Source organism: Bos grunniens, chromosome 23 (assembly GCF_055505025.1).
Source record: "Bos grunniens cultivar Pamir isolate PY7600 chromosome 23, Bosgru_T2T1.0, whole genome shotgun sequence".
Taxonomy (NCBI): Eukaryota; Metazoa; Chordata; class Mammalia; order Artiodactyla; family Bovidae; genus Bos; species Bos grunniens.
Genome location: NC_141187.1, coordinates 26,053,620 through 26,124,827, shown reverse-complemented (window position 1 = coordinate 26,124,827; position 71,208 = coordinate 26,053,620). Strand labels below are relative to the sequence as shown.

Genomic DNA, 71,208 nt, shown 5'->3' with positions numbered 1-71,208 from the left:
TGGCCTTTGTCTAGGAGGGTCTCAGAGTCCCTTCTGGCCTGCATCAGTGACAAGGCTGCTCTTTAGCTGCACTTTGAGCTGTGTTCTTGTGCATTTCAGGCCCTAAAAGCCAGAGTCAGCAGTCTCCTGGCCGTGAAGAAATTTCTGCAGCCTGGCAGCCAGAGGAAGCCTCCCATGGATGAGAAAATAATAGAAGTTAAGAAGGTTTTTAGGTTTTAATAAAGCTATCTGCCCGGGACAAATCTGAAATATTCTAACAATGAAACAATAAAGCTCCTATGAGCAGATTTACTTCCAATGTGTTCTTTTTCACTACGATCTCCTTCTCACCTTTATGGTTTTGAAAGAGGAAACAGACAAAACAGGCTCCATCTTGAAAGCAGGACTCCATCTTGGGCTGGACTGTGGACTTTGAGCTATATGCCGAGTATTTATGGAAATGACATACCAATTGGAAAACCAGAACCACCACCACCCCCCACCCCGCCCCCGCACCACCATGGAAGAGCCCCAGGGCTTGTATCTAGACTTTCCATCACCTAAAAGAACACACTAATTATCTGTGTAACCCAATAGAATCATAAATTCTATTATGTTTATTGGGGTAAGACCACAGGCCTATTGATAATTGTCCACTGTTAACTACCTAGGCTTAAGGCATATGAATCACGGGTTAACTTTGATTGTATCTTTCTTTTCCTTTGTTCAGACTAGTTTCAGAGAATTTGGGGAGGTGGGTTTGAACATGTACACTTAGGGTATATAAGGTTTTCACAAAAATTGGCCGGGGTCCTTGGCTAAGAGGAGACTCTGCCTTGGGCCTGCGGGTGTAATAAACTGCACTCCACTATCTGCATCGTCCTTCTGAGTGAGTTTCTTTCCTGGAATACATGGCTACAACATTTGGAGCATAGGCAGGGAAACTCCTCACTTTGAGGATACTGGTCTCATTTGAGGCCACCCCGAGGCTTTGTGGCTTGAATCTCCTAGAGAGGGGAAGGCGCCTTGCCCCTCTGGAAGAATTCAGCCTTTCAATGCCCAGTTACTTTGCTTTGGCAGGTAGTGAACGGCCGCAAGGGAACTGAGTGCTCAGGCGAGGAGGAAGCCCCCTGGCAGGGTGGAAGAGGGGGCCTGATCACCCCCCTGGGAGGGACTAGAAGGGGCACGGACCCACAGAGGCCTGGAATAGACAGGTGGCAGCAACTGCTTGGTACACAGGTTAACAAGCGTGTTAGGGTTTAGGAAGGAAATTTGTGAAGGTCATTTAGCGGGTGGTGTCCATGCCGTCTTGGGAAAAATTATTACCAAGCAATCGCCAAGGGATTTTTAGGAGAAGAAACTTGGTCCTTGTGTGCTCGTATTCTTCCCTCCCCCAGGAGGTGTCCCATCTGCTGTGACATTCTTGACCCCCTCGAATTGTCAGGCTAGAAGGAGGGGAATATATAAGTGAGTACGAATTGACTTTGCCAGAGATGGCCTAGGACGTGGGATATTTAACCCATCTGTGTTTTCATCCGCACCTGATCAAGTCCACCAAGGCAGAACGGACTTTAAAAGTTAAGGGAGAAACAGTCTTGGACCACGTGGTGTTCTGGTTCTGCCGTGCTGACCGGCAGGTGAAGACATGCTGATCCCCCTTCTCCCTCTGGCATCTGGCAGGTAAGGCTCTTCTCACCCCAATTAGGAAGGAGGCAGAATGGCAATTTAAGTGTCATTGAGTGGAAATATCAGAAGTGCATATGGTACCGAGAACTTCGTAGACAGAACAAAAAGGAAGAGTAGAAGAAGGTCCGAGATGGTAAGCAAGATAGGGGGAAGTGAATCTAAGGCAACTGTATTGGAGTGCATGATTAAAAATTTAAAGAAGGGATTTGGAGAAGACTATGGGGTGAAAATGATGCCTAACTGCCTCCACATACTCTGTGAGGTCGAATGGCCCCCTATGGGAGTAGGATGGCCACCAGAGAACACCATGAACTTAAAAATAGTGGAAGCAGTCTATACAGTAGTCACAGGAGAGCCAGGACACCTGGATCAATATCCATATATTGACTCATGGCTAGGGTTCGCTCAAGACCCTCCTACTTGGACAAAGTTCTGTATCCAGAAGGGAAAGGGAAAAATATTAATGGCACAAAAATTGACTGATGATAAAAAGGAAATTCTACAGGATTTGGACAGGGATGACCTGACCCCTCCCCCATGCTGGACAATGATGCACCTGCCTCCCAGTGCTCCACCAGGACCGGAGCCTACCTTAATGCCCAATCCAGGTCCAGGTGAAGTCCTGCAGCAGCCTCTGCTCTTCTGCCAGCTCTCCCAGAGATTGTAGAGCCTCCATTTCGGCAGGCTCTGATCCCAGCGATGGAGACCTCTGGTCAACGCCCCCAGAATTCCATCTCAGCCGGACCTCCTAGATCGTATCCACCTCTCTCAGTGAGTACTGATGGGAAGGGGGAAGAAAACACAGGAATTAGACAGAGGCTGCACTCTGCCAAGGAACAGGGGGAAAGAACCCCACTACAGACGCCCCTCAGAGAGCTACAACAGCCTCCAGTTCAGGATGCATGTGGGCACTACCATCAGCCCCCTGTAGCCTATTATTATTTTCCTCTGCTGCTGCTGCTAAGTCGCTTTAGTCGTGTCCGACTCTGTGCTACCCCATAGACTGCAGCCCACCAGGCTCCCCCGTCCCTGGGATTCTCCAGGCAAGAACGCTGGAGTGGGTTGCCATTTCCTTCTCCAAAGCATGAAAGTGAAAAGTGAAAGTTAAGTCGCTCAGTCGTGTCCAACTCCCAGCGACCCCGTGGACTGCAGCCTACCAGGCTCGTCTGTCCGTGGGATTTTCCAGGCAAGAGTACTGGAGTGGAGTGCCATTGCCTTCTCCTCCACAGATACATTAAACTGGCAGAGACACAGGATCCTGACTGAGGTCAGAAAATGGTTAAGAGAAATGGCACCTGAGGGTACAGCAAACCTGCAGCGGTGGGCAGATGAGTCACCCCGATGAGAGGCCCAGTTGGGACTGTAACACAGAGGAAGGAAGGGGCCCCCTGGAGAGATATTGGGCAGCTATTTTACAAGGCCTCAAGAGGGGGCCCCGAAAACCTATGAGTATGGCAAAACTCTCCAAAGTGATTCAAAGGGAAAGTGAATCACCCTCTGAGTTCTACAAAAGACTGTGTGAGGCTTGTAGACTTTATAAGCCAATAGATCCAGAGGCTGCTGGGTCTCAGATGGTGATAAATGCAGGCTTTGTGTCTCAAGCCTATCCCGAAAATGTCAGATTGGGGGACACCAAGTGACTCATGAATTTTTATACATCCCTGAATGCCCAGTACCTTTGTTGGGAACAGACTTGGTAAATTGGAGGCACAAGTGACCTCCCCCCCTCCATGAAAGACCCAGTCTTCGAGTAGGATCAACCACCTTACTCTTCCTCTCGGTAACCCCTCAAGATGAATGGAGGTTTCACAGTCTCCCAGAAGGGAAACCGGACAGGCTAAACAGTCGAGAGACAGAGAGAGAGCGAGTGAGTTAACTCAACCTCCCTGAGGTCTGGGAGGAAGACAACCCGCCCCCCACCCCCAGGCTTGCAAAACAAGTCCCATTGGTAATAGAACTCAAACCCAGTACAATTACATCAGCACCCACCTTGGGCTTGCCAGACCTATATAAACTGTTTACTCTTTACCTGACTGAAAAGGACAAGGTGGCTATGGGAGTGTTGTCCCAGACCATGGGGACATGGGACAGACCCATGGCTTATCTCCTGAAAATGACTGGACAATGTTGCCACTGGATGGGTGGGATGCTTACGGGCAGTTGCTGCAGTTGCCTGATTGGTCCTGGAGGTAACCAAGCTGACTTTGGGCCAAGATTTGATCATAAAAGTCCCACATGAGGTCAACACTCTCCTGCGAGGGGACCCCCATAAATGGCTGTCAACATCCCAGATTACTCAATACCAGGGACTGTTATGTGAAAACCCCCATGTTACTACTGAGCCTTGTCAGGCCCTGAATCTGGCCACTCTCCTTCCTGTGGGAGAAGGTGGGCCCTCACATGATTGCAAGGAAATATGCCAGCAGACGTTACTTGAGAGACCAGCCAATCCCCGACCCAGATTTGGTCCTGTACATCAATGGCACCAGCCTGGTGAAATAAGGACAATGACTGTCGGGATATGCAGTAGTCATGGAAGAAACCGTCGTTGAGTCTAGCTCTCTGCCAACACACTGGTCAGCTCAATGGGCAGAACTGTATGCTCTAATCCAGGCCCTCCAGCTGTCAAAAGGTAAGAAGACAAACATTTACACAGACTCCAGGTATGCTTTTGCCACAATACATGTACACAGGGCTCTGTATAAAGAGAGAGGCCTTTTGACAGCTAGTGAAAAAAATATTAAATAAGGAAGAAATTAAGACCCTATTAGATGCTGCCTGGGAACCAGAAAGTGTTGCAGTCATACACTGCTGCTGCTGCTACTGCTGCTAAGTCGCTTCAGTTGTGTCCGACTCTGTGCGACCCCATAGACGGCTGCCCATACACTGCTGAGGACATCAAAAAGAGGATACCCCTTGCACTCGGGGAAACAAACTGGCAGATAAGACCGCTAAACAAGCGGCTGAGGGCTTGGGGGTGACAAGTGAAGCCTCTTTTAAAGCTTTCATATTGGTGGAGCTGCCAGAGCTAACGCGGGACTCTCCAAAATACAATGAAACCCAAAGCCAACTAGTCGAAGCAGAAAGGGCCATGAGGACTGAAAAGGGATGGTGGGAATTGCCAAGTGGCAAATCATTGGTACGGGAGGAGCTGGCACCCATTCTGATAAGCCAAACACACCAAGCAACCCACGTAGGCCTTGATAAACTGAAAGAGCTAATTTGAAAATATTTCTTGGTTCCCTGCCTCTCTTCCCTATGCGGGACAGAATCTCAGAACTGCATTGCCTGCTCACAGGTTCTGAAACAGAAATCTCTGGGGATTCAACTAAAAGGCACACTGCCCTTTGAACACCTGGAAGTGGACTTCACTGAAATGAAACCTCACCAACACTACCATTACTAGTAGTGTTGCTGGTCATGGTATGTACGTTCTTGGGATGGGTAAAAGCTTTTCCTACCTGGACTGAAAGAGCATCAAAAGTAGCCCAGTGCCTGCTTAGGAAAATAGTTTCCAGATTTGGATTTCCTACCAGCATTGGATCAGACAATGGCCTGACTTTCGTAGCTGATTTAGTACAACAAGTAAGCAAAACTTTAAACATAAAATGGAAACTGCACACTGCATATAAGCCCAGTGCCGGGAGCCAGCACGGGAGTCCCCACCCATAACAAGGTCATGTGGGAGAGTTCTGGTGGGCAAGGCGAGCCAGAACTCGAAGGGTGCCCCTCTGGGCCTGCCTGAGCGTCTACCCCAAAACCAGAGTCTGCCTACTTTACTGCTTTGTGTTCTCACCTACACCTCTGACTTTACGGGGGGCTGTCCCCCACCACCATCTCCCTCTCTGAAAAAGAGTTAACTTACAGCTCCAGTTAATAAAGTTCATGGGTGTGACAAGAGTGTTTTAGTTCACAAACCCCTCAGATGGCTCTCTAACTTGCCTGACAGGTTTACCCGGACTCCTACAGCTATGCATACGATTGTTTACAGTCTCCCAACCTCAAGAGGCACGGGGAGCTTAAGATATTCAAATAGTATAGAGCCTCTCAGAGAGTTAGAAATTGTCAGAATAGAACTAGTAGAAGATTTCATTGTTGAGCCAATGCTTGCTGCCACGTTTCCACATCTCCTGTATTGTATCCTTGGAAGTGTATTAATTAATATAGTTGGTATGTAGAAAAAATAAGTAGTGGCCTTGGTGTTAACAACTTTTCCTTCGTTGTAAACCCACTGCACTTCTGCCCTATAGGAATGCAACTTTATCTAACACCTTCGGAGGATGGCGCCAAACTTTAAAATAATTATTCTTAGAGAAAATAAGTCTTATGGTTGACAAACCTTTGTCAGAGTCATAAAATGTTAACAGGCCTCTGGCCAGAAGATGATGTAAATCACCTAAACCATTTGTATACGATAAGTTTGCAGAAAAGAAACCCTGGTTTTGATAAGGATCGAAGACTGCTGACTTTGCATGATTTCACACCCTCTATTATCCTCTATATGCAGCTTAGGGTATAAAAGCCCCTGTTGAAAATAAAGCTATGGGCCTCGCTCACCGAAGTTTGGTCTCCCCATGTCGTTCTTTCTTGTTTCCTTTTCCTCCTTTTCTCTTCTGTTCTTCCTTCAAGCCAAAATAATTGGAGCGTGGGGGTCCTCTGGGACCACTTATTTGCCTGGGTTTCTAAGACCCACTCGACAAGGTGCCTAAGGTGGGGCACCTTCCACTATTCGAGAGGGCGCCTGCGGCCTCCGTGGTCAGAGCAAGTTTGGTGTCATGAACTTTATTGATTTCCCACGTAAACCAGTTATTACTGAGCATCTAATAAATCTCTGCTTTGCTATTCTAATTGCCAACACTGTCCTCCTGAGGGAATCCCTGGATCCAACCAGGGCTGGACCCCGATAGCCCAGAGTTCTGGGATGGTGGAATGAACCAACCGGACACTTAAAGAGACTTTCCAAGTGGATCGTAGAGACTGACTGCTCCTGGGTGGACTTGTTTCTGACAGATCTGCTCAGACTCAGGATGATACCACAGTCCCAAGGCTATTCTCCATACGAAACTGTGTGTGGGAGGCCCCCTCCCATAATAAAACAGGTATCAACAAATTTGCCTCAGGTAAGGGGGGATGGGATTTCACAGCAGATGGAACTGGGTAAGGTAATAAATTGGGTAACTAAGTTTTTACAAGAAAGGGTGCTGTTCCCCCTTGGGGAACAGATTCATAAGTTTATGCTTGGTGACTAAGTATGGGTCAAAGACTGAAAACTTGATTTGCTAGCCCCTTGGTGGAAGGGCCCTTATATTATTCTAACTACCCCTACAGCAGTTAAAATTGCAGGTATTGCCCCTTGGATCCATCATACCAGGGTGAAGAGAGCATACCACGCAGACCCAGAAAACACTGAGTGGACTGCACAGAGGGACCCCGCTGACCCTCGAGAGACTAAGACCATCCTTAAGAAGAAGGAAAAGAAGATCCCGGACAAGCCCCTTCAGGATGAAGCCACATGATCAACTCCTGCTGCTTGACCTCATCGACATGCCAACTTCCAAAATACCTCCAACTGTTGTGTATGTAGGGCTATGCCTCTGTCTGTGACGGGTAGACTTCCCTGGTGGCTGTCACCGCTCTGCCAAGGAGACTTTAAACCACTCTGCTCTTTTCTGGGACACAGAAATCTCTCTCTGCCCTCTTGATGTAAGCTAGACCTACAGTCAATAGACTTGGGTCATAGGATTACATATTATGTAAACACCAGTTTCATAAAAGTAACAGAAGCAGTAATTCAAATTAAAACGGCTTTGGACATGCTCACAGCTGCTCAAGGAGGGACCTGTGCTATAATTAAGGTTGAATGTTATGTATATATTCCTGATTTATCTGACAATATATCAGCTGCTTTAGATGTCATGAAAAAACCAGGTAAAAGCAATATCAAATGAAAACATTCCTTTCTGGACTTCGGTACTCTCTTGGGTGAAGGGTAATTGGCGGAAAATTAATTTACCATTGTATAGTTGCCTTGATAGTTCTGTTCTGTGGACCTTGCATTTTACAATGTATTATGAACTTTGTAATCCAAAGGTTGATGTCGTTCTCCCCGATTGGCGGTTGGAGAGCCAGGGTGCAATATATCCCTATGAGTGATGCTCATACTATGAGTTAAGAGCATCAAGAGGGGGGAATGAAAGAGGAAACAGACAGAACAGGCTCCATCTTGAAAGCAGGACTCCATCTTGGGCCGGACTGTGGACTTTGAGCTATATGCCCAGTATTTTTGGAAACGACAAACCAACTGGAAAACCAGACCCCCTGCCCCTCCCCGATGGAAGAACCCCAGGGCTCGTATCTAGACTCTCCATTGCCTAAAAGAATACACTAATTATCTGTGTAACCAAATAGAACCATAAATACTATTATGCTCATTGGGGTATGACCACAGGCCTATTGATAATTGTCCACTGATGTTCAAGCTGGTTTTAGAAAAGGCAGAGGAACCAGAGATCAAATTGCCAACATCTGCTGGGTCATCGAAAAAGCAAGACAGTTCCAGAAAAACATCTGCTTTATTGACTATGCCAAAGCTTTTAACTGTGTGGATCACAATAAACTGTGGAAAATTCTGAAAGAGATGGGAATACCAGACCACCTGACCTGCCTCTTGAGAAACCTGTATGCAGGTCAGGAAGCAAGAGTTAGAACTGGACATGGAACAACAGACTGGTTCCAAATAGGAAAAGGAGTACATCAAGGCTGTATATTCTCACCCTGCTTATTTAACTTATATTCAGAATACATTATGAGAAACGCTGGACTGGAAGAAGCACAAGCTGGAATCAAGATTGCCGGGAGAAATACCAATAACCTCAGATATGCAGATGACACCACCTTTATGGCAGAAAGTGAAGAGGAACTAAAAAGCCTCTTGATGAAAGTGAAAGAGGAGAGTGAAAAAGTTGGCTTAAAGCTCAATATTCAGAAAATGAAGATCATGGCATCTGGTTCCATCACTTCATGGGAAATAGATGGGGAAACAGTGTCAGACTTCATTTTTGTGGGCTCCAAAATCACTGCAGATGGTGACTGCAGCCATGAAATTAAAAGATGCTTACTCCTTGGAAGGAAAGTTATGACCAACCTAGATAGCATATTCAAAAGCAGAGACATTACTTTGCCACCAAAGGTCCATCTAGTCAAGGCTATGGTTTTTCCAGTAGTCATGTATGGGTGTGAGAGTTGGACTGTGAAGAAAGCTGAGTGCCAAAGAACTGATGCTTTTGAACTGTGGTGTTGGAGAAGACTCTTGATTGTCCCTTGGACTGCAAGGAGATCCAACCAGTCCATTCTAAAGGATATCAGTTCTGGATGTTCTTTGGAAGGAATGATGCTAAAGCTGAAACTCCAGTACTTTGGCCACCTCATGCAAAGAGTTGACTCATTGGAAAAGACTCTGATGCTGGGAGGGATTGGGGGCAGGGATTGGGGGCAGGAGGAGAAGGGGACGACAGAGGATGAGATGGTTGGATGGTATCACCGACTCGATGGACGTGAGTTTGAGTGAACTCTGGGAGTTGGTGATGGACAGGGAGGCCTGGTGTGCTGCAATTCATGGGGTCGCAAAGAGTCGGACACGACTGAGCGACTGAAGTGAACTGAACTGAACTGAACTACCTAGGCATACGAATCACGGGTTTAAGGCATATGAATCAAGGGTTAACTTTGATTGTATCTTTCTTTTCTTTTGTTCAGGCTAGTTTCAGAGAATTTGGGGAGATGGGTTTGAACATGTACACTTAGGGTATATAAGGTTTTCACAAAAACTGGTCAGGGTCCTTGGCTAAGGGGAGACTCTGCCTTAGGCCCGTGGGTGTAATAAACTGCACTCCACTATCTGCATCGTCCTTCTGAGTGAGTTTTTTTCCCAGACCACGTGGCTACAACAGTTTGGAATTAAAAGATAAATAAGAACAGGAAACATTATATATATATATATAATATTATATTATATATTCCCTTAGTATTTTCCAAGGATCATCCTATAACATCTGTAACATCCCAACAAAGAGAAAAGTGTAACAGTTTATATCTGACAGTCTTAGGTTTTCACAGGAAAGAGCTACCTTTCTGGGGTCATGGCAGAAAGACATTTTCTGTATTTCTTTGAGAGACATTTTTCATCTAAAATAAAAATGTCTTTTCTTACCCATTTTTGAACAACTATTTTGTCTACTGTGGGCTCTCCACTGTTCTGGGAGGTGGGGTAATAATAAGAACCCAAGGGACCCAAGCTCTGTGCTCGGGGACCCTGCTGTGGCTGTCTGGTCATCACAGCTCTGCTGCACGAGGCTCTTTGGGGCCCTGCATAGGGACCCCACCCCCATTTGATGGGGTCCCCCAGATCTGATCTCTATGACACAGATGACATGTGTGAATTTGATATGAATGAATATATATGACTTTGAAGGAGGAAACAGACAGGACAGGCTCTGTCTTGAAAGCAGGACTCCATGTTGGGCCAGACTGTGGAACTTTGAGCTATATGGCCAGTATCTATGGAAACGACATACCAACTGGAAACCCAGGACCCCACCCCAACCATGGAAGAGCCCCAGGGTTTGTATCTACACTCTTCGTGGCCTAAAAGAATACACTAGTTATCTGTGTAACCAAATAGAATCATACATTCTATTATGCTTATAAGGTTCCCTGAAACTAGTCTGAATGAAGAAAAAAGTAAGATAAAATCAAAATTAACCAGTGATCATATGCCTTAAGCCTAGGTGGTTAACAGTGGACAATTATCAGTAGGCCTGTGGTCATAACCCCAGTAAGCATAATAGAATGCATGATTCTATTTGGTTACACAGATAATTAGGGTATTCTTTTAGGCCACAGAGAGCCCTGGGGCTCTTCCTTCCGGGGGCCTGGTTTTCCAGTTGGTATGTTGTTTCCATAGATACTGAAACTAGCATATAGCTCAAAGTCCACAGTCTGGCCCAAGATGGAGTCCTGCTTTCAATATGGAGCCTGTTAAGTCTGTTTCCTCCTTCAGATTTAGTAGCGAAAATAAAATACAGGATACCTGTTAAATGTGAATTTCTGACATACAATAAGTAATTTTTTCATATATTTCATACAGTGTTTAGAGAATACTTTTTTGAAAAATTATTTATTGTGTGCCTAAATTTGAGTGTCCTGTAGTTTACCCACAACCTAATGCAATAAAGTATTCCAGAGGTGCACATGCCCTTTAATGATACCAGCTCCCTGGTGTCCCCACAGTAGAGGTTTATCATCTGCCCTAGTCCTTATATCCAATTCACAAAAACCTTACATTAAGTTTTTTCAAAGAAACATAATTTAACAAACAGATGGGCAGAAGGCACATGAAAAGATGCTCAATATCACTAGCTATTAGAGAAATTCAAATAAAAACTCCAGTGAGGCATCCTCTCACTCCAGTCAGAATGACCATCATTAAAAAGTCTGTAAAAAATAAATACTGGAGAGGATGTGGAGAATAAGTAAGTCTCTTACACTGTTGGTGGGAATGTCAATTGGTGCAGCCATTATAGAGAACAGTAGGGAGGTTCCTTAAAAAACTAAAAATAGACTTACCATATGATCTTGCAACCCCACTCCTGGGCATATAGCCAGAGAAAACTCTAATTCAAAAAGATATGTGCCGTGTTCATTGCAGCACTATTTACAGTAGCCAAGACAAGGAAGAAATCTAAATATCCATCTTCAGATGAATGGATGAAGAAGATGTTGCATATATATAATAGAATAATATTCAGCCATAAAAAAAGAAAGAAATGATGCCATTTGCAGCAACATGGATGTACCTAGATATTATCATATTAAGTGAAGTAAGTCAAAGACAAATACCATATCATATGATATCTCTTATATGTGAATTGTAAAAAAAAAAAAAAAATGAACTTATTTACAAAACAGAAATAGATCCACAGACCTAAAAAACAAACTTATGGTTACCAAAGGGAAAGGTGGCAGAGAGATAAACTAGGAATTAGGGAGTAACATATATACACTACTATATGTAAAAGAGACAAGCAACAAGGATGTATTATATAGCACAGGAAACTATACTCAGTATTTTGCAATAACTGATAAGCATAAAGAATCTGGAAAAGACTATATATATGCATAAAATTAAATCACTTTGTGGTACACCTGAAACTAACACAACATTGTAAGTAACTATATTTCAATTTTTTTCTCATGGTTAAAAAAGCTGAAGGAAAGAAAAAGTCATACTTCAAAACTTCACCTTCTGGCAGAGTGGGTCCAGCAACTTGAAATTTTGTGTTTAATCTTAATTGCCAACCTTGAAAGGAACATATTAACTAGTTGTATCATGATAAGGGAATGATTCATCATTTTTTTTTGTTTTTTAAATCTAGCATGGAATCTGCAGCTCTGAACACTGTAGGAGAGCTTTCTCCCTAACTGGGCTCTTGCCCTCTTGAAAGAGGCGGAGTTAGTCAACTGTAACAGCAGCTTATAAACACATGTGGACCTGGCATTCAGGGGCTGAGCCAAGTGGGAGACAGACAGTCCTAAGGTAAGTACTGATTTTATATGTCAGTATAATGTGCCCATAGCACAAGAAAAACTGTTTTGTACTCATATTGTGGTTTCTTAAGGGACATTTCAAGTTGTTTAGTCTACTTTTGTTGAATATAGCTTTACAGAAGTGTAAAAATAAAGAATGTAAAACACTAAGTGTGAGAACTCAGATCTGGGAAAAATTCATGATGTGAAGAGAAAAAAGAATTTTTTAGACAATCGGAGAATATGACCAGTGCGAACGAGAGAGTAGATGTTTTTGCTGAAGTAAGTTTCTCCATAGACAGAGTCAACACACAACGGGTGCAAACTGTGACATTGTAATACTACGTGGGCTGTGAAGACTGAAAATTAAGATATATCATTATAGGAATAAGTCTGAATGTCAACAGAAACTCTGTGCTGTGATTAGCCAGCTGGCAAGTCCCCTTCTCTCTCTGGGTTTCAACTCTTGGCAAACCTCCAAAAGTGGTCTGGATGGAAAACTAAATAATACGGGAGCAGAAACTAGCTTTCAAAAAGCACAAACATTCACCTGGCTACAAGGTACAGGGCTTCTCCAGTGGTTCAGATGGTAAAGAATCTGCTTGCAATACAGGAGACTTGGGTTCAATTCCTGGGTTGGGAAGATCCCCTGGAGAAGGAAATGGCAACCCACTCCAGTATTCTTGCCTGGAGAATCCCGTAGACTGCGTAGACTGTAGCCTGCCAGGCTCTTCTGTCCATGGGGTCGCAAAAAGTTGGACACAATTGAGCGGCGTTCGAATCAGAATGCAGGAGTTAATGCACTGTTGTAAGTACTAATATTGGGGGAGAAACAAAGGCCTTTGAAGCTGTGAAGGAAACTTGTTAAGAGGAGGAAATACGCAGACATCAACCAGAAATAAGGTGTTGAAAAAAGATCTGTGAAGGGTCTGCATATTCAGGTAAGGAACCAGAGGTTGGAGAGAAGGGATCTTTTTCCATCAGGTGTTGAGAGTGAGAACCTGAGCTCCTGCTGTGGCAAAGGGGGTGAGGGATAGGGCAGGAAAAATTCCAGGGAGTCCAGAACAGGGAGTGAGTGGGGCAGGGCCAGGCCTGACGGGCAAGGCAAGGCAGGGTGCATGCTTCCACCAGGGGCCAGCTACAATCTTGGGGCTGCAAAAGGGAAATATGCTGAGATGTATCTCCCTAAACCTTTGCCAAAAACTTCATGCAATCCAAGTTAACTAATCAGTGATCATCACTAATATTTCACACAAACCAAATAAAAAGTGAACCAGAATGACTTATGTATAAGTTCTTATGCCTACAAGACCTTTGAGTCAAGAGGTAAATAGACACACACTGCCCAGTGTGCTCGGAGACTTGCCCATCTCCCAGCAACTGGGAGCAGGAGGGAAATTTCCTGGTCCCTATTATGAATTTTTCATACTTTAATTTTCTCATCAGGCTTCACTAGTAGATATAACTATATTTTAAAAGAGAACGCTGAGGTAAAGAGATTAAACAACCCCCCAGAGTGTATGTACCTCATAAGGAAAGCAGTTAGCCTCTAAGCCTTCCTTCTTTCTGCTAAGAAACGCTGTCATCCGGGCCCTGCTCCCCACCAGCTCCCAGATACAGCTCCTTTAGTTCACACTGGATTATCCCAGGGCACACTCCTTTTGGGTTTCACAGGTGGCGCAGTGGTAAAGAATCCATCTGCCAATGCAGGAGATGCAAGATACATGGGTTTGATCCCTGGGTTGGGAAGATCCCCTGGAGGAGGGAATGGTAACCCACTCCAGTTTTCTTACCTGGAGAATTCCATGCTCAGAGGGGCCTGGCAGGCTGCAGTCCATGGGGTCACAAAGAGTCGGACACGACTGAGCAACTAAGCACACACACTCACACACACAGACATTCCTTTCAGGGAATATAAGCCTACCTCCTTGTGAAGGTCAAACATAGTTATAATAGTGCTCAATTTACTCATAGTAAGTTTTTAGGGTTTCAGGTAAAGTAAGGTATGTTTTTATCCATTTTTCCTCGTATCAGTTCGGTTCAGTTCAGTCGCTCAGTCATGTCCAACTCTTTGTGACCCCATGTACTGCAGCACGCCAGACTTCCTTGTCTGTCACCAACTCCTGGAGTTTGCTCAAATTCACATCCATCCAGTCAGTGATGTCATCCAACCATCTCATTCTCTGTCATCCCCTTCTCCTGCCTTCAATCCTTCCCAGCATGAGGGTCTTTTCCAATGAGTCAGTTCTTCACATCTGGTGGCCAAAATATTGGAGTTTCAGCTTCAACATCAGTCCTTCCAATGAATATTCAGGACTGATTTCCTTTAGGATTGACTGGTTTGATCTTCTATTTGTCCAAATGAATCTCAAGAGTCTTCAACACCACAGTTCAAAAGCACCAATTCTTCGGCACTCAGCTTTAAATATGATCCAACTCACATCTATACATGACTACTGGAAAAACCATAGCTTTGACGGACATTTGTTGGCAAAGTAACGTCTCTGGTTTTCAATATGCTATCTAGGTTGATCATAGCTTTTCTTCCAAGGAGCGAGCATCTTTCAATTTCATGGCTGCAGTCACCATCTGCAGTGATTTTGGAGCCCCCCAAAATAAGGTCTCTTGTTGTTTCCATTGTTTCCCCATCTATTTGCCATGAAGTGATGGGACCAGATGCCATGATCTTAGTTTTCTGAATGTTGAGTTTTAAGCCAACTTTTTCACTCTCCTCTTTCACTTTCATCAAGAGGCTCTTTAGTTTTTCACTTTCTGCCATAAGCGTGGTATCATCTGCATATCTGAGATTATTGATATTTCTCCTGGCAATCTTGATTCCAGCTTGTGCTTCCTCATATCAAGCCCCGGCTGCTGCTGCTGCTAAGTCGCTTCAGTCGTGTCCGATTCTGTGCGACCCCAGAGACGGCAGCCCACCAGGCTCTGCTGTCCTAGGAATCAGCTAACAGAAAAGGAACTCATGAATTTCATGTTTCCTTCTCTCCCATTTAATTGTTAATTGACTAACGGATTCTGAATGGGTAACAAACTAATATTGAAGGTCTCAGAGATCAGCAGAGAGAGGGCATAAGTGTTACCTGGTTGAGAGGGAGCCCCAGATCAGAAGTCAGAAGATGCCTTCAAAGGACCCTAGTGCTCACAAAAGGAGTGAGCTAGGAAAGTAGCTTCAGGTCTTTGAACTCGAGTTTCCTCCTCCTGATAATAGGATCCTAGAAGCCGTTTCCCGGAGTTGTCCTAGAGGTGGACACACTTGCTAGTTATTGAGTGTGAATCAGGAACACACGTGTGTGACTGATGCCAAGTCACTGAATCTCTCTAGTTCTCATTTTCTAGGGACCAGGAGGTTTATACCACATTTGCCCCAGCCGTCAAAAGACGAAGAAAGATATTATAAGAAAGATATGATAAAATATTATGTAAGTTAAAAATTCATTTCCCTTCGTAACGTGATCCTTGGTCATTGAATAAGGGAGCTTAGTGTGAGAAGGAGCTTAGTGTGAGGGGGATCTCCGACTTCCACCTCACAGCGACACCTTCTCAGAATTCTGCTGAATCACAGCTCCTCCGTTCCCCATGATAAGAAAAGTACAATGTACACAATCTCCAACTTCCTGACAGATGAGATAAATAGGTTTCCAAGGGATCCTTTATTTTCCAAAGGTTAGACCGTTGATCTCACATTTAAAATGTGGATATTGAAAACATTTGGTATCTAAAATTCATGTCGTGTATACTTTTCAGGAGATGATTATTGGGTAAAGAGAAGTATATTTTTGTCCCAAGCTCCATAACAACAAAATTTTGCAAGAGAATCTTAGTGCTTTCTAAACATTGGGATTTGCATAGAAAATGCAGCTGTTTGTCCATACATCCTGGCTTTGGGATTCCTGCTTTTTATGAGTCCTGTATGTTTCCTTTCACAGTCATAATAGAACTAGTTCTGTCCAGAGCCTTTGAGTTTCATTCTCTGTCCCCTGCTATGTCCACCCTTCAGACAGGCTGCTGTAGACCAAGGGCTTTTAAACTTCATTGAGTTGACCCAACCAAAGTATCTCTTACCATTCCAATGACCAGATAACTGTGCACATGTGCTTTCCTTTACCCATACACACAGCAAAACTAAAATTTCATGGAATGATGCTTACCTCTTGAACATAGAAGGCACTTTGATATTTCCTATTTCTATTTTCTTCTACTTTAAAAATTGGTGGATTTCATAGTCCACTGAAGGATTGTCATGCACATTTGGAAAAACACTAATATGGAAAAATGAAACCAAGCTTTGGATTCATATAGAAGTAGCTTTGAATCCCAGGTCCACCACCTATTTTGGGCAAATTACCCTAGAAACTTCAATATTCCCAACTGCAAAGTGAGATCAATGACAAACTTCACAGCAGGGATTTTGGGAGGGTTAAATGAAATGAAGATAAATTTGTGACAATGCCCACTGCGTGACAGACATTGAACAAATGTCGGTTCCATCCCAGATTGTAAAGTTCATGCAGCAACATCCCTTGTTCTAGATAGAAGATGTACCAAGAGAGGTAGAATCTAGAATTGCAAGGAAATGGAAGGACTTAGCGTCCTAAGCCTGTAGAAAGAATTAGGATTTTTGAGCAACAGTTAAGCAAATCTGAGTCCTAATTTCAGCTTTTGAACTAATGCAGTGTAACAGCCAAGGAGCTGAACATGGCTTTTGTCTCCACCTCCTCCTCCTCACTCTCTTTGAAGTTCTCTGGCTTCAAGGCCCCTCCCTCCCAGGGTCCCAGGGCCTGCATCTGTGTAGGTTCCAGCCTCGTCCTCATTTTAATCCTAGGTGTGGATATCTGCATCCATCACTAACTGGATTATGACTATGAACATGCCATGTAACCTCTGAGCTTTGGTTTTATTAACTAGAAAAACCACAAAAACTATTTCATGGGATTGTTGTGAGGATTAAACATCCAAAGAGGTTATTGGAGCAGGACCATTAGGAGGTTTTCAGTAAATACTGGAGAAGGCAGTGGCACCCCACTCCAGTACTCTTGCCTGGCAAATCCCATGGACCGAGGGGCCTGGTAGGCTGCAGTCCATGGGGTCACTAGGAGTCGGACATGACCGATCGACTTCACTTTCACTTTACTTTCATGCATTGGAGAAGGAAATGGCAACCCACTCCAGTGTTCTTGCCTGGAGAGTCCCAGGGACAGGGGAGCCTGGTGGGCTGCTGTCTATGGGGTCGCACAGAGTCGGACACGACTGAAGAGACTTAGCAGCAGCAGCAGTAAATACTAGGGCTCAGGACTTCCCTGGTGATTCAGTGGCTAAGACTTCATGCTCTCCAATGACTGGGTTCAATCCCTGGTCACAGAACTAGATTCTACATGCCACAACTAAGGAGTTTGCTTGCCACAACTAAAGATCCCACATGGTGCAACTGAAAAGAAGATCCTGCCTGGCACAGAGAAGACCCATTACAGTCAAATAAATGCATTAATTAAAAATACATATATACTAGTTCTCTAGTCCTTTCCCTCTCTAATACCCACCCATCATCCTTACCACAGACTTACCTCTTAGCCTACCAAGACAATCAGATTTTACCCAGTGGAGACTGGAGAATGGATTGGTACAATTTTCCATGATTGGTTTAAAGGAGGTTAGAATACAGACCAAGGAATGCATTCCAGGGACTCTTCCAACTCTGCCGTGAAGGAGGTCGACACTTCCTCAGCACTGTTGATGCTGTTTGGCCATATATCATAAAGTGCATTTGGCTTCTGTGGTTTTATCTTTGTTCATTCATTCACTTATTCATTCATTCATTCATCAATGTTTAGAGAAACCAGGAGACTGCCATCATGGCGGGGAAACCCAAGTTACACTACTTCAATGGACGTGGCAGAATGGAGTGCATTCGGTGGCTCCTGGCTGCAGCCGGAGTGGAGGTAGGTTTCATCTCCAGTTGAATATAAATTGACAGCATCAAACTATTTCTCTCACGTGAGCTAGGAGACTGTTCTTTCTAAATGACCTGCTGTTTTTCATTAAAGAAAATTTGTCAGCTATTAAGAGATAAACAGATTTGTCCTTATGGATTATTAAATGTTCTTCCTGTCAAAGAGAATAAACAATTAGAATAAATTTAAGAAACTAATCACATTGTGTGGTCCTAAGTTGGAATTTGATTTTTAAAATTGTGAAATATTATATATGACAGTTATACAACAATTAGAAATGTGAACATTAAATATCAATAGATATATTCAGTAACTTTTGTTAATGTGTTAGGTATTATAATGTACTGTGTTACTTTTAATAGTTTTTATATTTTGGAAATACACACTGAAGTATTTAAATGAAAATATGTGATATCTGGGATTTGTTTCAAATTCTTACAAGGGGAAGGGGGATAAGCATATAAATGACTTACAATTGGGTAATATAATAGAACTGATAATTATTGAAGCTGGTTAACGGATACCGGCTCAATGGACATGAGTTTGAGTAAACTCCGGGACCTGGCGATGGACAGGGAGGCCTAGCGTGCTGCAGTCAATGGGGTCGCAGAGTCAGACACGACTCAGTGACTGACCTGAACTGAATGGATACAGGGATAAATGAAACAGATACAGTCCCTGCCCTTGGGCAGCTTACACTCTAGTGAGGATGCAGACAAGTGTGTGGGTGATTAAAAGGGGGGTGGGAGCACCTAGAAGGACACCCAAACATTTTAGAGTTACAATTCCATATTCCCCGCAGCAAATTTGTAGGTTTCTGTGGGACTCTGTTGAGTGCTGCCCTCTAGAGGTGTCACTGAGAAAAGCACTTCTCAGCCCAGGTCAGAGGAACCCAGCAACTCTGTGAGGGTTCCCTGGGGAGGGAGTCGTGGACAGACTCTGGAGATTTGGTCCCTTAGCGGGGAGCAGTAAAGGAGGGCTTCAGGTGAGGTGGGGTTCTGCAAAGGGAAGCTCTAGTGTGCTCCCTTAGCTCCCTAACAACATGTTTACCTAAGCCTTAGATAACACTTTCTTGATTGCTTCATGCTTGATCCATTCTCAAGTGTGTGAAGAAACAAGTACACAGAAAAATTCAAACAGTGCCATTCCAGGTTGTTTAATTTCTAATAATCAACAACCAACGGTTTTCACTGCGGTCCAGCCTTGGGGTTCAAGAATGTGTTCAGAGTTCCTGGGCGGACTGAGTTCAGCACAGGAGGGTGCTGAGACGCTGAGAGCATCCAGGCCTCCTCTTGTCCAGCCCAGCCTGAGAGGGAGATGTAGACTGCACAGACTGACCCTGTGAGTTCATGCAGATCCACAGTGAACTGTTTAGCAAGTTAGAAACTCCCAGTTCCCAAACTCTTCACCATCAAGAATCTACACATGAAAGTCAGTCATATCCGACTCTGCAATCCCACGGACTGTAGCCCACCAGGCTCCTCTGTCCATGGGATTCTCCAGGCAAGAATACTGGAGTGGGTTGCCATTCCCTTCTCCAGGGGATCTTCCCGACCCAGGGGTTAAACCCAGGTCTCCTGCATTGCAGCTGGATTTTTTACTGTCTGAGCCACAAGGGAAGTCCCTCACCATCAAGACCCCTTTTAAAATATAAACTTGAATGGGAAGAGGTAATATACAGCAGAGGCCCCTGGTGACATCTTGGGGATCACTGACCCCATGGATACTCCATGATGGGGGACATGCAATACCCTGTCCTGACCTTATAGGAAGAGAAAGGCTTTCAGAGATATTAAAACTCCGTAACTAGAACTTGCTGTCTGTTCCCTCCAGTGACATCCTCCTCCCAAAGCATATCTAATGATTGACAGAGATGGAGACAGTGAGGAGGGGAACTGAACCCGCAAAATAAGCAGTTATGTGCTACAAGCCACACATTTATCTTGGTGGCTCTAATCTGAATTTCCAAGAAGCCATAATCATTGCCCTCTGCCAAACTTGGAAATCTTATCTTCTACATAGCATCAGACAGGGGACGTTCAAGTTCAGCAATGAATGCTATGGAATGAAATAACAAAGACTCATTGACTATTTCTGTTTTTCAGTTTGAAGAGAAATTTATAGAACAACCAGAAGACCTGGATAAGCTAAGAAACGGTAAGACCAAGAACTAAATTCCTCTGATGGGAGTATCTAGTAAAAGTCTTCAGTTGAGGTTAGAACACTAGCAATGCCATGTGTGTGCATCGTGGGTGTGCATCAGGGGAGTGGGAGAAACGTGGTTAAAGGTAAAGGTTGGGGCTCCTCTAGGAGGTCTTGCAGCTCACCCAGGACTTGGGCTGGAACTCGAGTATCTGCTAAAGGAGCCAGCCCCGGTGCCCCATGAATGCCCTCTCTGTGCTCTCTCTGCCTTTCTGCACTGTGAGTGACCATACCAGTTCAGGATGCCACACAGCCCTCCCACCCAAAGTCAGGAAAAACACATGCATCAGAGAGAAGAGAAGAGAAAGAAGCCCAGCCATTGCCATGAGTCCTTTTCATTAATGGGTTTCAAAAAGTAATATTGTAGCAATATTGCAGACTCGACCAACCAACTGGTGTTGAAATAGTTCTAAGTCCAGGTGAGTGTGTGAGGAGGGAGATAAAGCACAAGGGCCAGCAGCAATGGAGTTGGAAAAAGAGGGTTGCCCCGGGCACTGTCTGGGGGTGGGATTTGATGAGCATACAAAACACCGAATGTAGGAGTCTCTCTTAGAACTGCCCTTAACGCCATGAACCACAGGAGGCTTACTTTAGAAATATCTCATTTGACTTGGCAACTGGCTAGTAGAACCTCTCCCATATTGTTCCTAAAAAATCCATGAAGGCAAGTCAAATACATAAAATAAAGACACATACCATCATCTGGATGGGAAATAAAAAGTGAAATGACAGATTGAAAAGTAAGAGGCAAATTGATAAGAAGGACTCCAGGAAGCTAAAAGCAAAATGCTATTCCTACTGATATTTTACCAAGTAAAAATTTTTGTTTCCTTTTATGTCTTCAGCCATTTCCACAAAAAGTTTGATTCATAAAAAATTTCAGTTTAATTAAACAGCATGGTTCATCCAACATCTCACTCTACTTCTCTTCTTCTTTCAAAAGATGGGAGTTTGATGTTCCAGCAAGTGCCAATGGTTGAAATTGATGGGATGAAGCTGGTGCAGACCAGAGCCATTCTCAACTACATTGCCACCAAATACAACCTCTACGGGAAAGACATGAAGGAGAGAGCCCTGTACGGTATTTTTTTTTTCTGTTCTTTCATCTGTGATTAATAGGAACAATTTAGGTGCTTCCCTGAGTGAGCAGGATGTGCTCACAGAGATCATGACCAACAGCAGTACAGACCTTCATGATGTAACTGAGATCCAGTACTACAGAGACCTATGAGGATGCGGGAAGAGTAAACTTGAAGTGGAACCAAGAATTTACGTAGGACTTCCCTGGTGGTCCAGTGGCTAAGACTCTGCATTCCCAATGCTGGGGACTCGGGTTCGATCCCTGGTCAGGGAGCTGGATTCCACATGCGGCAATTAAAAGTTCCCACATGCCACAACTAAGACCCGGCACAGTCACACAAATAAATTAAATAAATTCATTTTAATATGTTTATGTAAGGATGTGCACCATGGATATAGAACGGTGACAGAGGTCTCCAAACACAGATGGACTATGAAGCTGGGAGGACGGTGGAACACCAGAAGCTCAGGCCCTTTTGAGCTTAACACCCACCAACAGTTAGAGACAAGGGACAAAGCACCTGAGTGTCTAGAGGATAAAGCCTTAGAAGGGAAGTCTCTAGAGGAGACGATTTTTAAGTTCCAGAAATTATAAGAATGATGACCAGGAACCTTATTTATCAGTCTTTTTATGAATTGGTCGCTTGACAAAGGTTAGCAGATATTGAGCCCAAGATGCTAGGGTTGTCTGGAACATTTGAGTATGTCTATAGCAGCCAGGGGCTTCCCTCATAGCTCTGGCAGTAAATAATGCCTGCAATGCAGGAGACCTGGGTTCTATCCCTGGGTCAGGAAGATCCCCTGGAGAAGGAAATGACAGCCCACTCCAGTATCCTTGCCTGGAAAATCCCATGGACAGAGGAGCCTGGTGGGCTGCAGTCCATGGGGTCGCAAAGTCAGGCAGAACTGAACAACTAACACTTCACATGTAGCAGCCTGACTTATTCATTGCAGCCATATTTGGAGGGGGGGCTCCTCTGTGTTGTGATGGGACCATATGATTGAATCATGAAATATGGCAATTACTCAAAAAATTATACATGAGTTACCATACAACTCAGCAATCCTCTACTAGGAATATACTCGAGAACTAAAAATACAACCACACTAAAACTTGTACACAAAAGTTCATAGTGCTGTTGTTCATAACGTTCAAAAAGCAGAAACAGCACAAATGTCCATTAACTGGTGAATGGATGAACACAGGCAGGCACATCCATACAATGGAACATTATGTGACCACGAAAAGAAATGAAGTCCTGATCCATGCTTCAACATGGAGGGAACTTGAAAACATTCTCTTACAGAAAGAAACCAGACACAAACAAGGCATACTGTAGGATTCCGTTTGTCTGGCACATTCAGGACACTCCTGGTCATAAAACCAAAAGCAGTTTAGTGACTGCCAAAGCTGGAGAGAGTAAGGAATGTTGAATGCCTGAAAAAAAAAATCTCTTTTGGGAGTGATGAAAATACTAATATTTTAGAATTAGAGAATGATGATGGTACAGAATCCTGAGACTTTACCCCTTGCGCAGTTTTACACTTGAAAAGCGTGACATTCTGCTATGTGAGTTATATTTCAACAAAGCTTTTTACTCAAGAACACTCTTGTAGGAAGTCATCTTTGGAAGAAAAACAACAAAATTATGTGGAATATGCACTGTGGGAACAGAATGAAGAAATGCACTATTACAGGGGATATTTTGGGTAGAGTCTTGAGAAATGCAAACAAAGCCAGAGTCCAGCAACAGTATATGGAGAGCATTGTGAAACCATATTCTATGGGAAGTACCTGAAAGGAGTGCTGGTATTGGGCAGCTAAATGAGCCTCGTGCTATAACAGGACAAGAGAGGGAAAAGGATGTGATGGGGGTGGCGGTGCCAGGATTCTCTCTCGACACGACTGAGGTGGTACTAATGCACCACATTAACTGTGGACAGGCCACACCACAGCAGAGACGGCAAACCCAAGTGTGGTCTCGTGGTTGCCTGCCCTGCTTCCACCCTTTTCTCTCATTCTTGTGACTCTGCCTGGGTCACTGATATGCTCTTCCTATATTTGGCCATGTGTATAACAAAAATATTAGACATATATATCTATCTAGATGATTTGTTCTGGAATGAAATGTTAAAATTAATTTAAAAAATCATAACTGTATGACTGGCATAGAAAGATGCACCCAATGGAGGTGAATGACTTTGCCATTTCTTGATGCCCCCTCAACTGTAAAACCTAAGGCAGGAGATATCTGACAATTTGGTCATTTTGTCTTTCAGGATTGATATGTACTCAGAGGGCGTGGAAGACTTGGGGGAAATGATCATGCATTTACCACTGTGCCCACCTGATCAAAAAGATGCTAAAATAGCTCAGATCAAAGAGAGAACAACAAACCGTTATTTCCCTGCATTTGAAAAAGTGAGTGGACTGTTCAGTATTTTTGGCACTGAGATCAAAGGACAAGGGAAAATAGTACCTGGCATTGCTAGGGCATTGACCTTCACCTCTGTGAGCCTGTCTGAATACTAATGTAGTACTCTGATTCTCAGGGCACTTTATAGAAATCAACAATGAGCAAAACTTGCACCAGTTTTACCCAAGTTATAATTTTTCAGCCACATTTCTGTTTACTCAGACCAATCTGGAATTCCCTTTTCAATGGAATTTCACATACTTAGAACTTGGGCTTTAGAAGCTCTGAGAGCCACACTGGAGCTTGGAGTAGATGGATCCTCAGAACGTGGTGCAGGGGCTTTGATCCAAGAGAAGCATGATGTCAGCAATACATCAGAAAATATTCTGATACCATGTGTAGGGAGACATGAGAGCAGCTGCCAGTCAGCAGAATGCGTTAGTGTTTTGGGAGTGGATGAAACATATCTAAACAGATATGGGGGTGGTGGGGTAGAGATGAAAAGACAGGGGAAAAGTTATTCAGGAGAAAATAATCTACAAATTTGGGGGACATGGCTCTCAGACTCTTAAAGAAAGTCATACAAAACCAAGAAATTAATGTTCCATCATTACACCTAGTATACATCTTAGTTGTAATATTTCTCTTTAAATGTAAGAGGAGAATGTTTCATGATTAGACTACCTTAAATCATGCTAAACAGAAATCACAAACTGAAAAAAAAAATGATTGTAAGATACAGGAGGCTTATATGTAAATAAAAAGCTTAAACCAACACTGTCATCTTTATAAAATTTAAATCATTCTTTCATTAACTTCACAAGTATTAATTTATTGCTTATGTGTCAGGGGGAGCAGAAGGTCTGAGGTTCCCACCCACTCACTGAGGGGCAGAGATAGAAGTGGGGCAGGGGAGGAGCAGGGGTCCAGCCTGCCAGGACCTGTGTCCCTGATCTGACCCCTCCATTCGCCAGGTGCTGAAGAATCACGGACAAGATTATCTTGTGGGCAACAAGCTGAGCAAGGCTGACATCCACCTGGTTGAACTTCTCTACTATGTGGAAGAGCTGGACCCTAGCCTTTTGGCCAACTTCCCTCTGCTGAAGGTGAGTTCTCCCACGGCTCTGGGGTCCAGACACACCCCCCACCTCGGCATCTGCTCTCTGGACCCTGGGACTGAGGTGCTAGGGTCCGCGCTGAGTGGTTTTCTCCCCTCGGCTCCTGTTCCTTCTCTCACATGCTGGTCTCTCTCTGCCTGTCTCTCTCCCCCTCCAAGAGCAGATTGGTCCTGACTTGCCTCACGGATTACCATTCATATTTTCTGTCTTCACTTCCAGCCCAATTGCCCTATATTTTCATTTTCCTGTCTTGATATCTGACACATTTCTTTTCCTCATACTGCACTCGAGGGTGAACCTGCAGGACTGATAATTAGGAAGTTCAGAAAGTTGGACAGAGTCTTGCACTAAGACATCTCTGGGGAAAATGCTATTGGGCTGTCATCTTCCTGTCTTAGTTGGTGTCTGTGTCCAGCCTTCTGCTGGTGCTGATGGAGGGGCCTTGGCTGGCCCTTGTCTAGGAGGGTCTTGGGGTCCCTGGCTTGTGTCAGTGACGGGGCTCGTCTTTAGCAGCACTCTGAGCTGTGCTCTCGTGGGTTGCAGGGCCTGAAAGCCAGAGTCAGCAGTCTCCCGGCTGTGAAGAAGTTTCTGCAGCCTGGCAGCCAGAGGAAGCCTCCCATGGATGAGAAAAATTTGGAAGAAGCAAAGAGGATTTTCAGGATTAAATAAAGCAGGCAGGGCTGCCCACGACATGCAGGATCACTCTTCTGAAGTTCTCCAACAATGAAGTGCTTTACCTAAATGTAGATCTTGGCTGTTGTGGAACTAATAAACTTTTTCAAAGTATAGTTGATGATTTAATTAGAATGCAGATTTAGTTGCAAAACAATCTATTTTGTTTTGATCACGTATAAAATCACGATCTCCTCCTAGAATGTGTTTCAGACCTAAACATAAATAAAAGGAGAAAAAGTATCATGGACTCTTTGATCTGTTCAAAAAAGTTATGCATGTACCAGCTATCACTGTCAAAGCAAGTTAAGTAGAAATTTTCATTTGACGTGCTTGGTGTCACAAAAACAGTCTTTTTTGCATTTTGCTGCTCTTCTGACCCATAACCTAAAACTTTTCTCTTTTTTTCAGACAACCTCTTTCCTTCACGTTATCAACCCCTTTTACTATTCAGTTATGGAATCTTTATTTTATATCTAATAGGGAACATTCAGTATTCCAGGAGCATGATAACTAAGGATAAACAAACCAGATATAGTCCCTGTTGTCAAGGAGGCTTACATTACATTAGTAAGAGAAACGACAAAATGGGCCGTTCTAATCCAAAATCATGCCTGTTGAGTATCATTCTTGGGTAATTTGTGACATAAACACACAGAGATCTGTTACAAAGTTATTTGCATTTGGTCTTTGATCCCTACATCATCCAGCATTTTCATGGAGATATACTACATATGTGTATATTTACAAACATATTTTAAATATATATTTTAGTACATATTTATATTTATATAAATGTAAGTAGATATTACTCTGAATGTCCTGGAGGGATTGGATCAAGATTTGAGGTATTATATATAGTGTTGTGTTCATAGCTCAGTCGTGTCCAGCTCTTTTCAACCACATGGACTGTAGCCCACCAGGCTCCTCTGTCCATGGGATTCTCCAGGCAAGAATACTGGAGTGAGTTGCCATTTCCTTCTCCAGGGGATCTTCCCGACCAGGTGATCAAACCCTGGTCTTCTGCATTGCAGGAGGTTCTTTACCATCTGAGCCATCAGGGAAGCCCATTATATATAGCAACTTGTCAATTTTCCAAAATCTTCTGAAAGAACAAATCTGTATTGAAACATTCTTCCAACCAGAGCTGCCTGGACACGTGTGTCAGCACAAGGTTAACCTGTGTTGATTGTGATCCCCACAGTCTTTGCTCACCTCCCCTCTGCACTCTACAGCTATGTTTGAATATGTTGTCCTTTGAAGCTTTCAACATAGTTGCAACATTCTAAGGCAACAGGCCAGACAAACATACCCCATTTAAAAAAATTTAGACTTTGACTCAGAAATTGATAAAATCCTCTTAAAGATTATGGTTCCAATAAAACATATTTAAAAGCTTTTATTCACTGTTTTATTTAGTGAATGTTTACTGAGCATCTATTTTGTTTCTTTCATTTTTCAAGGCACAGAAGATGCAATGGTACATGAGCATTTTCCTGCTCAGATAATGAATAAATAAATCAATTTTAAAGGTTAATTATGCTTAATGATGAATGCTATTATATAAGGAAAATAAAAGAGCAATGTGATGGATGGTGATGGGGCAATGGTTAACTCTAAAGGAGTGGTCAGAGCAGACTAAGACCTTACTGACTGGAAAAAGCCAGCATGAGAAGACCCAGGGTAATAGGATCTGAACAAGAGGGACCAGGGCCTTGGTCAGGAAGAACTTTGGTGGACTTCAGGCACAGCAGGCAGGCAAGCATGGTGGGAGGCATGGTGAGAAACTATGAAAGATGAGGTCAGAGAGGTAGGCATGGGTGTATCTGTTATCTCCCGCTACATAACAAATCACCCCAAAGTTTAGTGAAGTCAAGCTGACCAGTTATTACCCGAGACAATTTACGAGGGTCAGGGATCTGGGAGCAACTTAGTTGGGTTGTTCTGGGTTGGGATCTCCCAGGAGGCTGTAGTCAAGCCCTCAGCAGGGTCTGCACTCATCTGAAAGCTTGACTGGGGATGGGGGATCCACTGCCAACATGGTTGACTCTCACAGCTACTGTAGAAGACCTCCTTGTCCACCTCTTCACGGGGCTGCTTGAGTGTCCTCCTGATGGATCCACTAACTTCCCCCAGAGTAAGCAGTCCAGGAGAGACCAAGACGGAAACAGCAAATATCTATGACGTGGCATCGGAAGTCATAGCTCTAAGGACAGTGATTGATTGAGGAGACGGCCTAGAAGGGAAGGGGCCAGCCAAGGAATCTGAGGAGGAGGCATCTGTGAGGCAGGGAAGTGTGGCATCACACAGCTGGAGACTGAAGACGGCAGCAGGGTGCTGAGACAGACGTCTGACGGTGGGGTGGGGGTGGGGGGCAGGTTCCCATGGGAAGTTTGATATAGAGATGGCAGCCACTGACAGCCCTGTTGAGAAGGTTTGCGCCGCAAAAGGCAGATGAGTGGAATAATAGAGATCTAGGAAAGACCTCTGTCTGAGATCCAGGACAGAAATGAAAAGGCTCAGTTTTATTTGTAATTGTGGGAAGTCACCCAAGAACAGGAGAAGCGGGTGTCACAGCCACAGCCCAGGGAGTGCAAGTGCGCCACCTAGTGTTCAGCCATGGCATCCGCCATACTCACTGCTCAGAGTAGGTGGGGCCTCTTCAGTTAAGAGTAATCTGCTTGCTGGAATAGAAAAATTGCTTTTTCTGAAGCCTGTGCTCTGGGACAACCCAGAGGGGTAGGGTGGGGAGGGAGGTGGGAGGGGGGTTCAGGATGGGAGGGGAACACATGTATACCTGTGGCTGATTTGTGTTGATGTACAGCAAAAACCATCACAATATTGTAATTATCCTCCAATTAAAATAAATAAATAAAAATTTAAAAAAATCGTAAATCCACATAAACTGCTCCCAAGAGAAACTAAAACTGCTGATGGAAGGCTAAGTTGGAGCGTTCTCCTCTCTTCCCCTTGACACTTTTCTTATGCCCTCATCTCTTCACCTTCTTCCATCAGTCCTTCTGTTCCATGTCCTTTTCCTTCCTCCGTTTCTATGATACAGATCAGAGTGATGCTTCCACAAGCCAAGGAACCCCAAGGACTACTGGCAGCGACAGGAGCTAGAAGAGCATCACGGAACAGATTCTTCCTCAGAGTCTTCAAAAGGAACCAACCTTGTCCACACCTTGATTTCAGGCCTCCAGAGGGAATAAATTTCTGTTGTTTAAAGCCACCCAGTGTGTGGTCATCTGTTACAGTGGCCACAGAAAGCTAACACAACTACTTTGCAATAAACAAGAATGAATACACCCAACAACATAGTCGGATTTCAAAATGATACACTGAGTGGAAGAAACTAGACCAAAAAAAAAAAAAACAACCCCAAAACACTTGTATGATTCTATTTATATATAATTCTGGAAAATGCAAACTAGTTTATCTTGACGAGAAAATAACATGTAGTGGGGGAGGAGCAGGGGGAAGAGTCCAAGGGCAGAGGACAGACCATATTGACTATGATTCTTTCGTGGGTTTATACCTGTCAACTCTTGGACTTCCCTGGTAGCTCAGATGGTAAAGAATCTGCCTGCAAGGCAGGAGACCAGGGTTGGATCCCTGGGTCAGGAAGACCCCTGGGAGAAGGGAATGGCAATCCACTCCAGTATTCTTGCCTGGAGAATTTCATGGACAGAAAAGCCTGGCAGGCTACAGTCCATGAGTCACAAAGAGTTGGACTCGACTGAGTGACTAACACACACACGTATCCAGTTGTACACTTAAATTATGTGCTGTTTATTATATGGCAATTATACCCCCGAATATGATGCTAAAACTAAAGGAGGCAAGTAAAACCCCACAAATCTATCCTGTGATGGTCATTCTGGACAATTCCTCTCTTCCCCCCAGGCTGCCTCTCTCTCCTGGGAAGTTGTCGTCTAATTACAGTCAGGCTTTGGTCTCTCCTGTCCTGCTCCCCTTATCCATCTATATCTCCAGCCCTCAAAACCAACAGCAACAACAAGCACTTCAAAACAAATCCAAAAAAGTCCTCTTTCATCCCTGGCTGGTTTTCCCGTTGGTATTTCCTTCCCTCTTTGCTGTCACTTCCAAAACTCAAGTAGTCTTTGCGCTGACTTGACGTCTCTCCAAAGTCTTGAGCTTTGGTTTCTTACCGAAAGAACTAATCACCATATTAGTTCTAACAGTTCAAAAGTCTTGCCTCATATCTATCCTCTTTGATTTCTTCACTGAAAATCCAGGCCCCGTCTCCTCTTCTATCAGCAACTTTCTGCCAGACCCCCGCCCTCCATCACTCCAGCATTCATGTTGTCCATACCGCTCATTTTCTTAGTTTCGTGATTCACACGCCTTCCTTGCCAACATGCTGTCACACTGATCCCATCCAATCCTGCTTCATTTCAAAAGGTCAGAATTTTCACAAAATAAATAACACGTTATCAGTGACAGCCCTCCCCCATCCGGAGCTCAGGCTTGTGAATAAGGCTCTGAAAAGGCTCCAGTGTCTGACGTTGGGCAGAAATGCAGTATGTGGCAGGGCAACCTGGATGAGACCCAAGAGCCGCATGATAGGGATGTGAAGCAAATCAAACAGACTCTGTCCCAGAGACGAGTTGCAGGGGGAGGAGAGGGCAGAGCTCTGCTTTATCTTTTCCTGCTTTAACAAAGTATAATTGACAAATGAAATTGTACAATATTTTTAAAATGTTTGATATACATCATGAAACAGTTGCCCCCACCAAATTAACACATCCATCATCACCTTACGTATTTACTTTTTAAAAATACAATATAATGTTACCACGGAGAAGGAAATGGCAACCCACTCCAGTATTCTCGCCTAGAGAATTTCATGGACAGAGGAACCTGGCGGGCTATAGTCCACGGGGCCGCAGAGAGTCAGACATGACTGAGCAACTAACACACATGTTACCAACTAGGGTCACCATTACACATCAGATCCTCAGAACTTATTTATCCTATAATTGAAAGTTTGTACCCTTTGCCCAGTGAGAGCCCTACTTGTATTTTTATTTTTTGTTATTATGTATTTATTTATTTGGCTGTTCTGGGTCTTAGTTGTGGCATGTGGGATCTAGTTCCCTGACCAGGAATCAAACCCAGGCCCCCTACATTGGGAACGTGGAGTCTCAGCCACAGGAGCACCAGGGAAGGCCGGAGAGCTCTACTTTAGGTGGGTGATGAGGGAAGGCCACTCTGGGGAAGTGACATTTAAACTGAGACACAATGTAAGAAAGAAGCAGACATGCAAGGAGTTGGGCAAGAGGGTTCCAGATGGACACAACAGAATTTTCAAAGCCCTGGAGTGGGAAGCAGTGTCTGGTACCCCAAGCCAAAGGAGGCATGACTGGAGGGTGTGGGTGGCTTCCGGCATGAGAAAGAAAGAAAGTGTTAGTTGCTCAGTTATGTCCGACTCTTTGTGACCCCGTGGGCTGTAGCCCGCCAGACTCCTTTGTCCATAGAATTCCCCAGGCAAGAATACTGGAGTGGGTTTAGCCATATCCTTCTCCAGAGGGTCTTCCCGACCCAGGGATTGAACCCGGGTATCTTGCACTGCAGGCAGATTCTTTACCATCTGAGCCACCTGTAGAATGAGAAGGGGCGACAGATGGCAGATGACACGCTCCTTCAGTCCTGTCAAGGAATTTGGATCTTATTCTAAATGAAGTGAGAATCCAATGTCTGGCTTTCTTCCATAAGCTTTTGCCAGATGATACAGTATTTTGGGAGGTACAATTTCACACTGTAGCTATTTGAAAGCATAGCTTGAACTGAAGAAGAAAAAACTCATCTGCTTCTGCACCAGAAAAAGGATGAAGAGAAAACTGAAAAACCAGTCAGAGTGTGGATTTGCCAACTCAACTAGACTCGTTAGCTTTCTGGAGTTTCACGGATAAGTATGCTGGTATAATTTGTAAAACTTGTAAAATAAATGAATTGTAAATGTATTCAAAGGATGGGGGCCGAGAATTCCCTGGCAATCCAGTGGTTGAGATTCCGCGCTTTTGTGCTCCCAGTGCAGAGGACATGGGTTCAATCTCTGTTGGGAGCTAAGATCCCACGTGCTGCAATGCGACCAAAAAAAAAAAAAAATAACAGCATAAGAAAATTACTTTGATCTCAGGGGGTTATTAGGCACTTACTTAGGGAGCAGTTGTAGAAAACTCTTTATATGATACCCAAACAAAAAGCAGTTTTTACCACTTATTCTTTAAATGTTGAGCTGTGAATGAATGACTCAGTGTTTTTAAATAAGTGCCCAAAGTCTGTGGTAACTGATTGTTGATACTGAGCTTATCCAAGGTGGTGCAGTGATTTTAACAAAGGAAGGAAGGGAGGGAGGGAAGGAAAAAAGGGACACAATGCTTTTCATCTCATTCTTATCAGCCAAGTACTGTGTTTAACTGTGTCTCAACAATGTTAAGAAACAGGCAACTGTTTCTTAATGTTAAGGAACAATAAAAAAAAATACTTAGTATAAAAAATAGCGTTTAACTTGTCATTTCTTCTTCTGATGACCTAATTTTTTCAAATAGGGGAAGGGCCAAATCTGAGCTATGTGATGCTCTTCCTGGGTCTTCTGATTTCCTTATGGTTTTTATTTTCAGCGTTGGTACCATCCGAGCCGGCCAGGGTTAGAAGAAAGTTCCTAGTCAATATTCTTCTTCTGTGCTCAAATTTCCCTTACAATGTGTCATAGCAAATTTTCAGAAGTTGAATCATCATGCTCTAGCATACACAACTTTGCCAAAACAGCTGCACTTTATCTTTGGAGCCCCTGCAGATAGTAAGCCCTCATATAGTAAGCCTGTAAGCACATTGAAAACTTGAGAAAAACACATCATTTTTGTAAAACAAAGTTCTGCTGGGAAAACTTTTCTGGGTGATCTGGAGAAACTCAATCTTAATATACCAGAAAATTCTTTTGACGGTGTCTATTTGGACTTTTGATGCATCCCAGAATGTTTCATGGCCCCACCCAGACTGTGCACCCCTGGGCCTGGCGGGGTTCACAGCTGCCCTCTCCCCTCTTCCCCAGCTGCCCGTAAGGCCTAACAAGGTAACAAGAATGGCCTCATTGGAATTTTAGACTGGGCTCCACTCTGGGAGCTTCTGGAGTCTTGCCAAACCAGACAGCAAAAAATTAGCCTGCAGTTCCTGACATGAGAAATTTTAGGAGAAATTGAAATCAGGAACATATGCTTTTTTTTTTTTTTTTCCAAATCACACTTCATAAAAGTCACAGGTAATCTTTAAATTTAGGGGAAAATGCTTTGGGGGGAAGCTTTGGTTTATTTTGGTTACCCCTATCTGTATTCTTGTATTTGTTATTAATTTTGGAACATGGCTTCTTCCTATCAAAAGTAGTTAAATACAAATTAGACATTTGCTAAGATGAGAGTATCCAGAAGGTGGTGGGCTTGGAGAGAAGCGATCACAGCTCTGGTCCTTCCCACCCTTTAGCTTAGGGACTTTAGGAAAATCACTTAATGTCTCTGGGCTTCCCAAGAATCAAACGAAGGATTGTAGAAGAGCACCAAGGTGACTATGTCAGCTCCTCCCTGCTCCCCTTTTTTTCTTTTGCTGGTGAAAATATGTGAAAGAGAAAGAGGGGGATCCCCACCACCAACTGTCTGAAATGAGAAAGTTTTGGGACACAGAAGAAGAGGAGGTGGAGAGAAAGCCTTAATACTGGGCATCACGAGCAGACCCAGAGATAACTTATTTGGAGTTGTATTGTTTTTCTTAAAAAACTTACTGAAATATAGTTGATTTACAATGCTGTGTTAGTTTCAGGTATACAGCAAAGTTATTCAGTTATCATCTTTTTTTAGATTATTTTCCATCACAGATTATTACAAAATACTGAATATAGTTCCCTGTGCTATACAGTAGGTATTTGTTGGTTACCTATTTTATATGTAGTAGTGTGAAAGAGAACTTATTTTGTGAAAACAAAGATTAGAGGGGAAAAAAGAAGAGACGCCCTCACACACAAGCCACTCTCACACAGGATTCTTTTTAAACGTAATTAAGTACCCAATTTCTACAGTTTCTACTCATTAAGACATAGCCACAAGGAAAAATGCACATCTATTAAACACCTGCTCAATCTGAGAAAAAAGGCCGGTAAGGAGGACAGATGTTTTTAGCTTGTCCATATTTTCTGATTTGTCTACAATGAGTTCCTATAACTTATGCAATAATATTGAAAATATTTTGTAAGTGAATAAGGGGAAGACAGATTTTTTTTTTCATCTTTGCATCTGTCTTGTCTTCTGAAAATGGCAGGATTCCCTGGAAATAGAGATGTTTCTTGCTGTTGGTTTTGAGAATGGTAGTTAATTAATTGTAGTTGATCTTCACAGTATAGAATGAGGGTGATCTGATGTCCTCAGTGGTTTAACACTATTTAACATAAAATATTAAGGAATGACAATCAGGGAGCCATGTATCAGTATATTTTCTTAATATTTTTTATTATTCCAAATTGTAAACATTTAAACTTTTATTTATTTTCTGTTATTATAAAGGGAGTAAGATAGAATCCTTGGGAAAAATACTATCAAAGATGATAAGGATATAGAGAAGACTTTAAAATGAGAGAAACAGGCTTAAAACAGGTCTTTTATTTGAATACTGAATACATAATATTTGTACAGAGTGTGCTGGGGATGAAGTTTATTAAAGAAAAAAAAAAACCACTGGCAGAAATATAATTAAAATGGGGAAAAAAATCGAATATAACACAAATGACAAATAGATACAAGAGCATTCTATGAAGCCCGCTTAGGGCATTCCATCATCTGATAAGTTATAGTTTATAGTTCAAACTTACTCCAGACATGAGTATTTGGAACCACCATCTATAAAACATGACATAGAAAATCAAAGAGTACATCACAATTTATGATGTACATCACAATTTCATTAAAATATCTTTAATGAAATCAGAATCTAACAATTAGAAAACGGTTAAACTATTCATTAAAAAAAAACCCAAAAATCCCTCAAACTAGTGTCCATATTAGAGGCGACAGTGTTTCTTGGGTAGTTTCCAACATAAAATAAGACCACACTGAACATTCCACACTGGAATTTATCTTTTCAGTACAAACAGTAGGCTTCTGGCCATTAGAGCAGAACGACTCAGATTTAGTTTTCACTTTCTCTGGCTTCTCAAAGCAGCAGTAAGACAAGTCTCAGGATCATCAAGAGGCTGGATTAAAACAAGACAGGCCAGGGGAGGTGACTCAGGAGGCGAGAGAAGGCCCACATGCCCACCTAACCTGTGTGGTACGAGACCCTGGCTTCCAGGGTGCGGCTCTGCTGCTACTCCCTGGGCCAGAGATGCTCTCAGGATCCCTGTACTTGAACTTCCCAGATGTGACTGAACTGGCCACTTAAAAAATGTTCACTAAGTGAAGGAGAAAAATCAGAATTTAATGTTCTGAGAATTTGGGCTGAACTTTCATAAGAGAAATGTTAGGAAACAAAATTTTCAATAGATAGTAAAGGCAAGGAGCTTGAAAAACTCAGCAAGGGGCAATTTTGTGTTATTATTACAATCTCAGCTACTTTCCAAGCTTGGAGTCTTGTCTTTTTAACCTGTAAACCCTACTTTGACTTTCCACCACCAAGTACCATCATTAGAACGGGACCCTCATTAGAAATCAGGCCTGTATAATCACACTTTTGTTTCCAAATCATAAACATTGTATCTAGCCACGCTAGAAAATTCGATTGAAAAGTAGAAAGCAGAAAATTTCTCATTCCATTACCACCTAGAGATTACTAACATGAAGTATTTGAAGTATTTCCTTCCTATCTTGTTTTTCTATACACAGACTTCCAAAAAATTGAGATCACACTATATTTGGTTGTTTATTCTGTTTTCATCTCCTATTTTGTCATTAATATTTTCGAACATCACTAAATGGTTTTTGAAAATATGAGATGCAATGCTTGCTCAATATTCCACTAAGTGGACAAAACAATTATTGAACCATTTCCTTACTGGTTAATTTTCAAGCTGCTTCTAATTTTTCAGTTCATCATATCTTCAACTAGACACAGAGTTGCAATAGACATCAGTCTTTGGATATATCTCATTATTTTTTTAGCATAAATTGCCAAAAGTGAAAACCTACATCAAAGAAAATGAACACATTGATAGCTTTCAACATATAAATGCAGCTTCCAAGAAGAATTTAAAATGTTATGCACAAATTTTTACTTGGGAATGTGCTTAATCTCATGGAAAGAATTACTGAGATTAAGAGAAATGTGAAGCTCCCTGTTTATCTTTTTTAAAAATATTAAGTTTTCTCCCTTAAAAACTCAAAGTAACTGTGAGAGACTGTCACTGTTGAACTCTCTAAGAGAGAGATCAGATTTAAATGAATACATTTACTGTCTCAGACAGGTAAATCCTGAGAAAAAATGAGGCTGATTTTAATTCTTTATTCTGAAAAAAGGTAATTGTGTACATGTGATCAGATACTATAGCAACACTAAGTGTATTTGATAAAAACATTCCCAGGCACATAAATGTCAGCAACTGATTGAATGGATGCTGCAGCTGCTGCTGCTAAATTGCTTCAGTCGTGTCCGACTCTGTGTGACCCCACAGATGGCAGCCCACCAGGCTCCCCTGTCCCTGGGATTCTCCAGGCAAGAACACTGGAATGGGTTGCCATTTCCTTCTCCAATGAATGAAAGTGAAAAGCGAAAGTGAAGTAGCTCAGTCGTGTCCAACTCTTTGTGACCCCATGGAACTGCAGCCTACCAGGCTCCTCTGCCCATGGGATTTTCCAGGCAAGAGTACTGGAGTGGGTTGCCATTGCCTTCTCCAGAACGGATGATGTTTGAAGGTTTTATAGTCATGCTGACTGTAATAAAAAGTACTTTGACCTTTCAAGTTAAAACTGACTTCTGCTCAAAATTCAGCACTTCAAAATGACAGCAGAGGAAAGAATAGATCAAAATAGGTTTTTCTTACCTTAAACCTGCAACCAGTCCAGCTGGCATGATTTTCTTGGACCTCTTAAATCTCACCCCCATTATGGTGGCCAGGAAGAAAGCTGTAACTAAAAAACAGACCAGTGCATGAACCCCTCAAACATGTTATCAGTACTTGCTTGTGAAACAGACGGATTTGATTTCAGCTTTCTAATATAACAATGATTATGTGTTGGTACTGAGTTGCTATGTTCTTGAAAAGATAAAGTGTTCTGTCAAAATACTTTATAAATTAGCTAATCAAAAAGGTTTCTGAGTAAACAAGCATGTTAAAATCCATTACTGAAATATCTTGAAAAGAAAAAGTGTGTTTTTCTAACTTAAATTTCTATTTATAGAACACTCCTGGGAAGGCCAGGACTGTATCTTTTCCAAGTTTCCTCGGGAATACTAGGCAGTATGCCTAGACTCACAGGAGACTTCCAATAAACGGAAGGAAAAGAATCAGTTTCTAAAGTGAATCTTTAAAGTAAGACCTGATTAATAAAATAATAGTAGGAAAAGGCTGACTTTATTTTGTAGTATTTCATTTTCAAAAAAATGAATGCTTGGAGACAAAATATATAACAACAGTCTAATAATAATACAAATTCAGAAGCACACACCAGCCTTTTAGGAGCTGAACCACTAGATGAAAGATTATGTAAGAGACTAGGCCATTGATATCACAATTTAAGAACAACTTTAAAGGCAAAATCACTTGCTGATACACAAATCAACATGACTGGCAATAAAGTACATTAACTGTTTAAGTGCATATGAATAAAATGCCCAATATATGTGTATCATTTTTAAAAATATGTATTTATTTGGCTGTGCGAGGTCTTAGTTGCAGCATGTGGGAGCTAGTGCCACGACCAGAAGTTCAGACCTACACCCCCTGCCTTAGAAGGCAAAGTCTTAATCACTGGACAGTCAGGGGAGCCCAGCCTTGCTTTTCTAGGTTCAGTCTTAAGGCAAAGTGGGATCTAAAAGCAGTTTGTAAATTCAATAAAACAATCCAAGACTGTCTCTTTTTAGATATTTTCACAATAATAAAAACCATGCTAACGTGCATTTAGGAGGGTTAGCAGAAAATTCAGACCTAACTCCTCATTTTTTCTAATTTTATTTTCTCTTCCTAGTAACAAACTTTACAGAAATATTCTTCTGAGTCCTGGCAGCAACGTCATTACTTTTGATCGGGTCTGTGTAGAAAGGAACAAGAATAGCGTTCCATCTCCACACAAGCATTTTGCCACCTGCCAACTCACCAGTATTTCCTAGGACACCTGGGCTGGGTATTAAAAAGCTACCCCCAAGCTTTGATTCTGCATAACCAGGGAAAAAACGCCTTACACAGTGACAGCTTTACATCTCGCTTGTCATTGGAGACACGGTAAGCTCCATAGCCAGCCAAAAATCCAACAAAAAGACCAGCAATCAGAGACAGAACACCACCTGGAGGGGGAAAAAAAAGTAAGGGTTCAGATAGAAAATCCGCAAATGAAGACATGCCTTTATCACTTAATGTGTGATATATGCAACACGTGGAAAAAATGTGTTTCTTCTTGGGCACTGTAACTGCCAAATCATGTATCAGCTATCCACGGACAGTTTCTAAGAAACGACTGCTTCATGCAGAACCCCAAGTACACAGCAATGGGAGGGATGGGTGTGGAGATAAAGCCTGCCTTGGAGTAGCACTTCCAATGGCAACTGCATGATCTTAGACAATTACCTAACTTCTTTATGCCCCTCTTTTATTCCCCCTATTCTCTTTGCTTCTATTATTTCACTCTCAGGTTGTGATGATAAAAATAAGATAAATGATGTTTTCAACTCATGGAGGTAGAGGGGGTCCTATGCAAACCAAGCAGTGGTTCTGTCCTGAATAATTAACAAAGCTTCCAGCCTTAACACATCACGACTCACAGGTGGATCAGGACCACAATGAGTAACAGGAAAAACCCGGTCTCTGATTCAGCTAACCAGCTGCCAACCCATCCCCTTCCCCACCCAGTACCCGCCCAGTGTTGCCCCCGGCACTGGGACAGACAGAGAGGACTTCCTCTGCCCGGGGTAGGGAGCAAGAGGGTACATACCAGTGATACTGTGACTAAGACATATAGTCCCCACTTCAAGGCACTCACTCTATTTAGAATCTATCAGATTGGAATCTCTAGGGTCAAGGCACCTCTGGGGTTTTTTTGGGGGAGAGAGATTTCAATGTATCATTTGTTTTTATTGAAATATAATTGATTTACAGTGCTGTATTAGTTACTGATGTACAGCAAAGTGATTCAGTTACAAGGCATCTCTGTTTTTTAAAACATCTACAGAAAATTCAGATTGCAGCAGGGTTAAGAACCATTACAGCAATGCACATACACACACACACACCCATCCAGAAACCGAAGCCACGTGCACTAGGTTCTAGCTTAATTCTTCAGGCAACAAGTGGAAGATGTCTTATAACTAAAGTAACCCTCTCCTGCCACACCCTCCAGCAACCCCAACACACACACACACACAAGCTCTCTTTTTTACCCACACCTCAAAAAATCACTCGGAGAAGTCAATAGCAACCCACTTCAGTATCCTTGCCTGGAAAATCCCATGGACAGAGGGGCCTGGTGGGCTGAAGTCCATGGGGTCGCTAGGAGTTGGGCACGACTGAGCGACTTCACTTTCACTTTTCACTTTCATGCATTGGAGATGGAAATGGCACCCCACTCCAGTATTCTTGCCTGGAGAATCCCAGGGACGGGGGAGCCTCGTGGGCTGCCATCTATGGGGTCGCACAGAGTCAGACACAACTGAAGGGACTTAGCAGCAGCAACAGCAAAAAATCACTAAAAGAAGTAACTTTCAAAACCATATAGACCTGAAATTCAAGTCCTCCAATGTCACTAATAAAACAGTCTTCAAAATATAACTTCATTTTATGAATTTCTTACAAAAATAAGAAAGAGAAATTTGGGACACTGTGATTATATAAATGCATTTACCTTAAACAAACTAAAATAGAAAACTTGGCCTTTCATTTTTTCTCCATGAAAGTCTTTTATCAACTGGGTGTTTTCTCCATCTTGGGACAGAGATGAAGAGACTACTTCAGATATTATATCTAAGTATTGAACAAATTTTCTGTTGCAACACACAATATCAACATAATTCTGTTTTTTGACACTTTTGCGACCCCATGGACTATACAGTCCATGGAATTCTCTAGGCCAGAAAAGTGGAGTGGGTAGCTGTTCCCTTCTCCAGGGTATCTTCCCAACCCAGGGATCGAACCTAGGTCTCCCACATTGCAGGCAGATTCTTTACCAGCCTGAGCCACAAGGGAAGCCCTTTTGACACTATGAGTATGTAACAAAAAAACAAACTCATCTGATAATAAGTGAGTAGCCCTGAGGAGTTTAGGTCAATTATGCAACTGATATTAACAGATGAAGGGAGACCCAGACGCCCAGGCTCTGGAATGACAGGCTCTGTTCACCCAGCCGCAGGGAACCCGCCTCCTTCCCCGAATCCTCCCACCACATGCTGGTCCTCAGCCACCTGAGGACTTCATGTCCTATTTATATTATAGACTCCTCAGATGATCCCAGCACAACCTCCCACCAGGTCCTTTTGATGAAAAATCTGGTTTGGCCTCACCTCTCCGCTTATATCCCAAAATGCTTCCGAACGTCACCAGGGCTGCATAACCAAAACCAATCAGGTCCATTGGCAAGGTTTAAGTCTAAAGCAAGGGGGAAGGGACATATTTTACAAATAAAAAGAGTCTGGGGGAGCAAATGTATATAAAAATGATGTGCATTCCACAGAATTATATAAATTAATTTCTCTAGTTCACTAAGAAAAGGGCAGCTGGATCTTCCCCCTCTCCCAACACTCAGCCGCCGTCCCCCTCACCCTCATCACTCTCAAGATCACTCAGGGAGACACCTGAGGCTGATTTTCCTTTCCTGTCTGCCAAAACTTGCTGTCCTCTCAGTTGGGGACGCCTTTCCCACTCCCCAGCAAGACTTCTGCTCTGGTTAGCCTGGTCTCCTAGCGGGGCAGTGACCCTGCCATGTTCACTTTGCACTCCCGTGCCTGGAACTTGCCCCCTTCTCCCCGACCAACATTCTCTACGCACCATCTCCCTCTGAACCTACTTTCCTTCTCAGCCACACCCCTAACCTCCTTAACCACGCCCCATCTCAACCACACCCCTAACCACCTTAACCACGCCCCTTCTAGCCACACCCCTAGCCTCCTTAACCACGCCCCTTCCCAGCCACATCCCTAACCCCCTTAACCACTCCCACCTGCACCGTCCACCTGGTCTGGAGCGTCTGCTCTTCTAACATCCCTGACCTTAACTCTATCTTGTAATTCTTTCTTTTTTGTACCCGCTCCTCTTCACACCTAAGAACAGGAAAGGGGTAACAAGGACGTGTGCTTGTTGACTGATTCCCTTTCAACGTGCTCTTTGCTTTGTTGTGAGACAGTTCTCCTGTGGTGGCAGAGACACCCACACTTGGTCCATGGGAAACCACTGAAGGATGCAATGCAATGCAGTCCTGACAGGAAGTTAACTGAGTGACCGTGAGATCCTGCAGGCCTCACAGAAGCAGCTGAAACACCCATGGGTGAAAAGTTCGAAGAAACTCCATGGAAATCCTGCCTGGAATTCTCCAAGACGTAAAAGAAGGAGTGCTGGCTACAGGCTGGACACATGGCCTCTGGTCACTAGTGGCTGCTGGACCCTGGACCATGCCCCATCCCTAAAAGGCCAACTCCCCCAAAGTGAGGGGAATAGACAGGATAAGCTCTAGAGTTTTTCTTTTTAATTATTATTCTAAGATTCCTGGCAGTGACTGCACATCTTTTTACATCTCTATTTTTCTCCCTGGGAAAAACAGTTATCTTTGTATACATGAGGAATGGTATATGAGAATTTTTTGTATTTTCACAATTTTCTCACTGTTTGCCATTTAGGTTAACCTGGTCTTTAATTCTCTGCAGCAACTGGTAACAAACTCGCCCAGAAGAATGGAAAAGGAGGGTAAGCTAGCACTTACTGTGAGGAAGGGTCTGGGGTTGGGAGCCCAAGGCACAGGAGGTGATGGCGCTGAAAAGGAGGCAACGATGGAAAATTCTCAATGTCTGTGGGATGAAGAATTAAAACAGGATGGTTGTTGATGCCCAAGAAGTGGTCCAGTGGGGCTGAATATAGAAGAAGGAAGGACGTGTGTTCCAAAACCATGGATAAATCATAATAAGGATGTCATTCCTGAGCAGTTACCACGTGCCAGACACCATTGTAAGGCCTTATATGTATCAACTCATTTAATTATCACCACGACCCTAGGAGGTAAGTACTATCATTATCCACTTTGCAGATAAGGCAACTAAAGCACAGAAAAGGCAAGTAGCAGCCCTGAGGTCACACAGCAGAACCAAGATAGCAGACTCAGAGAAGTTTCATTCCTTATCAGTAGTACTTCCAAAAACAAAGTTAGCTGCCAAAAGAATGAACGTACAAGTGAGACTGAAGTTCCTGAAAGTTTTGAATTCTGGGTTAAGCACTTCTTGGCCTCGTGGCTTAGCCCACACTGCACTGTCTTCCACCTGGAGACCTATTACCCTTAGCCCTGTGAACACCTCACGTCCACTCCTACTTCCTGTCTTTCTCAAGGAGCCCATCACATTCCACGGTGTATGCTTGGCTTCACCAACGTGTAATGTTAGGCTCGTTCCTTAATCTCTCTGTATCTCAGTTTCTCCATCTGTAAAGCAGGGATAATAAAAATACCTACCTCACAGAGTTGCTGTGGTGATGAAATGAGTTAACGCTGTAAGGCACTCAGAACCCATGCCTGGGACACACTGAACACCCAACAAATATTAGCTGTTCAAATGATGATTCCTCCCTTTCACTCTTACACCCATTTTTAAGCTTGATGTGAACAAGGGCTATACTACTTCAGCACAATGAGAAATCAACTGAGGCAGGGTGATTTATGATGCAGGCATTCATAGACTCAAACCATAATATTACTGATATAAGTTGCATATATACTCAATTACATCAATGACTATCTCTTGGGTGTCTTCTATGTGGAGGCAGCAGGAAGAGATGGAAAGCCCCACTGATGGACACAGCCCTGGTCTTCCAGGACTTCCAGCGCAGCACCGGGAAGGCCGCAGCTGCCTGAGGGAGCCCTCGGAGGAGAGGCACAGGCCCTATAACCAGGAGCTTCACCCTCCCAGGCTGGCAGCCTAAGCTTCATTCTGCGAGGAAGCAGGGACCCAGCTGGGGCCTTGAGGCCGGCAGGAGTAAAGCAAGGGAGGAGTCTGGCAAGGAAGAGTGTGTCCTACGCAGAAGAGGGACACCTACAAAAGCCTAGTGGCATGAGACAGCATGGTGTGGTTTTAAAATGGAGAGAAGTGCAAGGGGTGTGAAAAGAGCAGGCGCTGGTGAGTAAGGGCCGGACTACTCCTGGAAGCCCTGTAAAGGGAGTATGGTAAAGATGGGCTGGGAGACTGATGCAATAAGCCAAGCAAGAGGTGATGGTGGTCTGGCCTGGAGAAATGAGAGTGGAGTGAGGTGGACAGGTCAGGGGGTTGAGTCAACAAGCCCGGAGTGGGGGAGTGGGGTTGGGCGGGGAGTAGGGAAGGGATAAGTCTCTGGCTTGGACCACTAGCGGGGATGCTGTTTCCTGAGACAGGGAAACAACATATTCAGTTTAAGATGACCAACATACAGTCAGGAAACATCCTTACATACAGAGGTGAAGTTATGAGAGAGATCACTCATCATCAGGTGGTAACTTAGGAACCTAGTTTTTTCCTTAAGTCAATCACCTGCTGTGGAAGGCTGGTTCCTTTCCCTCCTCAAAGCTCCCCAGTTTTTTCTCTGATCCTCTCTTGGGGCCCTGATGTACAGTCACTTCCGTTGAGCTCTCTCCTCTGCACCAGTCAAGGTCCTTGAGGACTAAACTCAGGAATAACTTCCGCCTTAAGATACTCTGAAACCGACCTACCCTCGGTATAGCTCTATTGCCAGGAAAAAGCCCTTCATATCCTTAGGGAGCCGAGTGTTGTTCTAAGGAGCCAAAAGAAATCTATTCTCAACTCTTGTAAGGGTTTACAGCGAAAATCCAAACAAAAGGCAATTCTCCCTGTCGCTCCTTTTCCGTTGCAGGACGGTTTGATTTGCTCAGAATCACACAGGAAATCCAGAGGCTGCGTTAACAAGGCGGGGACGGGAATGAAGATGGTGTGCGCGATGCATCACGTGCTCCCATCACAAATGCAGTGCCCACCCCTTGGAAAGGCCAGAAAGCATCTTGGGTGCAATGCAGCAAAACGATTTACTGCTCAGCGCACAAAACTAGGTGACAGGGACCTGCCTTGTCCCTAGCCCTCCAACATTTGGAGAACCCACAAAGAGATGTCCCTAAGCTATTATATAAAAAGCATTTCCATATGCTGAGTATCAATAATTACCTACCTTTGAACTCCTTGGGGCTTGAAAGACATTTTCGAGTGAAGTCTGGGTGGTGCTGGGAAGGTTTGAAACCTTACCAAGCATTTCTGCGATGATCCAAGGGCCCCAACCCTTTCTCCATCTCTCCCTAGCTCCGGGAAAGGAGGAGGGAGGACAGGTAGGAGATTCAGGACCTTGGAAGGAAGAAATTCGGGGACTTCCCAGAAAAAGGAGAGAAGCGATCCCCGGAAGAGGAGACTCCACCCCCTGGAAAATCTTCCCAAGTTTCTCGGCATCGTTATCTGCCTATTTCTGCACCTTTGCATGAAAATTACGGGCAGAAAGATCTCAAGGTACAGCCAGATGTACAGCTCACCTGCAGCCTTAAGCTCTCCCCGCGGCTGAAAAGAAAAAAGTTGGGAGACAGCTAAGGGAAAACTTCGTACCTGGAACCGAGAAGCTAACCTCGCCGTCAGAGCCTTCCCTCTCTGAGAGCTCACCTCCCAGCACTGGGCGGGGCTGCTGGTTCCAGGAAGCACCGGCCCCGCCTCCGCACGCGCATGCTCAGCATCCCTTCCTCCGCAGCTCGGTCCTATCCGGCCGGGGTCCTACCCGGCCGGTGTCCTACCCGGCTGGTATCCGGCCGGTGCCCTCCCGGTACAGCGGAGATTGTTACTTGGCTGTACCACCTGCAGTGCCGGCGCTGTAGCATCTCAGGCGGCGGCCACACCTGGTCACTCGCTCGGGACCCGGCCACTCGCTCCGGCGGCCGGGCTTTCGGTCCTGGCCCTGATCCTGGGACTGGAGCCTGCTGCCCCCGGCCGGACGGAGCGAGACTGGGCGTGGACCTGGGTGTAACGGGGATTCCAGATGGCAAAAGATTTTTAACCAGTATAGAGATTGCTTCATTTAAGGGGCGTTTGTGGGGCTTCTCCAGCAGGCCTTTTACGTACTCTCCAGCAGATTGACCCTATTTTCAGCGGAGGGAGCTAAGGTTCGGAGAGGCGAAGGAGTTTTCCACAGACTCAACTCCTAAGTGAGGTGCAAAGGTTAGAGTCCGAGTTTGTCTGGTTTCAAAGCCCGAGCACCCTTCATTACATGGTACCATCTACGACGTTATCTAGATGTGGTGCGGAGACCAGCATCCTGGTAAAACCCAGGATTTGCCGGGCTTAAGTATCTGAAGGGACCAGGTACAGAGTGCCAGAACTGAAAGGCACTAAATCATGTCTAATCCCAGAACAACTCATTCCCAGGGATAAACCCGTGAATCCTGACTCCAGGCTACAACTTCTCATCTCACTCCAGTTTTGCCTTCCAGGCCACGGCCAGTAACTCCAACCCTCTTCCTTATATAATAGCTTTTCAGATTTGAAGAAGGCTGTCATCTAGGCTGTCACTCTGTCATCTCCGACTCTTTTCAAACTCATGGACTGTAGCCCGCCAAGCGCCTCTGTCCACGGAATTCTCCAGGCCAGAATACTGGAGTGGGTCGCCATTCCTGTCTCCAGGGGATCTTCCCAACCCAGGGATCGAACGCAGGTCACCTGCATTGCAGGCAGATTCTTTACCATCTAAGCCACCAGGAAAGCGTCATCTAGGGTTCATCAAGCATAATAGAATTTCTTAAAATGTAAAAAAAAAAAAAAAAAAAAAACTAAGAATATAAATTAAACCTTGTGAAATTTGCTGAATCTACTCCTTGTGTTTAAAAGTGCTTCAAGGAAGCAGTGTAACTGTATCTAACTTCTGAGAAGTCTAAGGTGGGCCGGGGGAGTTAACAGGGTTCTGGGAGATTCATAGGAGAGTTGATGTCAGGCGCTGGAATGTGGATGGAGAAGTGGTGTCCTGGAGTTTGGTGCTGAGTTCTTCCAGCTCTCCTCATCCCTTTCTATGCCATCCTTAGCCCAGTGCATGCTGGCACCCTTGTGTGTGTGTTCTCCCACGCGTGTGCACGCCCACGTGTGTGTGTGTCTCTCTTTTCCTTCCTCCCTCCTTCCCTTTTTCTCTCTCCCAAGACTCCCAGGACACTTTCTTTATCCAGAATAAAACCAAAAATTATCTTGGGATGCCTCAATATCTTTAACTAATATGATCCCCCTTCTCAAGTAAATAAGTTACCCCTGAACCCCAGAGCCTGGATTTATGATGCTGAGATCCCTTCCAGCCCTGTCACTGAGGTCTTAGAGGCTGAAAGCAGGGTATTCCTACTCAAGGTATTTTCATCTAAAAAAAAGAGTAACGTGAACAACATGTGGGAACAGGAAAGTTCTTAGGCAAAGGGGCCACTGTCCTCTCAGCTTACATGCCACCAACTGCCACCTACTCCATCTAATGGGAAGGTTAGAGCCCAAGGTGAGGGTGCAGCAAAATCTATTCACCTTTACCTTTTTTGTAAAGCTGTCTGCTCATTATCCACAGCAGAGACTTAACTTCCAATGTGCCACTACTCCTGGAGAAACGTACAAGATAAAATACAATCCAAGGATTGCCAGGGAAGCCAGTTTTATTGAAATAAAGTTATCCAAAGAAGGAAAGTTATTAAAGTAGTAAACATTTAAATCTATGCTAAAGATGTGCTTCATTATTAAATCACGGGATCTAGGAGTGGGTATAATAATTACCGTAACTTCCAAGTAGTGGTGCATATAATACTTTGAGGTATCTGTAGCATGTGAATATCTGTGATTCCTGGGGATGACACAGTCACAGGTACCAGTACTTCTTGGTTTGCTTCCTATTTTCCTAATAGAAACAAATGTTAAATTTCAGTTAGAGATTGGTGAACACAGAAACTTATTTTTCCCATCCAGGTTCTCCAATTCCTGATTTCTGTCCTTAGGCCCCTTTGGATTTGCAGAACTCCCAGTCCCCAGTAATGCGGGGTTTCCTAAGTTGTATCTGGTGAACGTGAAGGGAAGAAGGGCAGGGCTGAGAGCCCGACTGACTTGCAGATGGGCTGTTCATGCAGGACCTCCAAGAACGTTTGCACATCAGTAAGTGCTCTGTGATCCTGAGCCTGGTCCTCATTTTCAAATGTGCAGAAACTCAGTTTGTATCCTTTCTTCCAGGGGCATCCTGGCTTTGGGAGACTGATTGATAGAAACCAACATCATAAGGGACTTGTTGATTTTTAAACAAATGACAAAGCCTGTGTCAGGTCCTTGATTCTTTTCTTCTTCCAGATCCCAAGTGGTTACTTATCATTTAGGCCTCTCTCTGCTCATCAGTAAAACAAATTTTGAACAAGCATCTCAATACATGTGTACCATTTATCTCTAAAGTAGACACATTGTGGTTATTTTAAATACAAATATATAAATAAGATACATAAGGTAAAACTTTAAAAGGAAAACATGAATAAGATTAAACAGGTATTTCCCATATTTAAAAGATGACATATTTCTTTCTGTCCCAAGATACAGTAGAATATTTTCATTATTTCTGTCATCTTTACCAATAATACTTTTCTGAGTTGCTTGCAGCCTTCAGGACATCCTTCTCTTTGATGCAGTGGTAAAACTGGATAAACACGGTCAAAAGTCAAATTCACTCTGACCTGCAGCTCTGGTCTCATGCTCACGTGACACTGAGGCTCAGTCCAATGTGATGATATTAAGCTAAATATCCACTCAACACAAATGTTTGAACATGGAATACTTGGAATTTTACATATTAGCAACGACAAGTTTTTAGATTTGTAGGAATTCATTTCCATTTCTTCAAAAACGTCCACCCACTGTTTCCACAGGCTTGTTGTGACAGCCCAGCTGCTGACATCTGTAAATTCATCATATAACCACAGGATATTTTGGTCACTGCCTCTGAATCAGGAAAAGTGACTGTACTCAGTTTCATAAAATAATCAAGGCACCCAAAGGACAAGGCATGTCTGTTCATGTGGGACACCCACCCTAATTCAGCAGTTGCTGTTGATACTTTTGACTGGAGGCTGATTTCATTTCCCAAAAAGACAACACTTTTGGCTTGTTTGGAAGCTCTCACCTCTCTCATTCTGAACTTGCCAGATTCAATCTCCAAATGTGCTTTCACATCCCCTTCTCCACTATGCCCAATCCCAAAGTCTTTCCCACACACTGTACAGGATGCTCTGTGTGGATTATTTACCACCACCCACCCCTTTCGATCCAACTGTACATGTCCTTCCATTTGCTATTAACATAAGAGTGAAAGTGAAGTTGCTCAGTTGTGTCTGACCACCCCATGGACTGTAGCCTACCAGGCTTCTCCATCCATGGGATTGTCCAGGCAAGAATACTGGAGTGGGTTGCCAATTCCTTCTCCAGAAGATCTTCCCGACTGACACCCCACTCCAGTACTCTTGCCTGGAAAATCCCATGAATGGAGGAACCTGGTGGGCTACAGTCCATGGGTTCCTTAAGAGTCCGACACGACTGAGCGACTTCATTTTCACTTTTCACTTTCATGCACTGGAGAAGGAAATGGCAACCCACTCCAGTGTTCTTGCCTGGAGAATCCCAGGGACGGGGGAGCCTGGTGGGCTGCCATCTATGGGGTCACAGAGTTGGACACGACTGAAGCGACTTAGCAGCAGCAGCTCCTGCATTGTAGGCAGACACTTTACCTTCTGAGCCACCAGGGAAGTTAACATAACACAATTGTTTAGCATTTTTTTGGTGACGGGGTAATGCTTGCATTGGTAGTATAATCGTTCTCATTTTCGTTATCTGACCTCTTAGAAAACATGGTCACAATACTCAGTGTTATTAAAAAAAAAAAAAGTTAAAACTAGCACTCTCCTGATACAAAACATGACAGTTAATACACAGGCTGGGTGTCCCAGCTTATGTCACCAATGAATAATTTTCTGAAAAGGTCGGGTGAGACACATGGCCACAAGAAGTCTTACAAGGAAGTCATGAGCTTTGAATGTCTTACTAGAAATCCACGAGCTAAGGAAGGGCTGGATCTCCCAAAGTTTTCACTGGAAGGATTACAAATAAAGCCACAATCGGCAGCAAAAGTCCATTCTCACTCACCCTGAAGACGAAAGATTTCATTTTGGAAAGACAGTTAACAAAGCTACACCACCTCCTTACTGAGATCTCAACTCCACAGAAGCCCTAACAAAACTCAAGACCGCAGCCCCTCCAAGCTGGAAGGGGAAAGAAAGGGCAACCTGGCCGGGCCGGCGGTCACAACTGTAAGACACCCTCTTATCAAAGTGCTACCGTCTATCCCTGTCTTCCTCTGTGCTCAGATGTCGCTGTCAGGAAGCGTGGCCTTCCTGAGGCAGAGACTGCGGTCACACGGTGAGTCCGTTCCCAGCTGGAGGGGAGAACGTGCGGGGGGATGGAGGTCTTCGCTGGGGCACGGCAGGACTTGGCTCAGCCCCAGTCCGAGCGCACACTTGACTCCCGGCCTCCTACCCTCTAGGTCAGGCGGCTTGGGGACGATGCCCAAGGCCACCCAGGGACTCTCGAGTTTCCCAGCCCCTACCCGCGCCCTGCTCGCTCTTGGAAGGTTCTCTGGCGGCCCCGTGCCTGTTCTCGGCTGGGCGCATCGTCTCCACCGGCTGCTCGCCCTGACCTGCTTCTGACCCCCATAGCAGATCCAGCTGTACCCTCCCCGGCAAGGACGCCGCGTAGCCCGCTCGTGGGCACCGGTCACAGCCCAGACCACACTCGGGACCATCTTCTTTGGTCGTGAGCAACCAGCAGACCGCTGATAAGGCCGAGGTGGGCGGGCCCATATCGCCTAACTCGCATGCTCATTGGTTAAGCTCATCTGACACTCAGTCGTGCGCCGGCGTCCCATTGGGTCCAACGGCGCGCTCTATAAATCCGGGGAAGTTCGGCGTCTGAGAAAGCTGAGTGGTCGACACGCGTCAGAGGGTTCTCCGGGCGCGTCGGAGGGTTCCCAAGGCCGGTGAAGCCGGCGGAGCTTACCTCCGCCAGCCGACGCCTCAACCGGGCCTTAGCCTCAGGCTTCACGGAAGTGAAAGCGAGCCAAGAGTAAGACAAAAACCAGTACAAATAAATCCCCAAGTCAAAACAGCTACAGTCGAATTTAAGGAAAGCAAAGGTAAATGAGAAAAGTACAATTAAGCTAGAGTCTTTTTTTTTTTTTTTTTTGCATAGGCAAAGTAAACAGATGAATTTCAGGGCATTGAATTCTAGAAAAGATAAAACGGGAATCTTAACTTCAATTTTAGGATATTTATACCGATTTCTATTTAGAACTTGATAAGCGAAAGTTCACGGTCTGAGTCGAGCGTTTCTTGTTTGGGTGCCTTACCTACGAAAGGCGGCAGGGGGCACTAGATGCTCTCGTTTCGTTCAGATAGCCGGGACTTTTTAAACCTTGATAGACTAAAGAACGGTCTGACACGAAATAATTTGCTCTTAGAAAACAGATAGGTGGTCTGCGTAAAAGAATGTACAAAAAAAGTAATGCTTTCTGTACTACGACCTGTAGACTAAGGAGTACCGGTTCCTGAAATATTGTGGCGAGGGAAAGGGTCAGTTCCAGGATATAAGGAGGAATTTTAAGGTGGGCTCTGAAAGAGGCAGGCGATGGAGAATGAGCAAGGTACATCTGACTCCTTTACCTTCGTTTACCTACGCCTGCGTTCTAGACTCATTTTGAACTTTTGCCGAGAACGGGACTTTCCGTGCTAAAACCAAGACTGAGAGGTTTCCTAGAATATTTGACGTAACCATAAACAATAATGATAACAACTAACATTTAATGAGTCTAGTGGGCCGGCCACCTTCTAAGCATTTAATCCTCTCACTAACCGTCTGAGATTGATACTGAGTCATCCCCATTTTACAGAAGAGGAAACTGAGGCAACTTGCCAGAGCTCATGCTGACAGTTGAGAAGTGTCAGATCCAGGTTAAAGAAGAGTATGTATACCGGCTCTGCAGTCGTTGTGCGTGGGCTCCAATCATGGCTCCACTGCATATTTTATTAATACAGGAAAGCACATAACATTTTGACTGGTACAGAGGAAATACTTAATAGTGCTTGCTATTATTATTAAAAGAGTGGTCCTTGCTCTCCAAGACTTTAAAATCTACTTTCAATGGTCCTTATGACACATAAGGCAGTAGAGATGTCTCTAATGGGTGATGGGACAGAGAATAGATGCATGGAATTGAGTGGAGGAGGAAAAAAGCTGTGAAACAAGAGTGGTCAGGTCTGGCTCACAGATCACTGAATCCTTAAATGAGTAGCCTACATATCATCTTTAGAAAGTGGTCTCAGATCCTGAATGGCTTGAGCTGATCACTGTAGTCTCTGTATTTAGATATCATATGGGGGTGCATGTTTAATTTAAAATGTAGTCAGGACTTTCCTGGAGATTCAATGGTTGAGACTCTGTGCTCCCAAGGCAAGGGGCAGGGGTTCGATCTCTGGTCCGCAAATTAAGATCCCACATGCTACATGGTGAGGCCAAAAGAAAAATGTAGTCAGTTTTTATTAGTCACTAAAATCGTCCTAAGGAATGTTAGGGTATCTACTCTTCTAGCTGGAGGAAGCATGTATTAATTTTTCAGGGAAAGCATTTATTAATTTCACAAATAATTATCTGTTAGATGTTATATGGTCAGGCCATGCAAGATGGCTATTCTCTTGCTCTGTGTACATCCCCTGCTCCACCAGCCTCTGCTTCACTCACATCAATACTCAGTCCTCTTAATTATAGGGCTTAAATAGTCCCTGGAAACTGACGTCAGTTCTGCCTGTAAATGGTAGCCTCCTCCTCCCCTGAGTAGCAAAGGCTGTTGTCGTGTACTGTCCATCGGTTGTGTTGAGTTGTTGCTCCAGGACCCTGTGTAGGATTTCCCCGTCCAATAAACCACCCAAGTCTCTGTCGCTGTCTCCAGGCTGGACAACTACAAGGCTTGCAGACCTGTGGGATGCCCCCCAAGATGTCAAGCCCTAGAATAGGAGTCTGAGAATAGGACTCAGAGTTAGAGACTGACTCTGGAGAGAGGGGAGTGGGAAGGGATATTATAATTGAAACCTGAAGTCGGAGAGGGAGCCAGCAGCAAGGAGTCAGGGGGGTCCTCATTGCAGGCAGCAGGAATGGCCTGAGCAAAGGCCCTTGCAGGGGGGCTGGATGGGAAGGGCTCCATGCCTGGTGAGAGCCAAAGGAGGGTGGGACTAGAGTAGTGAATAGAGGCAGAGTAAATTGGTGCAGCAACAAGCTGTGTTCATAAAGAGCTGGGGTGAGCGCGGGTTTCCTGCCTCTGAGTCTTTTATTTAAATCGTCTTGACTGTGCAGCCTCCAGGTGTTGCTGAAGGGAAATTTCCATTATGGGGTGAGAGGTAACCTTGTGCATTGCTTTGTTTCCATTGGTTGTTCTTAACTGAGTTGAATGCTTTGCATCTGTGTATGCTTAAATCCACAAGCACCTCTGTTGCAGAGGAGATGACTCCTGACTCTTCTGTCCTGCTTAGCAGTAAAAGAATGGTAAAATGGATTTACATTCATTCACTAGCATCTCTGTCTAACTTCATCTTACCCTAAAGATTTCTTGGAATAAAAAAAACAAATATTAAAGATAGCTCATTTTTCCTATTCTGTGGGTCTCCATGGAGCCAATTCTGTACTAGTAGTGTAAAAATCAAACAGATGTGAGAAAGAGGACTTGATGTACAGAGTTAATTTGTGTTTCTTCTTCAGATATCTTTGAGTAAGCAACCCTTAATGCAATAAAAATGGCATCTTTGAGGAAAAGCAGACTATCTTATCCGATAAGGCTGCCTTTTCTCATTACTTTAATGTTGCTCTGATCATGCCTTTTAAACAGTGTTTTTAATTTAAAAGAAAAAGTCCCAAGAGAAGACTTAGGTCAAAAAAGAGGGCATGATAACATTTGGAAACATGCAATGGAGGAACATTCTGAAAATCCACTCATCAGTGTAGTAGGACTCCCTGTAAAGGTGAAATTGGGTCCAAACTTAAAGAAAGTTTCAGCCTCTTTCTCTCTTTTCATCTTATACTTCATACCAATTCTTAGAGCAAGTTTAAGTGGTATCTCTAACAAATGTCATGGAAAAAAGGGAAGTGAATATTAGTTTCTGAAATTCCAACCTGGTGTGGATGGGTAGTTAATTTTAAAACAACCACATACCTGTAATACCTGGGGAGGCCCTGGAACTTCTATCAGCGTTTATATAACTCACTTCTCAGGCTGGATTTAATAAAGATCATTGGGATAAAGCTGGATAGGAAGAAACTGAACTATTTATCAAATTTTTTTTGTCAGTTAATACAATTAGTAAAGTGGTTCATAATGCTGGCATGGAGGCTGGAGTTTTCAGTTAGGGAAAACTCAATGCTAGGAGCCTGTGAGATGAATAAGAAACAGTCAGGGCTTCTCCCTCAAATTGTCTGGGGCTGTGCCCAAAATGTAATAGGATGCTTCTGCCATTCTCTTTTGCAAAGATGCCTCTAACAGAACTTTAGGAAAACTGTTTATTTGTTTTTTCTCATTCTTCTTAGATTATCTCCTTAGAGGCTTCTGAAATGCTCAATTCAGTGGTCCCCAAATTTGCTGCCCACTGGAATCACCTGGCCATCTTTAAAAATTACTGATGCCTGGCTCCCATCTCTCAGTATTGTAATTTACCAGGTATGGACTGCAACCCAGGCATGGGGAGTGGTTTTGTTAATCTTTTTATATATAGGTTTACAGATGATTGTACAAAATAATACAGAGATATTCTGTATACTGTTTACCCAGTACCCCCTGCATGGTAATACCTTCCAAAATGGTAATACAATATCACAGCCACATTGTTGACAGTGATACATGCAAGATCTGGAACGTTTCCATCATCACCAGGATCCTTCCCTCTTGTTGGGCTTTTATAACCACACCTACCTCCCTGCCCGCTCCAACCCCATCCTTTTTATTTTTTTTTTGCTTTTTAAAGTAAAACAATTTTAATTTCACAGTACAGCACCTTGAAAAGTACAGGAGTACATTATAATGGCTGGCACACAGGGACTGGCATCAAGTGAACAGGCAAGAAGAGTTACTGACTGAAGGAAGAAGGGGAGGTGGGAGAGGGTAGAGCTGAAGGGTCATCAGCAATAGGAGATGGAGGGCAAGCTGCAGCTTCACTCATGCCTGATGTCCAACCCCATCCTTAACCTCTTGACAACCACTAATCTATTCTCCATTTCAATAATTAGTCATCTTAACAATATAAGTGTAATCATGCAATGTGTAATCTTTGGGAACTAGCTTTTTTCATGCAGCATAATTCTCTGGAGATTCACCAGGCTGTTGCACGTGTCAATGTTTGTACCACAATTTGTTTTACCATCTGGAGTGTTACCAGATTTTGATTATTAGGAATAAACTCCTATAAACATTGATGTACATATTTTTGTGTAAACATACATTGTCATTTCTCTGGATAAATGTCCAGCAGTGGAATTGTTGAGTTGTATGGTTAGTGCGTGTTTAGTTTTTAAAGAAAATGCTGAACTATTTTCCAGAGGGGCTGTACCGTTTTTGCATTTGTAAAAATGCAAAAAATCACACAGAGCAATGTGTGAGTGATTCAGTTTCTCTACATCCTCACCAGCATTTGGTGTTGTCAGTCTCTTCTGTTTTAGTGTATTGATAGCACATTGTGGTTATAATTTGCATTTTCCTAATGGCTAAGTAAACACCTTTTATTTTGCCTTTCATGTGCTTTCCTTTTCTCCTTTACTTTTTGCTTCTCTTCTTTTCACAGCTATTTGTAAGGCCTCCTCAGCCATTTTGCTTTTTTGCATTTCTTTTTCTTGGGGATGATCATGCTCCCTGTCTCCTGTACAGTGTCACGAACCTCCATCCATAGGTCATCAGGCACTCTGTCTATCAGATCTAGTCCCTTAAATCTATTTCTCACTTCCACTGTATAATCATTAGGGATTTGATTTAGGTCATACCTGAATGGTCTAGTGGTTTTCCCTACTTTCTTCGATTTAAGTCTGAATTTGGCAATAAGGAGTTCATGATCTGAGCCACAGTCAGCTTCCAATCTTGTTTTTGCTGACTGTATAGAGCTTCACCATCTTTGGCTGCAAAGAATATAATCAGTCTGATTTCAGTGTTGACCATCTGGTGATGTCCATGTGTAGAGTCTTCTCTTGTGTTGTTGGAAGAGGGTGTTTGCTATGACCAGTGCATTCTCTTGGCAAAACTCTATTAGCCTTTGCCCTGCTTCATTCTGTACTCCAAGGCCAAATTTGCCTGTTACTCCAGGGGTTTCCAAATAAATGGAGAAACAGTGGAAACAGTGGCAGACTTTATCTTGGGGGGCTCCAAAATCACTGCAGATGGTGACTGCAGCCATGAAATTAAAAGATGCTTTCTCCTTGGAAGAAAAGTTATGGCCAACCTAGACAGAATATTAAAATGCAGAGACATTACTTTGCCAACAAAGGTCCATCTAGTCAAGGCTATGGTTTTTCCAGTGGTCATGTATGGATGTGAGAGTTGGACTGTAAAGAAAGCTGAGCGCAGAAGAATTGATGCTTTTGAACTGTGGTGTTGGAGAAGACTCTTGAGAGTCCCCTGGACTGCAAGGAGATCCAACCAGCCCATCCTAAAGGAAATCAGTCCTGAATATTCATTGAAAGGACTGATGCTGAAGCTAAAACTCCAATACTTTGGCCACCTGATGCGGAGAGCTGACTCACTGGAAAAGACCCTGATGCTGGGAAAAATTGAAGGCAGGAGGAGAAGGGGACGACAGAGGATGAGATGGTTGGATGCCATCACTGACTCAGTGGACATGAGTTTGAGTAAACTCCAGGAGTTGGTGATGGACAGGGAGGCCTGGCGTGCTGCAGTCCATGGGGTCGCAAAGAGTCAGACACAACTGAGCGACTGAACTGAACTGAACTTCATGTGCTTATTTGCCACCATTTGGTGAAACGTCTGTTCGTGTCTTTGCCCATTTTCTAGTTGAATGACTTACTTTTCACTTTTGCGTTTGAGAGTTCTCTCTCTATTCTAGATACTAGTCCTCTGTCACCTTTGTGGTTTGCAAATGTTTTCTCCCACGTGGAATTTGTCTTTTCACACTTCTGGTAGTTTTTCCATACAGAGCAAAAGTTTAATTTTGATGCAGTCCAGTTTATTGTTTTTTCATGGATTATGCTTGACATTACGCAAGGACTGTTTAGCATTATCCACAAAACACATTGCATCAAGGAATGCTGAGTCCCTCACTGCAAAAAGCTTTCATGTTAAAATTTTCCATCTAGATGAAGATGTTTCCCTTCTCTTTTCTTGTTTAGGTGTGCTGACTTTTAAAGGATGTTTGTGGTTTCAGAGAAATCCCAGGACATACAGAGAAACTTGAAATTTCCAAGGATGTGAACTGCAAGACAACCATTGCTCATCAGATCTTGTCCTTGACATTATGGACAAGCTTCTTTCAAAGAAAGCTCTTTACCCATGGGGATAAGGGAGTTGATGGATATAAGAATCATTTCTGGACTGTCACACACAGGCCATGCAACCTCACCAAATAAATAGTTCTTTGTATAAAGAAAAAAAGAACTATTGTCATGATGAGAAGAGGACAGGAAAAGGCTGAGATGTCCCAAACAGAATTACAACTCATTCATTTGAATGGAATATTTGAAAAATAAAATAGGGGGATTTAAGCACAGTCCACGGGGATTATAAATTATGGGCAATGTTTTCCTTATTTAGAATGTTGAGGGAGGAAGAACTTTTGTATAGTCAGAGTCACGAGTTTCCAGTTACTAGAGATTTTCAAGCAGGCCCTGGACCACCACATAGCAGGTGTTGGAGACATGAGTCAGGCAGTAGAAAGGTATACGAGGTGAACTCTGAGAGCCTATGCAGTCCTGGTGTCTCTGGCAACATCTCCTTTCTCCAAGGGAAGATGCAGAATTATCCTGGAAAGGAAGAGTATAGGCAGGACTGATCCCAGGAAATTTAGGCAAAGCACCAAGAAGAAGCCAGATAACTGGAGGAGAGCCTTCTCTAGATTAAGTTGAATTTATGGAGCTGGAAAAGACTTTAGGGGGTGGCTCTCTTGCTCTTGATAAGGAAATGGAGAAACTGTATCAGTCAGATAGGCTAGACTATGATGCATTAATAAACTGAAATCTCAGTGGCTTAACAGAAGAAAAGTTGATTGCTCCCTTGGGCAAACTCCTTTACAGATGTTTCTAATCAGAAACATTCTCCTCCAAGTGATGACTGAGTGATACAGGTTCCTTCCATCTTGTTTCATGTCCCTTCAACACATGGCCTGAAAAGTCCATGGGAAAGGGAAGAGAATTCAGGAAAGGCACCTGACTACTTTAGACATCCAAGCCCTGAGCATTTCATGAATCACTTCCACTCAGATCCTGTAGGCAGAATGGATCCTGCAGCCAACCCAATTGCAAAGGAGGCTGGGAAAGAGGGGACCACACTGATATCGGTCACACACCTGTAGTTTTTTCCCACAAGAAGCCAAGATGCAGAGGGATGCCATGGTTTCATTATGATCATTGTGTTAATGTTGACAGAACTAAGATCAGATTCTAGATATGATGATTTATCAGGTTAAGTGTAGTATATGGTGAAGACTTCCATGGCTGGATTCTGGGCATCCCACTTGGCAGCTAGAACCTCAACAAAACAAAACTTTTATAGTTCCTCATGCCCACTAGACCTTCTATCTTTGCTCCTGAAGCCCCTTATTTAGGTGTGAATACCTTCTGCTTCTTTACCTACCTTCTCTTTGCCTCCTTATTCTTTAAGACTTAAGCATCTGTGCTTAATGCCCTCCTCTCCAGACTGAGTTAGGTGTCCCGTGCATCCATGTTATCCTGTCCTGACATCAACCCTGAATATTCACTGGAAGGACTGGTGCTGAAGCTGAAGCGCCAATATTGTGGCCACCTGATATGAAGAGCCGACTCATCGGAAAAGACCCTGATGTTGGGAAGATTGAGGGCAGGAGAAGAAGGGGGCGACAGAGGATGAGATGGTTGGATGGCAGCACCAACTCAATGGACATGAATTTGAGCAAACTCCAGGAGATAGTGAAGGACAGGGAAGCCCGGCGTGCTGCAGTTCATGAGGTTGCAGAGTCGGACACGACTTAGTGACTGAACAAAAACAAAAAAAAAGTCATAGGTGGTAAAGGTTATGTCATTATCCATTTTTTAATTCTATTTCCAGCCCTAGATTGTGAGCTTCTTGTAGACAAATGACATTATTAAAATTTTTTGCATTGTAATAATTAAAATTTTTTTGACATTCAGCAAATCTGACTTTATGTATACAGTTTATGGAGTTTGACAATTATATATATTTTTTGAGTTAAGATTTTCCTGGTTCTTGATATGCTGAATAATTTGAATAATGGTATCCTGGACATTTTGAAATGATATTATAAGACTCTGAGCCTTGTTTGAATCCTGTAAAATGTTGCCATTTCTGTTTTAGCAGGCAATCAACTTAGCTGGTTTCAGTCTGCAAGGTCTGACCAACTTGCTGTGGATGGTGTTTTCAATATTGGTTCTGTTTTCAAAGCCTTTGCGGCGCTCTTCTGATCCAGTGTGTACGCCACCTAGTGGCCAATCTTAGCATGGGCGGTGATCTCACCCGTGGTAGGTTTCTCAGTGCCTCACTGACTCTTCGGGGTCAGATCCACACATACACAGCTGGAGAATAAGCCCAGATTTTTAAACAACTTGAGCAGCGCTTCGTCTGCCTCCTCTCTGATATCTTCTGAGATCTCCCTGGAGCTCTCTGATTCCCTGGAGTGTCCCTTTTTGACCCTCATCTGCTGTGTGTTTCCCATAACTGCACCCATGTCTGGAGCTGTTAGGGTCACAGTGCAAGTGAGATAGAACCCCATCCCCAATTTTTCTGTTTTGGATATTAAGATCAGTGATACCACACATGCAGCTAGATGCAACTAGGAGACATGAAAAAGGTTAATACATTGTGGAGAGAGCAGGGAGAGCTCTCAGGCTGGCCTGAAAATCGTTTGCAAGAACCAGGTGAGGAGACTGGCTTGGTGTTTGTGATGCTGGAGTCTGATGCTGGGGTGAGTTCTTGGGAGCTGGAGCTCCATAGTGTGAACTGCCCGCTAGTTACAAAGGAGTATCTGAGCTTTCTATCAGTTTTGCCCAGATGTGGGGCAGAAAGGGAAGAGGGTATGGTGAGGCGTGAGAGCTATGAGCATTCGAACTTCAGAAAAAGAATCAGATCCATCATTGTAAGGACTGGAAGGTAGAAAAAAAGTAATAGGATTTGTGCTATTCTCTTGGGCCGCTTCTTCCAGTCAGAGAGGAGAACTCCTCTCCCTCGGAGTTTTTAGGTGCCTGTGGGCTGTTGCAGGCTGGATCATGTGAGAGATTAAGGAAAAGCAAAGGAAGGAAAAAGAAAAGTGGGGAATTTTCTCTGTTCTCTCTGAATGTCAGGAAGCCCTTTGCCATTCCTCATGTCAGAGAATTTAAATGGCACTTCCTGGAGCCTTCATTTCTCACCCTTGCCAAGGCTCCCCTCATTTCGCACCCTTGCCAAGGCTCCCCTCCAGGTCTGAGGCTGCCTTGAGACCAGGCCAGGGCATATTAGTGGGAAAAAAATGTCAGGTTCACCACCTTCAGTGGTGTTTCAAAATTTGGTCTTTTCTCCAGTCAACCTAATACTATTTGCTTTTCATGGTGAATACTTGCTCCATGTATTCTGTCCAGGTTTTATAGCTGCGTTCAGTGGGAGACACAAGGCTACCTACCCCATCTTACATAGAACTGGAATCTAATTTCACCTAGGCCTAGCACAAGAAGGGACTTACCAGATGTCCAGTGAATGAACAAAGTGAATGGATGAATGAATGAGGGTACAAATCAGTTACTTATGAATAACACAGAAATACTCATGTTTCCAAAGAAAAAATTTCTGATGACCATCAGTCAGTTCTCTCTCTCCTCTTCCTGGGAGTGTGAGGTATACAGAACAGTTCTAGCCTGTTTATGAAAAATACTTTTTCTTGTTGAATATTTAAATCAGATAAGTGTTTTAAAAACTGAAGTTGCTGTGTCCCTGGAAAGGATTTGGACTGCACAGATTTCAACGAACTTCCTTAAACTCTGTTACTTGTTCTAATATTAAAAGAAAAATCAAAATTGACAAAGGGCTTTCTTTAGTTGCATGTGTTTACAGCCTAGTTACTACCCAAACAGGCTAAAGAGTAGGTTTAAAAACAACAACAACAGCTCTACAGAGCTCTATTGCCCATTCATCTGTCTGCATATAAATTATTGGATCTATTTACAGTCCAAATGCTAGAAACCCCCAAGTACTTGAATAGCAGGCTCTTGTATTTCTGTCTCTTTAATCCTAGGCTGATCTGACCATTGCCAGCAATAGAATTTAGCTGGTGAGTCCAACGTGAAATCAACGAGGGCTGATCTTTTCCATTCTTGAAGTTGGCTTTGACAGGGACCACAGGAGTCAATGGGACCTCTGTGTGTGGATGGGATTCCCAGGAGAGTCAGGAAGGGACGGATGATTCATGAGATAAAACATCCCAAAGGGACTCCACTTCCCTTTTAATTTTGTGTCCATGTGAGGAATTTTGAAAACCAATGCTGCTGAAGACAAAATTCCCATCATGAGCTAAACAGGCTCCCTGACAGAGAGGAAACACAAGCTTCTGAGAACCAGGGTCCAATTCTCTTTACATAGAGGCCACACCGGTGAAGAAGGGCACCCAGCCAAGTAGGGTGCATGTTCTTTCAAATGGGACGGGGGCCTTGACCCCCTTCTGAAGAACCTTTTTCCACTCTGATTCCATAAGAATAAGTCAGTAATCTGCTCTGAGTGATCAAATGCCATTTTTCTCTGAGTCTGCTTGTCTCTGCTTCCTTTTTGTTCTGTGTAGCTGCTTCAGCTTTTTGAATGGCTTTTTCTGTCCTAGTTTATCACAGGTTTGAGTTGCATCCGTATCGGGAGTTCTCTCTTATGGTAGATTTGGCACCAACTGGAGAAGTTGAAACCCTCCCTAAGTCAGATCCAGTTCCAGGGAACCCCAGGGAACCATCCGTGCACTTTGGATGCAGTGGTTTGGGTTTTATCTGAGTTTTGTCTCATTTGCTGCAACCTGGAACATACTTGATTATGTAAGAAGTTTTACAAACATGGGTCTAGTCTGGCCACAGAATCCACTCCCTGCCCCCACCCTGCAATCTCGAAAGCCCAGCAACCTGCTGGGGTGCGTCCTCTGGGTCAGCTGCCGTCTAATCCAAGTTGACAACTTGAGAAGGGCTCCTGCAGGTGGACTTTCTACCTTTGAAGACCCAGGCCCCGTGGGGGACCACCCTGCTGCCACATCTTTCCGGCTGCTCCCTGGGAATGTTTTGTTCTTTCAGTTACATCTGGATCCAGCTAATGAAAACAGAATGTGACAGATAGTCTATGTTGGGGATTTTTCTGCCTTTATTCCTCCTCTCCTCCAAAATGCAGAGAAAGGCTAATCATAAATTAGCCTTCACCACAGGTATTGTGAGTCCCTCCAGTTTCCTCTTGTTTTTAGAGGTTTTACCCCTCTTGTAAAAATGCACAAGGACAGCATGCTTGTTACAGAAAAAGTAGGTAAAAAGAAAAACATCTTAAAATGATTTTTCAGTAAAAATATCAGGCTGAGGTATTGCCTGATACTTTGCTCCTTCCAGTCTTTCTAACTCAGCTCCTGCTCACTTTCATCAAGTACTGATCTTACCCTTCACGGGGACAGTGCCCCTAGCAACCAACATTTTTTTTTTTGTTTTATTCCTAAACTGCTTTAGTGAAGTTACTTTAAGAAAAGTGTTCTCCCAAACAAAATGCAAAAGAAACATATCCATGATAGAACAAAATATTTTAATGAACAGTTTAAACAACTCTTTTATAAGTGAGTTTCTGAATGGGCCATGGCACCGCTTCTTAGGGTGGCTTCCTCTGACCAGCCTTAGTCCTGATGTTACACGAGCCTGGGTAATTTGTCTCTTGTGGGTGACATCCAGAGTTCTCTATTTAGGCCCTCTGAACAGTGGTTCAGGCTGGTTGCCAGGCTGACCAGGCTCTCAGCTCCCAATCTGCGGGATGATGCCTTTTCTTGCACATTCTTATTCTATGCCTCTACAACCTCCTTTTCCCATTTTGGGGATGATAGTGTGTCAGGTATGAACCGCAAGTCATAAATTGAGGAAAGACCTTGAGGATTCTTTGTCTGTAAACAAACTTACTTTCTACTTCAAACCTCCATTTAATATGATGGTAGGAGTTTAATCTGTCCAAGTGGGTTTACACACGGGTACAGATCTGCCTCGTCTGGGCCACAGTCTATCCACGCTGGTATCCCGCAGTGGATGCCTGCTCTCACCTGGCCTTTGCACTGTGCAGGTCAGTGCTAAGTCATCCCTGACCCAAGGCCCCCAGTTCCAGCTTGCTTTCAGCTCAACCCTTTACTGCTTGGAGCACAAAGGTCTTCTATCGCGCATGGTGCTGGGAAAGCAGGAGCCTCCGTGGGGCTATCTATGTGCTTCATTTCCTCTCTGCTGTTTCATCTCTTTATTACATCTCTGCTATTCTTGGGTGCAGAGGTTTTGGTGGGCTGTGGCAGGCCCCATGTTCAGGTCAGCTACATTACTTGCCAGAATCCATGCAAAATGAAAACACCAAGCTGGGCAGGGTTGGGAAAGTCAGTGCCCCTTCCCGAGGGCCCACAGCGCCTGTCCACAGCAGACAGCCGATCCCCAAGGGATGGCAACCTTCATGCTGGTACACACTGCACACTCAGTCTCTGGATGAGTGGGCAAGAAACTCCACCAGATTGGTACCCTCAGCCTGGGACCAAAAGGCAGCTTCCTTGAATCCCACCCTCAAATGCCATGGGGTGGGCATACCCAGCCCTGCCACCCCCAGTGCCTGCACCTGTGCCCAGGCCCACATCAGGTGTGGAGGGAGCTAGCAGATCACAACACAGGAAGAGGGAGGTGACAGGGGCTGTGGCACCAGGGGACATAGGGGTGAGCAGTGGGGATCCCAAGCCAGACACAGTGGGGGCAGGATGCACAAGAGTCGCGGCTCCAAGCCCCTGGTGCGCGCTCCACTGTCCTGTGGTCTGGTTTACAAGTCACAGATTCAAAGCTAAAATTAGTAAGAATTTCAGGGCAGCCACTACAGAGCATTCGACCTAAGTGCAAGGGCCTTCTGGGAGCAGTGCCTGTGCACGACACCGGTCACACCACCAAACAGGCTGGCCTGTGTGGTCCGATGCACAAAAGCTTGAAATAGACTTCCTGTTTCTTATATCAGCCCTTCCTTGGTGCAGTGAGAATAAAAGCGTTCTAGCTGGAACTCCCTGGTGGTCCAGTGGCTAAGACCCTGCACTCCCAATGAAGGGGGCCTGGGTTCAAACCCTGGTCAGGGAATTAGATCCCACGTGCTGCAACTAAGACTCCACATGCCACAACTAAAGATCCCGCATGCTACAATGAAGATTGAGATCCTGCGTGCTGCGGCTGAGACCCAGTGCAGCCGAATAAATAAAAAAGATTTTAAGGGGTTCTAGTTGTTGCCTGGAGTAGAGTCAGAGGAGAGGTTTGGGTAGGGGACAGTGCTAGAGTAACAGGAATTATCAGAAAGGGAAAAACTCTGAATTCATACTTTTAAAATGTTTTCTCACCACACAAGTGTCAGCAGATCCTAACCCTCCTGGACTCCTGGCTCTAGTCCAGGCTCACTTGGGGGACACCAGGGACCTTTGCACCACTGTCCAGGCTACACCTCAAGCTGTGACTGGCATCCCTCCTGGGGGTGGGGTGGGGAGAAGTGGGAGTCTACTGCTGTCTAGCACCAGGGCAGCGCAGTGTGGAGGTTTTATGTCAGCCGGTCAAACTCTCTCAGAGGTGTATTTTTAAATCTAAACATGATCTTCAAAAGTGGGTTGCCACCCAGACCTGCAGTACTAGCATCACTTGGGAACTTTTTAGAAATGCAAGTTCTCAGGCCCAGGCCCAGACCCACAGAAACTGAGTCTCTGGGGGCGGGGCCCAGTGTTTGTTTTAACAAGCTCTCCAATGACTCTAACTCGCAGCCAAGTTGGAGAATCACTGCTGTAAATGTATGTAACTTGGGGGACATTTTTCAGGATTCTTCAGGAAGGTTTCATTTACAATCTTATAAAATGACTCTTGGACCTAGTGCCCACTGTTCAGAGAATAAGAAGATGCTTTGGCATCTCCAAGTATGTTCTCTAACCATATGCTACATACAGTATTTGGGATTCCTGCTTTAGAGATTTATTCCTTTGGGATCTTTTTACTGTTCTCTTTTAAAAGGTAAAAGTTCTACTTGGTAGGAGAAGAAGTGTTAGTTGCTCAGTTGTGTCTAACTCTGCAATCCTATGGACTGTAGAATGCCAGGCTCCACCGTCCATGGAATTTTCCAGGCAAGGATATTGGAATGGGTTGCCATTCCCTTCTCCAGGGGATTTTCCCGACCCAGGGATCAAACCTGGGCCGCTCGCATTGCAGACAGATTCTTGAATGTCTGAACCACCATAAGATACTTTCACATGAAAGTATCTGAGATACCTGTCATATTCTGCTTACCGCGGCAAGGAAGGGAGAGGAGAACCTCATAGAATAAGGAAACAGCTGAGCCTAAATAAGCATTGCCTGGGGATAGCAATTTTGCTTAGAGCTGGCATTTCCAGACCTTATGAAGTCACTAGAGTAAAACCATTTGTTTGAAATGGGCCCATTATCTTAAAACAAGGGGGAGAGAATGGAAGAGTGACTTCAGAGGGGTACTTGGCTGGTGAAACCTCAGTTCATGTGCTGGTACCAACTAGCTAAAATCTTAGATAAGTTACTTAAACTACAAGTCTGTAGAACGTAATGATATAAACCCAGAACATTATATCAGTTAGGATTTGGTTACAAGTGACAGAAACTTCCATTTGAACGGGTTTATGCTGTCAGGGAAAAATGTTATCTATTAACTTTTATAAATAAAAACTCTAGGGATAGTTCTGACTGAGAAGAGCTTGATCAGGGTTCAGAAGAGACCACGAGAACGCAGAGGTTCTTCACTTTACTCTCTCTTCACTGTGTGCTGGCTTCGTTTTGCGACTATGCAAGTTGGCAAGATGGCAGCCCCAGCTTCAGCCAACGAGTCTCCAGGTTCAAGTCTGGATCTGAGAGCAAAACCTGGAGCCCATGTACACCCTCTAAAGGAGACTGATTGGCTCTGACTTGCCTCCCTTGAGCTATGTGCCTACCCCTGAGCCAATCACTGACCACGGGGGAACTGATGCTCTGGATCAGATGCCAGGCCTGGATCCTACACTGTCCCTGCAGTGGGCGTGGTGGGAGGTCCTGCCAAGGCCACAAAAACCACAGGGGAGAGAGGTGGGGAGGGGTCGTTCCCCACAAACATGGGAGGTCGTTACTGGAAACAGAGAGTATGGAAAAGGGCTGGCCAGGAAACCACACACGTCCACCGCACGGGTCTCAGTTCCCACGTCTGTAATTCCGTGAGGTCCTTCCCAGGCCCAGAGTGCAGGTATAGGAAGCTGCATTCACTAGACTGCCCACTGGATGGAACATGGATTTGGGCTTAGGGAGGGAGGAATCCTGCTTCTATTGAGGATGACTAAACTCATCCCCTTCAACAGCCCCAGGAGAAAGGCTGTCCCTCCTGGCAAACCCATCCACCTTCTCATGTTTCTGTGAGGAGACACACATGCTGTCCACACCATGCCCCTGCTGGCCTCCCCTCTGCACACTGCTGTCCGTCTCCCTGTTCACCTCTTTCTGTTCCCAAGCGCCTCTCTCAATACCTGTCTCTCTCTCCCTTCACCTCTGACCACCTCTGTCTCTTGTCTGGTCTTCTCTGCTACCTCTTTCTGTTTCTCTCTCCATTGCTGATTGGCTGCCTCTGTCTGTCTGTCTCCCTCTCCCTGTCTACCTCTCTCTGAGCTCCTGTCTCTGTTTCTCTCCATTCTGTCTCACTAGGATTCTGCCTGTCTGTGTCTCATTCACTCTTATACTATCTGTTCTTCTCCATCTCTTAAGTACCTTCCTATTACTTTTTCTGCCTGCCCATTTCATTTTTTGTGTCCACTTCCCTTTCTCATCAGCCTTTGTCTCAGATTTGTCTTTATTTCTTAAATAGTTCCCACTTCTCCCAACAGAACTCTAAAATGCCCACAAGCCACGCTTACTCCATATGTTTCTTGGCCAACAGAGAGTTTATAAGGATGGAGGAAAGACCTTGAAGGGAGGGAAATTCAGAGAGGAAAAAGGAAGCATTGATGGGACACTTGAGGCATAACACTGTGAATAAGGGGTATTTCAAGCCAAAACATACACAGAGCACTCACACATTAGAGTCACAAGCCACCTCCAGACAGGCAATGAGCTTCTCCACCACGGTTACAGTTGGGTTTGGTTGAAGTCTTGTTTTTCTTAGCTTATCTTTTCTTAACTGAGTAGCTGCTCCCTGGGTCTCTAAGCAGTCTGGATGTCCATAAATGATACACAGTCTCGGTCCACCGCAGGCTAGTTTACAACAGGGGCAATGAGTGACCTGATTGCCATATAGCACTTTTGTGACTCTCACCCTGTGGACAGCTCAGCCCTGATGTTCTTGGTGGTGGTCACCCAGTCCTGCTCTTCAATGGCTATTAGTAAGAACATTGCTGAGACTCAAATCAACAAAGGCTGACATCAGGCCCTTCTAACGATCTGCAATTTCCAATTCAGTAAGAGACATTGCTGGGTTTTGAAAAATAGAAGGAAATAGGTATACATTCTAAATACATTAGAAGGAAATATGTATCCAATAGGCCTGGCACCCAGATTTTATTTCCATATATGTTTAAAAACTGGCTTCAGGGACTTCTCTGGTGGTCCAGTGGCTAAGACTCCATGCTCCCAATGCAGGGGCCCAGGGTACAATCCCTGGTTGGGGAACTAGATCCCACATGCTGCAGCCAAGAGTTTCTGTGCCTCAACTAAAGATCCCGTGTGCTGAAGCTGGGGATTCCACAAGCCACAAGTAAAACCTGGTACAGCCAAATAAATTAATAAAAATAAATATTTAAAAAATTGGCTTCACATAGCATTCCGAGGACTGTCCTTCTCATCTTCAGTGAGTCAGTCTTCATTTACTCATGTCTGCGTTTCAAAGGTCAGACACTGGCTTCTGCAATCACTAGCATATTAAGGAGGGAAAACCACTAGACCATTCAGGTATGACCTAAATCACATCCCTTATGATTATACCGGGGAAGTGAGAAGTAGATTTAAGGGGCCAGATCTGACAGATAGAGTGCCTGATGAACTATGGATGGAGGTTCATGACATTGTACAGGAGACAGGGATCAAGACCATCCCCATGGAAAAGAAATGCAAAAAAGCCAAATGGCTGTCTGGGGAGGCCTTACAAATAGCTGTGAAAAGAAGAGAAGTGAAAAGCAAAGGAGAAAAAGAGAGATACAAGCATCTGAATGGAGAGTTCCAAAGAATAGCAAGAAGAGATAAGAAAGCCTTCAGCGATCAATGCAAAGAAATAGAGGAAAACAACAGAATGGGAAAGACGAGAGATCTCTTCAAGGAAATTAAAGATACCAAGGGAACATTTCATGCAAAGACGTGCTCAATAAAGAACAGAAATGGTATGGACCTAACAGAAGCAGAAGATATTAAGAAGAGGTGGCAAGAATACACAGAAGAACTGTACAAAAAAGATCTTCACGACCCAGATAATCACAATGGTGTGATCACTGACCTAGAGCCAGACATCCTGGAATGTGAAGTCAAGTGGGCCTTAGAAAGCATCACTACGAACAAAGCTAGTGGAGGTCATGGAATTCCAGTTGAGCTCTTTCAAATCCTGAAAGATGATGCTGTGAAAGTGCTGCACTCAATCTGCCAGCAAATTTGGAAAACTCAGCAGTGGCCACAGGACTGGAAAAGGTCAGTTTTCATTCCAATCCCAAAGAAAAGCAATGCCAAAGAATGCTCAAAGTACCACACAATTGTACTCATCTCACACACTAGCACAGTAATGCTCAAAATTCTCCAAGCCAGGCTTCAGCAATAAGTGAACCGTGAACTTCCAGATGTTCAAGCTGGTTTTAGAAAAGGCAGAGGAACCAGAGATCAAATTGCCAACATCCGCTGGATCATTGAAAAAGCAAGAGAGTTCCAGAAAAACATCTATTTCTGCTTTATTGACTATGCCAAAGCCTTTGACTGTGTGGATCACAATAAACTGTGGAAAATTCTTCAAGAGATGGGAATACCAGACCACCTGACCTGCCTCTTGAGAAACCTACATGCAAGTCAGGAAGCAACAGTTAGATTGGACATGAAAAACAGACTGGTTCCAAATAGGAAAAGGAGTACATCAAGGCTGTATATTGTCACTGTGCTTATTTAACTTATATGCAGAGTACATCATGAGAAATCCTGGGCTGGAAGAAGCACAAGCTGGAATCAAGATTGCCAGGAGAAATATCAATAACCTCAGATACGCAGATGACACCACCCTTATGGCAGAAAATGAAGAGGAACTAAAAAGCCTCTTGATGAAAGTGAAGGAGAGTGAAAAAGTTGGCTTAAAGCTCAACATTCAGAAAACTAAGATCATGGCATCTGGTCCCATCACTTCATGGGAAATAGATGGGGAAACAGTGGAAACAGTGTCAGACTTTATTTTTTTGGCCTCCAAAATCACTGGAGATGGTGATTGCAGCCATGAAATTAAAAGACGCTTACTCCTTGGAAGAAAAGTTATGACCAACCTAGATAGCATATTCAAAAGCAGAGACATTACTTTGCCAACAAAGGTCCGTCTAGTCAAGGCTATGGTTTTTCCAGGGGTCATGTATGGATGTGAGAGTTGGACCTGAAGAAAGCTGAGCGCCAAAGAATTGATGCTTTTGAACTGTGGTGTTGGAGAAGACTCTTGAGAGTCCTTGGACTGCAAGGAGATCCAACCGGTCCATTGTAAAGGAGATCAGTCCTGGGTGTTCTTTGGAAGGACTGATGCTAACGCTGAAACTCCAATACTTCGGCCATCTCATGGGTAGAGTTGACTCATTGGAAAAGATTCTGATGCTAGAAGGGATTGGGGGAAGGAGGAGAAGGGGACGACAGAGGATGAGATGGCTGGATGGCATCACCAACTCGATGGACGTGAGTTTGAGTGAACTCCGGGAGTTGGTGATGGACAGGGAGGCCTGGCGTGCTGCGATTCATGGGGTCGCAAAGAGTCGGACACGACTGAATGACTGAACTGAACTGAACTGAAATGGCAAAAAGAGTGTAAGGCCCTATCATGGTAAGCAAGTCAACATGCATAAGTCCCAGTTTCCATGTTAGTAAAATAAAGAATAACAAGTAACTAGCACAGTGCCTGGTATTTAGTAGATACTGATTAAATATGTCCATTCATGTAAGAGAATGATGCTCAGCTCTGACTGCCCATTAGAATCTCCTGGGAAGTTTTTTAAAAACTGAAGGTCAGTTCGGTTCATTTGCTCAGTTGTGTCCAAGTCTTTGTGACCCCATGGACTGCAGCACACCAGGCTTCCCTGTCATTCACCAACTTCCAGAGCTTACTCAAACTTATGTCCATCGAGTTGGTGATGCCATCCAACCATCTCATCCTCTGTCATCCCCTTCTCTTCCCACCATTAATCTATCCCAGCATCAGGGTCTTTTCCAATGAGTTGTTCGCATCAGGTGGCCAAAGTGTTGGAGTTTCAGCTTCAGCATCAGTCCTTCCAATGAATATTCAGGACTGATTTCCTTTAGGATGGACTGGTTGGATCTCCTTGCAGTCCAAGGAACTTTCAAGAATCTTCTCCAACACCACAGTTCCTTTCTTTATAGTCCAACTCTCACATCTATACATGGCTATTGGAAAATGTTGTAGATTAAACCAATTATACACGAATCTCTGGGTCTGAGACCTGGCAGCAGTATGTTTTTTAAAGCTATCCCTATTCTACCCCAGGTGATTACAATATACAGCCAAGCCTGATAACCACAAATTTAAGAGGAGGTTTACTTAGCTGTGTCCTTGTTTTATGCTTAATAAAGGATCAAAGCCTCCTTTTTAAAGTACGTTCTTGGACCATAGTCCTCATGAATCCATTTATCCAGTTTCCAAAGATTGCCTGCTCCTATAAGCTCATCGAAAATAAAGGCTGAAAGGACTTCCCTAGTAGTCCAGAGGTTAACACTCTACCTTCCAATGCAGGAGGCATGGGTTTGGTCACCGGTCAGGGAACTAAGGTCCCGCATGCTGTGCAGTACAGCCGAGAATAAATAAGTAAATAATTCTGTATCTTAAATCAAAATAAATAATAACCCACAAAATTTCTTTATTTGATCAAGGGAAAGTACATGTTAGGCATTCAGTTCAACAACACACACTGAGTGTTTTCCAGGTACTGAGAATTGTGCTAAACCAAAAACCTCTATCTTCAGAAAATAATCCCTAACTTCAAAAGGCCCACCACAAGTAAAAAGCAATGCTTTGTAAAACAAAACAAAAACTTCCTTTTCACGAAAGTTGATGCCTTTAAGCATACACCCTGCCAAGTTAATTTTCTGCTGAATATCAGCTCTCCTGCTGCCTGTAATGAAGGGCCTAGGAAGAAGAACAGGAAGTTTGCACCAATGTGGGAGGTTTACTGGAAAATTCTGTGCTAAGAAAATAATCTCAGTGGTCAACATTACTAACAAAAATACACGGGGCTGACCAAAAAAAAATAATAATAATAATCGAACAAGCTTTGTACTAGGTGGGACATGGTGTTTTTAATCTAAAAAAAAATTATGTGTGTACATTTATGAATTTCTTCCTCAGTTTGATGATACTTTTGACACTCTGGAAATGATACGTGTTTCTATTTTCCCTTGTTCTTCACTCTGCAT

General features: G+C 43.9%; 2 protein-coding genes, 1 long non-coding RNA gene and 1 pseudogene across 38 annotated transcripts in view; 3 read left to right on the top strand and 1 right to left on the bottom strand.

Moving 5' to 3' along the window:
• Positions 1-287, top strand: part of LOC147346964 (glutathione S-transferase A1-like) — a 5,631-nt pseudogene extending 5,344 nt beyond the window's left edge. The window contains exon 5 of the transcript XR_015152054.1: positions 100-287. The product of XR_015152054.1 is annotated as a glutathione S-transferase A1-like (transcript). The remainder of the gene's footprint in view (positions 1-99) is intronic.
• Positions 288-12,224: 11,937 nt separating this feature from the next.
• Positions 12,225-25,944, top strand: LOC147346963 (glutathione S-transferase A2). The gene is made up of 7 exons (XM_086369074.1): positions 12,225-12,259; positions 18,093-18,200; positions 20,318-20,369; positions 21,358-21,490; positions 23,775-23,916; positions 24,886-25,017; positions 25,573-25,944. The coding sequence occupies exons 2-7, from the start codon at positions 18,114-18,116 to the stop codon at positions 25,696-25,698; spliced, it is 672 nt and encodes a 223-aa protein (XP_086225200.1). The 5' UTR covers positions 12,225-12,259; positions 18,093-18,113; the 3' UTR covers positions 25,699-25,944.
• An 8,411-nt stretch (positions 25,945-34,355) lies between these two features.
• On the bottom strand, positions 34,356-44,741 carry TMEM14A (transmembrane protein 14A). 35 transcript variants are annotated; one of them, XM_086369087.1, is made up of 8 exons: positions 44,607-44,741; positions 44,255-44,378; positions 41,820-41,904; positions 41,064-41,163; positions 40,408-40,492; positions 38,101-38,202; positions 36,743-36,830; positions 34,356-35,158 (listed from the first exon to the last, which is right to left on the bottom strand). In XM_086369087.1, exons 5-8 carry the CDS (start codon positions 40,475-40,477, stop codon positions 35,098-35,100), a joined length of 321 nt encoding a protein of 106 aa, XP_086225213.1. In that variant the 5' UTR covers positions 40,478-40,492; positions 41,064-41,163; positions 41,820-41,904; positions 44,255-44,378; positions 44,607-44,741; the 3' UTR covers positions 34,356-35,097. The 35 variants fall into 35 exon arrangements, with proteins under 35 accessions (XP_086225213.1, XP_086225233.1, XP_086225235.1 ...); XM_086369107.1 differs by having other exon boundaries at positions 34,356-34,960; XM_086369109.1 differs by having other exon boundaries at positions 34,356-34,960; positions 41,820-41,869.
• Positions 44,742-50,012: 5,271 nt separating this feature from the next.
• On the top strand, positions 50,013-58,525 carry LOC147346961 (uncharacterized). The gene is made up of 2 exons (XR_015152053.1): positions 50,013-50,296; positions 56,530-58,525. It is a non-coding gene; the product is annotated as an uncharacterized LOC147346961 (long non-coding RNA).
• Positions 58,526-71,208: the final 12,683 nt, after the last annotated feature.

Coding starts and splice junctions, on each gene's coding strand:
- LOC147346963 (XM_086369074.1), top strand. CDS start 18,114: ATGGCGGGGAAACCCAAGTTACACTACTTCAATGGACGTGGCAGAATG. Junction 18,201..20,317: donor TGGCTGCAGCCGGAGTGGAG/GTAGGTTTCATC, acceptor TCTGTTTTTCAG/TTTGAAGAGAAATTTATAGA. Junction 21,491..23,774: donor GACATGAAGGAGAGAGCCCT/GTACGGTATTTT, acceptor TTTGTCTTTCAG/GATTGATATGTACTCAGAGG.
- TMEM14A (XM_086369087.1), bottom strand. CDS start 40,477: ATGGACCTGATTGGTTTTGGTTATGCAGCCCTGGTGACGTTCGGAAGC. Junction 36,831..38,100: donor AGATGTAAAGCTGTCACTGT/GTAAGGCGTTTT, acceptor TCTGTTTTTTAG/TTACAGCTTTCTTCCTGGCC. Junction 35,159..36,742: donor GGACTGGTTGCAGGTTTAAG/GTAAGAAAAACC, acceptor TCCTTCACTTAG/TGAACATTTTTTAAGTGGCC.